At 43.1% G+C, this 72,089-nt stretch overlaps 1 protein-coding gene across 1 annotated transcript; it reads left to right on the top strand.

The window, feature by feature from the left end:
* Positions 1–49,407: 49,407 nt before the first annotated feature.
* ARC3 (GTP binding protein) lies at positions 49,408–67,324 on the top strand. The gene is made up of 14 exons (XM_087320885.1): positions 49,408–49,800; positions 50,709–50,782; positions 51,104–51,141; positions 51,295–51,429; positions 52,642–52,690; positions 62,233–62,345; positions 62,449–62,520; positions 62,703–62,813; positions 62,902–63,083; positions 63,884–64,952; positions 65,223–65,324; positions 65,700–65,837; positions 66,524–66,687; positions 66,863–67,324. The coding sequence occupies exons 1-14, from the start codon at positions 49,481–49,483 to the stop codon at positions 66,930–66,932; spliced, it is 2,637 nt and encodes an 878-aa protein (XP_087177011.1). The 5' UTR covers positions 49,408–49,480; the 3' UTR covers positions 66,933–67,324.
* The last annotated feature ends 4,765 nt before the right edge of the window (positions 67,325–72,089 follow it).

Genomic DNA, 72,089 nt, shown 5'->3' with positions numbered 1-72,089 from the left:
TAGGGAGTCGGTTGTAGCCGTCGTCCTGTCCTCCACATTTACGCTTGGCTTACGCATACCACAATAAATGTGACCCCACTTGTAATTATGTACCATTAATGTACCATAGTGACATCCATGACCATTAGGAATGGGATGAAAAAAGAAGAAGAAGAAGGGCATTTAGAACTATATAAGGATCTTGCATGTAGACACGTCTCCCAAGAATGCAAATATACGCGTACACACCATGGCTCAACGAATCTTGAACCCTACCCTCTGTGTTGGGAAACAGGTCCCTTCGGATGAGAAGAGAAGAGCCAAGTTGATGAGTAACTTGGCCGAGGACGAAACCGAAATAGAGGATATTGTCAACTTGGGAGACTATATTTGTAAATAGTCGAAATGTGCCCCATGTGGGCTATGTATGTAAATCACTAGAAAGTTGTTGTAGTATATAAAAAACCAGGGCAAACTTTAAGTAGTTGTAGTTGATCATTATTGTTGTATAATTAGACTGGTGTTAGTTGCCTCTATAAGAGAGAGAGAGAGAGAGAGAGAGAGAGAGAGAGAGAGAGAGAGAGAGAGAGAGAGAGAGAGAGATTATATTATCGTCTTCGGAAAATATTACCTATGAGACCAAAAATATTACATTTCACGTGATACATGTGAAGGTGAGTAGTGACTCTCAATGTTCAAGAACTTTACCAATGAATGTTGCAATCGAGAGTGCACATTGTGGTTGTGAGGGAAATTCGTGCAAGGATTGGGCTCGATCGAAGAGATGTGGGAAGCATGGTCAAATATGATCAAAGGTAGAGCATTGTATCAATGTGTGATACTCAGACTCTCGAACTTGTTTAGGGAAAAGTGTGCATAGTCGGCCACTCTCATCACTTGTGCCCCAATGCCCCGTCTCACATCTCAATGCGTGCAAGCTAAGTCGCATGGAAGCAATGGTTCGAATGTCAGATATCGGGATGGACTCTGACATGTATCGATGTGTACGGCTTCCCCGTTCCGTAAAGAATATGGTTTTGCAGTTAGGTGCAACATTTGCAGTATAATGTGTGAAGCGTGAGCCACCACATTTGTCTCATGTCATGATACATTGGCATTGCAAAAAGGCCTCATTTACAGAGGAATCTAGTGACGCATCATGAAGCAAGTGTCTTGCATCCCATCTACCAAACTATTTTTCTAAATCTTGCATCCAATCGGAACACAAAATTTTGCTTTTATGTGTCTTTTGGATATTTTTGCTTGCTTCCCATGCAATTCTAGGAAGTCGATGTGAGGGGCTTTTTTGAACCTTAAGCATGTATTCAATAACCCTTTCCATGGCCATGATCTCAATGGGAAGCGATACTGTCTCAAGGAGGAGGAGGGTGTAGGGCGTTTGTTTCTTAACTTGTAGAAACTTTGTAAGAAAATGTTTTTGGACATTTTCAAACTCTATCCATGTAGATTTAGGGATGCTACTGCCCCATACTTCCACCCCATAGAGAAGAACTGAGGACACCAAAGTGTCAAAAAGATATTTCTTGAGGACCCAACACTTAATATCTCCAAGATTGCATGTGTTCTCAAATGCATAATATGCTCGCTTACCCGCCTCTAAGCAACATGTAGCACATTCATTCCATTTATGATTTGAAGGAACTTCAAGGCCAAGATATTTGAAGCTTTCCACACATTCAAGTGGCTCATTATTGTACATAATGCATAGTTTATCTCTTTTTTGACTCCTCACAAGCATAATCATTGTTTTAGAGCTATTGACACTTAATCTAGTATGCATGCAAATTTTTTCCAATGCCTTCATAAGCTTTTGTGCATCTCCTGAAGTATTTGCAAAAAGCACTACATCATCCGCATATAACAAAAGCATAATCACAACATTCCCAATGGCAACTTCTTCAACACATTCTTCCTTTACAAACTTGGTAACCATTTCTTCTGATTCATCAATGTGTAGACCAAATAATGTTGGTGAAAGTCTATCTCTCATATGCACACAACATATAACCTTCTCATATATTCGGGAAATTGCAAGCATATATTCACTTGGCACCTCAAGTTCTTCCATCCGCCTCCAAAGATGCTCATGGGGTACCATATCAAAAGCTTTCTTGAAGTCTACAAAGAAACAATATAAACCTTTACCTCTAAGGATACTTTCTCCATTAATACTCGAAGAGTGGCAAGATGATCAATGGTGCTATGGTGTTTTCGAAAACCAGCTTGTCCATATGCTCTCTTACCATTTTTTTCTGCCCATACCAGAGAGAGAGAGAGAGAGAGAGAGAGAGAGAGAGAGAGAGAGAGAGAGAGAGAGAGAGAGAGAGAGAGAGAGAGAGTATAACTCTGTAGCCGTTTGTCAGACGAAGGAGAACTCGAGGTCGTTGCCTCTGAGTTTCTTATTTGTACTTCTCCTTCTTCTTAGTGATCTGTTTCTTGGGGTTTCCACATTAAATATCTGGGTCTCGGTTCTTTCAGTTTTTTCCTTGTTTTCTGTCTGTGTACCTATTTCGCTCATTTCTTTGCACACACATATGATCATGAAACGGTTGTGGCCGGTTGATTCTCAACAAAGTGGTATCAGAACTATGGAAGACTCATTCGGCGGCATGTTCAAGTTAACCAGCTCCAACTACTCAGTGTGGAAGTTGAAGATGAGAGACATGATCGTGTGCAAAGACCTCTGGCTATTGATGCAAAGACTGTCCAGACAAGATCGATGCATCGACTTGGGAAGTCATGCATATGAAGGTGGCAACATATATAAGGTGTTTTAGACATGAGTCTATACAACAACTTTGATGAAGAGACGAGTGTCGATGTCCTCTGGAAGAAGATTGGCATGATGTTTGAAAACAAGAACGTCGTGAATAGAGTCTCAATTTTCAAAAAAAATCATGAGACTCTGGTATCAAGACGGCTCCAGCATGGCGGAGCACATTAATTCTTTCAAAGGATTGATGAATCAAACAACCTCTGTAGAAGTACCTCTTGCCAACGAGGTATTAGCATTGTTGCTGTTGGGATCCCTTCCAGACAACTGGGAGACGCTGGTTGTCACATTAGGCAATGTGGGACCACAAGGGAAACACTTTTGTTTGGTTAAGTCAAGCTTATTGAATGAAGAAGCTCGCCGGAAGGACCGATAGTCCAATACTGACCAGAAGGCCCTTGTCATGGAAAGTGAAACAAATCAAGGAAGAGGCCGAAATAGAAGTCCCCAAAGTCGAGATAAGTCGGGGACAAGGTCGAAGTTGAGGGGAACGCCCATGTGCTTCTATTGTGGGAACCTTGGGCACTTCCAAAAGAATTGTCGACATTTCCGAAAGGAAAAAGGGGGAGCCGATGGTGTGCAACTGAAGAAGATTTCGGACAACAAGAACTCCTCGGCAATCACAACAAGTGAGGACTAGTTGTTGCTCATCAGTGAGCAAAACGAAGTAAACCTTGTTGGCGATGAATCGACTGTAAGGAATTGTAAACAATCAAGAGATGGATTCTTGTGAAGCGGAATATGTGTGAACTCTGTGTGTGTGTGTGTATGAGATACAGAGAGAGAGAGAGTATACGCAAGGTTAAGTATATTAACAAAGGGGAAAGACACAATTGAATACAAGGTGGGAGGAGGGTGCTTTATATAGTCACCCTCTCTCTTCATTAACTACAAGACTCATGGAGCATGGGGAATGCGAAAGCTCATAAGTTATGTGTCATAGAATATGATTCTATAACTCATACTAAATGCTAGAATACAAAGTGGTGACTTAATGGTGACTCTTGACTGTTGGAGTGTCTATTCACTCTCAAGGTGAGTTCACACACTAGACCAAGTTGAGCTTGATTCTCAATACACCCCCTCAAGCTCAAGTCGGGTCGGTTTCAGACGCTATCCAAAAATACGCTTCGACTTGCGTTCCGGAGTCCGTGTCGATTCGCATTTATGCAGAGTTACAGGATCTGTACTCCAGCTTGCGTTGTGCGTAGTTACGAAGTCTGTGCTTCGGCTTGCGTCTTTCTTTGCGGTTTGTGCGGTAGATCGGCTCTTCGCGGCTTTGTTGCGTGGTTGCGAAATCGCGTTATTGCGTAGTCTCTTCAGTACTCCCCCTCAAGCTTGACAAGTCAGGGATTGTCAATCCGAGATCGGCCATGAATTGCCATAGCTTCTCGGCTCCTAAGGCTTTAGTGAAGATGTCGGCCGTTTGAAGATTGGTGCTAATGTGTTGTAGGTCGACATCGCCAGCTAGAACGCGCTCTCGAATGAAGTGATAGTGCACTTCGATGTGCTTTGTCCGCGCGTGGAACACCGGGTTCCGAGCTAGATAGATAGTGCTCATGTTGTCGCAGTAAAGGGAAGTCGAATCCTTGATGGGTACGCCCATATCCTTGAGTATCCTTTTGAGCCATACGGCTTCACATGTGGCCACTGCCGCACCCCTGTATTCCGCCTCTGTGCTCGAAAGAGCGACAGTTGGTTGCTTTTTGCTGCTCCAGGATATTGCTCCGCTGTCGAGGGAAAAAACAAATCCGGAGGTTGATATTCTATCGGCTTTGTAGCCGGCCCAATCGGCGTCTATGTACCCCTCGAGTCGTATTGGCATCGCAGTCTTGTAGAGGATACCACAATCCATTGTGCCGCTCACGTATCGTAGAACTCGCTTAGCGCAATCCAAGTGAGTATCACACGGTGTTTGCATGAATTGGCTAAGGAGACCGACTGGATAAATGAGATCGGGTCGAGTGATCGTGAGGTAGATGAGACTCCCGATGAGTTGCCGATACTAAGTCGGCTCACACACTTTGGTGCCGTAGTTCGCACCCAGTTTGAGATTGTGATCGAGCGGGGTTGCCGCGGATTTGCATTCAGCCATACCAAACTTGTATAACAAGTTGAGGATGTAGTGCTGTTGAGAGATCATGATTCCGGCCGGAGTCCGAATTACCTCGATGCCGAGGAAGTAGTGGAGCTCCTTCATGTTCGTCATCTCGAACTTGTCGGAAAGGAGGGATTTGACCTTATTGATGTCAACGAGATGCTCACCGCCAATTACTAGGTCATCCACATATAAAATGATGACGATCGGACTTGCGGAATCGCTTCGTATGTAGAGGGAGTTGTCTGATTTTGACATACGGAAGTCGATTTGATGAAGATATTGCGTTATCTTTGAATGCCAAGCACGCGGTGCGTGCTTGAGGCCGTAGAGTGGCTTCTTGAGTCGACATACAACTTTCGGATGGGTGCTCGAGTTGAAGCCGGGTGGTTGTATCATGTACACCTCCTCTTCTAATTCACCTTGTAGAAAGGTGTTCTTGATGTCCATTTGATGGAGGTGCCACCCTTTCGCCACGACAAGCGCAATTACGGTCCGCACCGTCGTCATCTTTGCCACCAAGGCAAACGTCTCTTCGTAGTCAACGCCATGCATCTGAGTGTATCCTTTCACTACGATTCGAGCTTTGTAGCGGTTTACGGAGCCATCGACGTTATAATTCACCTTGTAGATCCATCTACATCCGATCGCCTTTTTGTGTGGTGAGGTGGAAACGAGATCCCACGTCTCGTTCTTCCGTAGTGCCTGCATCTCCTCGTTCATTGTTTCGATCCATTGCGGGTCCTTCGCGGCTTCCGAAAAGGTTTCCGGCTCCTGTACTGTCACTACCTTCATCATAAATGCGTAATGTTACGCCATATAATCGTTGTAGCCGAATCGGCTTACGGGGTTCTTTTCACGGGTGGATCGGCGGAGGTTTTCATTTGCAGAGATGAGGGCTTTCTTAGCTCCGATTGGTACCTTGAAACCGCCGAACTCACTGTCGAGTGAGTGAGTCGACTCATCGTCGTTGAAGCGATCGTCTTCGTATTCCGACATTTTCGCCTTGCCTTTGTCCATCATTGGGCTAGGCCGTGATGTGCTTTGATCGCTCAAAGGCTCTTGTGGTCCGCTCAATCGGGTCGTGATCGGACTTTCTTCGAATATGCGCGTAAGGTGATCTTCATCCTCGATCTCGTGTTCGGCGAATTTCGGGTCGAGCGGAGTCGGAGTCGGAGTTGTCTCTGGTGCGTACCAGGATGCGGACTCGTCAAAAACGACGTCTCGACTTACTCGAGATTTTCGAGTTGAAGGGTTGTAGCACTTGTACCCCTTTTGCTCCAACGAGTATCCTACGAGGATACATTTCTCCGACTTCGGGTCAAGCTTTTGACGCTTCTCGTCGGGGATGTGCTACGCTATCGCTCCGAATATGCGTATGTGCGATAAGTCCGGCTTCTTTCCGAAGTATTTTTCGTGCGGAGTGACCTCGTGCATGCCGGATGTTTTGCACCGGTTCATTAGGTAGATGGCCGTATTTGCAGCTTCGGCCCAATATGACTTGGGCATATGCTTCTCGTTCATCATGGCCCGTGCTACTTTGAGGATGTGCCGATTTTTTGCGCTCGGCTACCCCGTTTTGTTGTGGAGTGTGTCAGCAAGTGAATTCTCGCCGAATTCCTTCCTTTTAGAGATACGCCGTGAAGTTGTCCGAGAAGTACTCCTTGCCGCCATCCGATCGAAGACAACGTACATGTCGGCCCGTGGCTTTCTTGACTTCATTCTTGAAAGTTTGGAAGTGTTTGAACACTTCGCTCTTTTGCCGCATCGGGTAGATCCAAGTGTGCCTGGAGAAGTCGTCGATGAAGAGCACGTAATATCCGCATCTACCGAATGTAGCCGTTTGTGCCGGTCCCCATACGTCGGAATGGACTACGTCGAGTAGACCTTTGCTCACGTTCCGCTCTTTCGGGAATGGGTGTCAGTGTTGCTTGCCGAATTGGCACGCTTCGCATACACCTTCAATCTCCTTCTCTTTGAATGTTGGGAGTTCGATGACAACTCCTTTCGATTTCATTGCTTTGAGCTTTTGGAGATTTATATGGCCAATCCGCTTGTGCCATAACTCTATGTCCGAGTCGGCTTTCATGCCCTTTGTGAACATGGCAGATTTCATCTCGTGTGTGTTGAGAATGAACATTCGGCCCTCTCTTCGTCCACATGTGATGAGTCGGCCCTCTTTTTCAATGAAGCAACCGCCTTGATTAAATTGAACTTGCATCCCTTGCTCTACAATTTGGCCGACGGAGACCAAATTCTTCGTAATGGTCGGTACATGCAAGACATTTTTAATGTAATTTTGCTTACCTTCTTTTCTGAACGGAACATTGCCGATGTGCCGAATCGGGTGCGTAGTGTTGTCTCCAGTTTCGACATAGCCGAGTCGGTCCGGCCGTCGAAGTTCTCGGAACCATTCTTGATGCGATGTCAAATGGTTCGAGGCACCAGAATCGACGAACCATACGTCTTCCGGACCGGAGGCACTAGTTGAGGTAGAGGCCGACATAGAGTTTGCTCTATGTTTCATCATGAGCATTCCGCCACGGTTGGAGTTGCGTGCATACATTCTGTCACGATCTTCATAGTCGGAGTTATTCCCGTACATTCCACTATACTCTTCGTAGTCAGAATTGTGTGTGTAATTCGTGAGTTGTTGGCTTGTGGAAGCCGATTCTCGCATCTTCTTTCGGCACTCTTCTTCGTGGTGGCCGAGCTTTCCGCAATATCCGCATTCGGTTGCGTTTTGACGGCTCGGGCCGGAGTGGAAGCTCCCCCTTCTTGCGAAGTTCCTTGTTGGCCTCCATTTTGTGGCCGAAATTGGGAGTTGTTGTCATAGGTCGGACCTCATCCGCCTTGTCCTTGGCCGAATCGGCCTCTCGCTCATCTGCGTCCTCTTCCTGCATTAGAGTGCGAGTAGAGCATGTGGCCTTCTGACTCATTGCTCCTTGTACGCACGTGGTTTTCTTCGACCAATAGCATTGATTGGAGCTCAAAGAAGGAGGGAGATTTCTCCCGTGCTAGAACGGCGGTTTGCATCGCGCCGAATCGTGGTGCGAGGCCGCTGAGGCATATTTGCACCATCTCATCATCATCTATACTTACGCTTATTGAGCTGAGCGAGTTGCATAGCTCCTTAATCTTCAAGGTATATGTCGTGATGGACATGTCCCTTTGTTGATTGTTGGTCAACTCTTGGCGGAGTTGAAGCTTCCTCGCGGTCGTGTTGGCGGCGAAAATCTTTCGTAGATTTTCCCACACTTCCTTCGACGTCTTGGCTTCTCGAATGTAACCGAGCATGTGGTCGTGAACACATGTCACCAAACAATACATCACACGGCTTGCGGCTTGCTCCCATGTCACGTATCCAAGAGCCGCTTCGGCGGGTTGGTGTTCATGTGCTCCTTTGATGTAGCTCTAATAGCCTTGTCCGACAAGGTATTGGTGCATCTTGTACTCCCAAGATGCGAAGTTGTTTCGATCCAACTTCTCGGTAGGGAGAGCGCTCCCCATTTGAGTATTCATTATGTCGATTCTTCTTCTTCTTCTTCTCTCTTCGAATGCGAGCTATCTAGCGAAGCTACGATAGCGATGAGCCGGTTCTTGGTCGTCGGCATGGAGCACAACACACGATCACGATGAGGCGAATGGGCTAGATCGAGCTACCAAATCACTCTGATACCATGTAAACAATCAAGAGATGGATTCTTGTGAAGCGGAATAGGTGTGAACTCTGTGTGTGTGTGTGTGTGTGTGTGTGTGTATGAGATAGAGAGAGAGAGAGAGAGAGAGAGAGAGATAGAGAGAGAGAGAGAGAAAGAAAGAAAGAAAGAAAGAAAGAAAGAAAGAAAGAAAGAAAGAAAGAAAGATGTATTAACGTCTTCTAAGGCCAAATTTGGCCCATGAGACAATTGGTTTACAACAATAGAGTATTTATCCAGTCATCATAACTAAAAATACAATTAAGTAAAAAAAATAGAACTTAAACTAAAAGAGTTCTAGTAGTGTACAATATGTAGTATACTCGAAAGTGACTATACACTAAGCCTAATTTTATTTCCACCCAAGCCTCTCGAAAAGAAGTGGGGGGTCAAAGGGTCTTGATGTGGGTTCCAATGTAGAGAGTGCCCTAGCCATGGCTTCTAGGCGGTGTAGCTCACGTTCCCTTATTTTCAATATTGCTTCCACATCACGTTGAGTTGTTTTGAAACCCAACACCCGAGGACGTCTGGTTCTTCTCTGGTTTTCTGCCTCATCAATGGAAAGGCCGAGTGGTGCAAGTGTGTCGGCATTCGTTGTCTCCTCAGGTTCCTGAAAAACTGCATTTGTTACATGTTCGTGATCATTAGCAACATTATTGTCAACATTTTGTAATTTATTCTCTCTGTGTTGTTTTAGCTCTAGAATGTATTTGCCTAATTTCTTTATATCTAGAGTATCTAATAGTTTGGGGAGGGTGGGAGACGGACCAAGTATGTCTTGGTATTTTTCTCTTATCTCGGCATAGGTTGGACACTTGCATGTAAAGTGGTACTCATCCTCTATCTCTATGTGACATAACCTACATATCCTTTCCTCCCTAGGGACTCCACTAGTACGGCCATTTTCAATCTCAAGTTGGTGAGACGATATTCTAAGTTGTCCAATGGCAACCCTTAGTGCATGTGGTAAGAATACATCTAGATATTTTGGCTGTGTGATAAAACCTAACTCAGAGAAGTGCATGAAGTGTTTCTTATAGTACGACATTTTAGATGGGAGTGGCTCTAGTGGGGTGATCCATTTACACCGAGTGTAAATTTGCCATATTTCTTGGCGTATTACTTTATTGCGGTTCTCATGAGAGATTAAGGTGTTATCACTCGTGTGGTTGTACCTAAGGGGAGGTAGGTTATTAATGTCTAGACCATTCGCAAGAAGCCAAGTCACCATCATGCCATACCATGAGCTAGTATAGCCGGACTCATACAATGATCGAGAGGCCTTAAAGGCTTGATGAGATATTCTATCATGTGGTTGGCTATGTATCCTATCAATAAAGACTACAAGTTGAAAAAGTGCCTCTACTAGCATTGGGGGTAATGTGAACTCGGCCCTAATAATGTCATGTGGTACAGTCGATTTGCTTCGGAGTTGGCGTGATAGCATCATCACCAATGGTCTCTCTAATTGCGTCCACATGAAGGATGGTAATCCTGGAGCCCAAACCGCTGATGCATACATGAGGGAGGGGGTCACTAATGAGTCAAAGAGCCACCGTTTAGTCCGTGGCTCTTGAAAGTGTGCTTGGTGGCATTGTCTCTCTAGGAGTGAGAGGGATGCATGTCCTCTCGTGAGTCTATCCTTCGCTGCCTGTGTCATCGAAAATTTACCTGAGCGGGCACTAAAAGTGACTCCGAGATATACGTACGATCCAACCACCTCGACTGGGCTATGGGAGATAGTTAGGTGACACTTAGCTCTAACTTGGGCCGATGTGTGGAAGATAAGGACTTTCGTTTTCCCTAGATTCACTACCAATCCTCGTTGTACACAAAAGTCATCTAAGGCATTGAGGTGCCTCTGTAGGTCGTGTTCGGATTCAGAGAGCAAAACTATGTCGTCCGCATAGAGCAAGATACGAACCTGCGTATCCCCAAGGACCACTCCGGTGCCTCCCTCACGAGCAATAAAATCTGTGATCTCATCAATGTAGATCCCAAAAAGCGTCGGTGATAGGGGGCAACCTTGTTTTACACCAATAGTGCTAGTGAAATGATTGGATAGGCCACCTGGGCATCGGACACACCCAGACACTTGTTCATATAGTGCGTAGATGGCCCATACCATATCATCTGGTATCCTCAAGCTTTTAAGTCTATCAGACAACCAATCTCTAGGGACTGTGTCAAAGGCTTTGCGGAAGTCCACAAAACAACAATATAATCTCTTCTTGCGAGCCCTAGTTTGGTTAATTAGGCATCTAAGTGTGAAGATGTGATCAATAGTGGAGAAGGCTCGTCTAAAGCCAGCTTGTTCAGGTGCACAAAGGTTTAGGGTCTCCATGTAGTCGCTAAGCTCTGCTTCCATTACTGCACCATATAACTTAGCAAGGGTATGGCCTATCATAATGGTCCTATATGTATTTGGGTCCATGGGGTCCCCCCCTTTATGTATGGGGGTCACTGTATTCATAGTCCACTGTGGTGGAAAACCCTCCGCAAGGGCACGATTGAAGATTATAGTTAGCAAGGGAGCTAGGCACTCTCTCGCATATATAATGTGTTCTACTCGCAATCCTGTGTGGTCCATGGACTTCCTATGTTGTAATTTCTTTATGACCTTCATGACCCTAGAGGTCGTGAAAAGTGTCCCCGTGGTAGGCCGGGGTGTGGAAGGCATTGGAAAAGGTGGTTGGTTTGGGATTTGGTAAAGTCTCTCTGTATATGTGTGCCAAGTTTCGGGCTCTTCAATGGGTGTTTGTGGTCTTGGCTCCCGTAGTCTCTTCCATGCCATGGCGCAATCGCTACTCATGAGCATATGGTAGAGTTCCCAGTATTGGGATGCCTCCCATGCTCGTCTCTTACGACGTGTCATCTTACGCATTTCTTTGCGAGCTTGTGTGGAGGTAATACTACCGTTGAGTTGCGATACTGTAAGTTGTCTATGTAGGTCCCTACAATCCTCGTCATACCATTTATTTTGTGGCATTGATCCTGATCTACCTTGATTTGAGTGTTTTGTATATGGGAAACTGCTAGCTGCTGCAGAGTGAAGGATGTGTGTGAGTTTTGTACTAAGGCTTTCTAACGGTAGAGAGGGATCAATGGAGGGGAGATGGGCCTGAACATGTTGAGAGTATATGTCAGAGAGCTCATGTGTGAAATGTATTGTGGTGTGATGGCATGGTTGACTAGACTTGGTGACCTTAGAGATATCACATTTTAGCTCGAAGTATAAGAAGCTATGGTCTGCGCCAATAGGGCATGGGGCCACTCGGAAGGAGTTAATCAAGTGGGTAGCTGCCGGGCGCCCTATTAGATAGTCAACTGTGCTTTCCCCTCCTCCATGTGGGAAACATGTGAGCTCTTCCGAGCCCGGCCACTTAGCTAAACCATTATATATGACCATCTGGTGCCGACTACCAAGTTCGAGTAGGTGATGGCCAAAGCTCGTGGCGTCCGCACCTTGATCCTTTGATCTACGTGTGGTGCCTATGTCTAAAGGATCAACATTTACCATTTCTAGGTTTCTATTCATCTGAAATACTGTGCATTGTCGGGATTGGGTTCTCGCATTGAAGTCTCCTACAAGAAATACTTCTCCTTGGGAAGAATATCGGATTATGTCATCCGATAGGGGTTTGTATGGAGAAGGCCCATGTGGCATTCCTTCATCGACTAATCTCGTCAAGCCACTAATATTATAACGGGATCCTTTTGGGGGAAAGTAACAAATGGCGAAAAATACTGCATGGTCTTTGCTTGTGGAGACTTTCACCCACATAAAACGAGCTTCTGGGTCTATCTTCATTATTTCTATCCTATTATGTAGCTCTCTACGAAATAGTATCGCGACACCTCCAGATCCCCTAGTAGTGTGTCGACGTGAGGTTTGTCTAAAAGCGGTGTCGTGAAGAAAACCGTCCACAAGCGGAATCGGTGTACCGGAGCGTAGAAACCGACTCTTCATGCACGTGCGCCTTAAGTTGTACATAGGAGATCCTAGGTAGATTCGGTAGGTAGGGAGTAAAGGGGAAACGGCTCCTTCCTGGCCTATAAAAGGAGGGAGACGAGGAGAGTAAGGGGATCGCGGAGAGTCGAGGACGAAGTGCTGTCGGTTTGCGTGCGAAGGCTTCTCTCTCTCTCTCTCTTTCAGGTTGCAAACGCCATAGCTTCCTTCTGTGCAGGTTTCGGGAGGCCCGCGCTGCTCTGAGGATTGCCCGAGTGCTTCCGGCAGCACCTCCAACCTACTCATCCCCCTCTGTGCGTTTACGAACAGGTATCGGCATCTGTTCGCCGTCCTGTTCGGTTGTAACCGACTTCGTGTTTTGTTGTCTTCGTATTCTTGTTGTTTGTCTTGTCAATACATACATACTTTCGTGTCTTTTTGTGTCGCTGTCCCACTCGCGTCTTTGCGTCGAAGGGCCGTGTCCCTGTGAATCTACGCTCGCACGTAGTGGGTCTCTCTCTCTCTCTCTCTCTTACTCTTCGGTACAGGACCCCCGAGGTCCCGCCTCACTCCACGTATCCGCGAGGAATACCTCGACATATTTGGTGAACCCGACGTGAAAGAGGCGGCAGAAGAGCAGAAGATGAAGGGGTCGGATCTTGCAGAGGCCATGGCTTCGGCCGTGGATCGGATATTGAGCACACGCGAGGGCACCGGTGCCCTCGATAGAGCCATTGAGGCGGTCGTCGGTACGATCGGCCGTTTCAGCGGAAAGGATGCTACAAGGTATTTGGCGTCCTACGGGACGGAAATGCTGATGCGGGACATTCCGGAAGAGAGGCGTCTTGCCGGGTTCCCTCGAGTGGCGATGCCGAGCATCCAAGCGGAGGTGCTCGAGGTACGGGCGGAGAGCCGTACCTGGGAGGAGTTCGAAGGCCGACTCCTAGAGAAATATGGGCTGGACGACGCGCTCCGGCTTTCGAAACGGGACTTCATGGAATGGGTGGAGTCCCCCGGCAAAGGAAGAAACGCGTTGGCACTCCTCCGAGAGTTCGAAGAACGCTTTGCGAGCCTTTCGGCGCTTGACCGAACTATCTTGGATACGAGCCGGGTCCTACTATTCGTCAAGTCGGTGGACGAGCGGGACCGGGCTCAAGTCGGCTCCTTGCTGGAAACTGAAGACGGGTTGACGACCGACTGGGCTGCGGTTAAGAGAGTCTGTGGCCGTTTCGACAAACGGCGAGAATGGGCTGACAACGGGGCGGCCGGTGCGGGCTCTGTTACAGCAAGGAGGCTTGAACCGGCGCCGCAAGTGCGAAGGGAAGAAACCCGGGAATGGCTCGAAACCGGTCCGGCTTCGACCAGCATGGTCAATGGCTCGTCCGGAGGAGCAGCGCTAGAGGAGTTGACGCGGGCGATAAAGGATCTCCAGATCGCCCAGACTCGAAGGGAAGGCGGCGAACCGGCTCGTGACCGACGGCCGGCAGCGGGGAACAGGTGCATGTGGTGCGACGAGGTCGGCCACATTCGGAAGGACTGCGGCGATTTCGCAAAGGCGTTGAGAAACCGGGTGGTGTACCTATGGGAAGGCCGGGTGCACGCTGGCGACACCAGGAGGGCCCTGAGCCGAAACGACGGGCGAGGAGGTATGAAGAGACTGATGGAAGAGGCAGTGGCCCGACACGTGGAGGCCATCCATTACTCGACGTCAGCTGGTATTCAGGTCGGGGGCAGCGAGGCCCGAAAGGAGAGTAAAGACGGTTTCTGGTCGGCAATGCTGGAAGGCATCGCCGGCGCGCGGCTGAGGAAAGATGAAACGGACCGCACTGAGAGACAGGTCCGGGAAATAACCGGGTGGAGCGATCTGGTCGAGGAGAAGACGGGCTTCGTAGAAGCCGCTTGTCGAAACTACGAGGCTCTGGTAGAAGAGAAACGAGTGGGGAAAGCCGGAGCGGCCGGGCCCTCACAACGGTACGAGACCCGATTCGGGCAACGACGGAACGATGCCGGTGGGCCCGGCCCGCAAGATAACCCCAGGAAGGGCGGGTACCGACTAGGGATAGAAATAGAAAGGGCTACGGACCTACGAAAGGTCCTAGAAGAACGGATCCTCGACAGCAAAGTGGAGCTGTCATTACGGGAGGTGCTAGGGATCGCTAAGAAGGAGTTCCACGACTCCATTGTAGACTTGGTGAAACGGAAGAGACTGTCGACGGAGACGGAACCGGAAAAACCGGTGGAGGTGCGGACGACGCACATCGACGACTCAGCGCTGGAAGATGAGTGGGCGGAGAGCCACTATTCGAGGCCACACTGGGCCCGAGCGACCACGGAGACCCCGGTAAAAATCGGAGGTGTTCAGGAACCGGTGGTGGCATTGGTGGACCACTGTTCGGAAATAAACCTAATGTCCATGGACTTCTATAAGAAGGGAAAGTGGCCGATCAACACCGGGCACGGGTGGAAGATACGGGCGGCGACGCGCGCCACCGAGGAGTTGCACGGGGCCTGCCCGAATGTGCGAGTAAAGATCGGCGACATCGAGATTGACCAGCACTTCTTCGTACAGGAGACGTCCTCGCATCCGGTCATATTAGGGGAACCATACATCACGGCGGCGAGAATGGAGACCAAGGTGCTGGACAACGGTTCGGCCTACGCGAGGGTCAAAAGCCAGGACGGGCGCCATTCGGTGCAATTTTTGACGGTGCGGCCAAACCACGAGAGAAACCGCGAGTCCCTCGGTGGCGAGAACCGGGAGGATTTTTAGAGAGGGCTGCCAAGGCGTGGGGCCGAGACAGTCCGGACACTCGGGAAAGACCCCACGATTGTACGATAGGCAGGAGATTTTGCTTCTCCGACAACGGAGGGTGTATGATGGTCGGCATCGTTGGCCGAGAAAAGACAAGGGCGGAAGAGCGACTCCGAGCGTGCGGAGTTCTCGGCCCGGACGAGGAAATCAGCGGAGCCGTGGAGGCGGTCTCCTTCGACGACACCTTAGGGATGCTGAGGAAGGTTGCCGGAGAAGACCTTAACGAAGACCGGACGATACCGGTATGTTCCGAAGAGATGTACGAAGTCATCGCGAACTTCAGTCGGGGGCTCGGGTCGCACCGGACGGCCCGAGTTAGCACAAAGTACAAGACTGTGGGCCGGAAGGTAAGGCCAGTCGCGGCACCCTTACCGGAGGGCAGCGAGTCCCGGATCAGAGGGGTTGCGTCGGACCCCAGTTTACGAGATCTGGCCTGCATAGGACACACCTTCACCGACGGGACGCTCCGGGAGCTCAAAATCGGTGGGGGCGGGTTCCTACTGCCGGCGGAGGAAGACCGGTTTCGGAGGATGCTCGGAAGGCACGGGAAAGCCTTCGCATTCTCACCGGAAGAGATCGGGTGCGTAGACCCGACGATCGTGGAGCCGATGGTGATATTCACGGTACCACATGTGCCGTGGAATCTCAAGCCGATTCCGGTACCGAGAGCTCACATCCCGAAGTTGATGGAGCTATTGAGGCAGAAAGTACATATGGGCATTCTTGAACCGTCGAGTGCCCCATACTCGAACCGATGGTTTACTGTACCGAAGAAAAACGGAACGTTGCGCTTCATTCAAGACCTGCAGCCGGTCAACAGAGTGACCATTCGAAACGCAGGAATCGGACCGACCATAGACGAGTTCACGGAGGCCTTTGCCGGAAGGTCGATTTACTCGGTCGGTGATCTGTACTCAGGGTACGACCAGTTCCAGCTAGCCGTGGAGAGCAGAGACATTACGACGATGCGAACTCCCCTCGGCCTAGTGCGAATGTGTACCCTGCCACAAGGAGGGACTAACTCGGTGGCTCACATGGTAAATGCAATGAACAAGGTACTGAGGGATTGCATACCCGACATCACCATGCCATTTCTGGACGACATCCCGATTAAGGGGTGCCCGGTGGAGGAGAAGGACGAGACAGTCGGGCCGGACGGATGCCGGCGATTCGTGGAGAAACACATCGACGACTGCGAGAAGGTGCTACAAAGGCTAGAGGATGCTAGGCTCACCTTCTCCGGGGAGAAATCGGCCTTCGGGCAATCGGAAATCCTGGTAGTCGGACACCTATGTGGGCCATATGGCCGGAAGCCGTCTCCGGCAAAGGTAGAAGCCATCTCCGCGATGAAGACCGACTGTAGCTCGGTTACGGAAGTTCGGAGGTTCCTGGGGGCATGCGCATTCTACCACATATGGATCCCGCATTACGCCCACGTTGCGGAGCTGCTATACGGGTTGCTGAAGAAGGGGCAAAGATTCGAGTGGCGAGACGAGCACACGGGGTCGGTCCGGAAGCTGAAGGAAGCTCTTGTGGCAGCTCCGACGCTCCGGAAGGCTGTCTACGAGAAGGGTACCCCGGTATACATAACGGTGGATACGAGCCCGACCGGGATCGGATGGGTCGTCAACCAAGAAGACGAGGACGGCACCCGGTTCCCAATCCGATTCGGCGCTAAGGTCCTCAGTGAGCAACAGCGAGGGTACGCCCAGGTTAAACGTGAACTCTGGGGTATCGTTTCGGCAGTAAAGGCGGACAAAGACTACCTGATCGGGACAGAAGTGGTTATCGAGACGGATTGCCTGCCGATTCTTGGCATGGTTTCCGGATGCGCGACTCCGGACCTGGCGATGCTCAGGTGGATAGCATACATCAAGTCCCTGGACCCAGAGATACGACACATTTCCGGAAAGGACAACGCCATGGCCGACATGCTTTCGAGGGCGAGGTTTGATGACGAGGGCGGCATGGTTTCGGAGGACGAAGAAGTCGGCGTGGACTTCTTCGAGGCGGCGTACGTGACGACCGATGGGACGAGCACTCCGGCACTTAACGACTTCGACGAGAGCAAGTACGACGGCGAGTGGCTCCAGATCGGTGGATTCTTGAGGACAATGACGCCGGATGCGTCATGGACGAAGGACGAGGCCAACCGGATCCGGAAGAAAGCTTACCGATTCTTTCTCCGGGACGGATACTTATGGAAGCACCCGAAGAAGAGGGACGGCGCTCCGCTCCGGGTGGTGGCGATGAAGGAAGAACAGGAGGAGCTGCTGACGGCCTACCACGACAGCCCTTGGGCCGGACACCGTGGAACCTGGGCCACGTTCGAGAAGATAAAGGGGAAGTACTGGTGGCCGGGACTGTACCGGGACGTGCACCGATTCGTGACAACTTGCGAGAGCTGTCAGATGCACTCCATAGTCCGACACCGGGACGAACTTCACCCTACGTACCCTCCGACCATCCACTTCAAATGGATGGTAGACCTGGTAACGATGCCGATAGGAGTAGGACAGATGCGGTATCTGGTCCTGGCTCGGGAAGATCTAATGAACCAGGTGGAAGGCCGGGCCCTTCAGAACAAAACGACTGCGGCCGTATGTCGGTTCCTGCTCGAGGACGTAATATGCCGGTACGGGTGCGTCGGGAAGATCGTGGCTGATCGCGGGGAGTTGGACGCCGAAGAGGCCGAGGAGCTATTCGACCGGCTAGGAGTCAAGCTCTCGCTTACCACTGCGTACAATCCGGAGGCGAATGGAAAGGTGGAGCGCGGACACGGACCGATCGTCAAGGCGTTAGTTCGGGCATGCGGAGGTCGAGTCGGGAACTAGCCGCGGCTACTGCCTTACGCGTTGTGGGCTGACCGGACTACGCACAGTTCGGTAACCGGATTCATGCCGGCAGAGCTCATGTTTGGGCAGAAGCCGATCATGCCGATCGAACGTACGGTCTCCTCATGGGCAACCGTGGACTGGAGAGACGAGATGAGCCGGGAGGAACTACTAACGGCGCGCATACGACAGCTCGAGCGGAGACCGGAGGACGTGGAGCAGGCTGCGGGAAAGCTTCGGGAAGCAAAGATGAGGAACAAAGCCCGGTTCGACCGAACACACCGGCTCCGACCGAAGAAGATCGAGGAAGGCGACTGGGTGCTAGTCTACGACAGCGGCCTCGACAACCAGCACCGAGCGACACGGAAGTTTGCAAGAAGGTGGTTCGGGCCTTACGTGGTACAAAGCGCCAACGACAACGGGACGTACCATCTGGCGGAACTCGACGGTACGAGAATGACGATACCGGTAGCTGGGAAGCGGATCAAGACGTTCAAGAAGCGTCACGACGACGAGCCGGATCAGGTTGACTTGGACCGCGACGACGAGTGATCCGAAACCGAGGAAGAACCAACGGGCGGGGAATGAAGGCTGGACCGGTTTTCCCCGTCCCAACACAATTTGGCGCATGCCGGTGGATGCGCGGTTAGGTGGGGGCGGATGTCGTGAAGAAAACCGTCCACAAGCGGAATCGGTGTACCGGAGCGTAGAAACCGACTCTTCATGCACGTGCGCCTTAAGTTGTACATAGGAGATCCTAGGTAGATTCGGTAGGTAGGGAGTAAAGGGGAAATGGCTCCTTCCTGGCCTATAAAAGGAGGGAGACGAGGAGAGTAAGGGGATCGCGGAGAGTGGAGGACGAAGTGCTGTCGATTTGCGTGCGAAGGCTTCTCTCTCTCTCTCTTTCAGGTTGCAAACGCCATAGCTTCCTTCTGTGCAGGTTTCGGGAGGCCCGCGTTGCTCTGAGGATTGCCCAAGTGCTTCCGGCAGCACCTCCAACCTACTCATCCCCCTCTGTGCGTTTACGAACAGGTATCGGCATCTATTCGCCGGCCTGTTCGGTTGTAACCAACTTCGTGTTTTGTTGTCTTCGTGTTCTTGTTGTTTGTCTTGTCAATACATACATACTTTCGTGTCTTTCTGTGTCGCTGTCCCACTCGCGTCTTTGCGTCGAAGGGCCGTGTCCCTGTGAATCTACGCTCGCACGTAGTGGGTCTCTCTCTCTCTCTCTCTCTCTTACTCTTCGGTACAGGACCCCCGAGGTCCCGCCTCACTCCACGTATCCACGAGGAATACCTCGACAGCGGACTCCCAACGGAATCCTTCGACCCGTGGGAGTCCTCTATTTGGGCTCTGATGTGTTTCTACCAAGAAAAGTATATCAGATACCTTTAGTATCTCCTCTAGGCGGCCGGGGTGTGCCCAGAGTGCGCCATTACAATTCCATAGGGTCATCCTAAGTGCATTTTCTGTCACATGGGCCACACGCCGTCAGTTAGTAGTGCGATCATTTATGATCACTCGCCCGTCTCGGTAAAAGGCGCGATGGCCTTCTTTACGAGCTTGCATAACTCGTGGCATACAACTCTTGCGATGCTCAATTTGCATCTTAGTGAGGTCTTCATCGAGATAGATGGGGTCCCCATCCATTCCTCGAAGGATTGGTCTCTTCTTAAAGAAAGTGATTCTAGAGTCTAAGTCTTTAAATTGAAGGACTAAGGCTCTCTTCCTAGTTGTGTCACGCCCGACCCTCCATGCTTTGGTGATAGGTAGGGCCTCTGTGTACCCTAACATTTTCCCAAGTGTTTGTGCGTCCTCATTTGGGGATGCACCTTCCTTGAGCCCAGTGACACGTACATTTAAGCGTCGGGCCTGACGCATTTTCTCTTCTTCAAGGGTGGTGTTAACAATATTTTCATCTTTTATTTCTTTTTTAATGTTTCTTTTAACCACATCTACCCAACCCGTTTTAGCTAACTCTATGTTATTATTAACTTCCTCTTTAACTTTTTTAATTTCGTCCTTTATATCCTCTATAGAGGATATTTCACCGTCTTCTCGAGATACCTCGATGTCCTTAAGTTGTTTTTTAAGGTCGATGTTTTCTACTTTAAGTTGTTCTATTTCGGCCTTGAGGGCGTCTTTTTCCTCTCTATCTTTTTTCTTGTAGGTTTCGGTGTCTTTCACCCATTTTTTCATATCCATCTCTATTTTTGTTAAACGATTAAACATATCTAAAAAGTCCTCCTTACTTATAGCCTCGTCTTGTATATCCTTAAGTTCCTTAGTCCATCTAGACGTCATTGTGGTGTCAATAAGAAAAAAAGAAGGTAAAATAAATGGGTTCGAGACTTAGCCGAGTTTGTGTGTGTGTCGCAATCACATCAGCATTTTGTAGCACGGGACGAGCACACCAAAAGAACCCACCCACGAACTCGTCGAGAAAAAGGTACTTCACCACATCAAGAACGGAGAAGAAAACACCCCGTGACGGCGACGGCGACGGTGGCAGTCGTCAAAAGACGGCAGACGGCGGCAACAGACGGCAGAAGACGGTGGACGACTGCACGGTGGCAGACGGCGACGGCGACGACACTAGCCGGCGACAGAGAGAGACGAGGAAGCGAGCGAGCGAGAGAGAGAGAGAGCAGACGGCGACGGTTGCAGCGGCTGCAGACAACGGCTGCAGACGACGGCGACGGTGACGGCGACGGCGACGACAGCGACAGAGAGAGCCGTTAGAGCGAGACCGTTAGAGAGAGTATACGCAAGGTTAAGTATATTAACAAAGGGGAAAGACTCGACATTATACAAGATGGGAGGAGGGTGCTTTATATAGTCACCCTCTCTCTTCATTAACTACAAGACTCATGGAGCATGGGGAATGTGAAAGCTCATAAGTTATGTGTCATAGAATTATACTAAATGCTAGAATAAAAAGTGGTGACTTAATGGTGACTCTTGACCGTTGGAGTGTCTATTCACTCTCAAGGTGAGTTCACACACTAGACCAAGTTGAGCTTGATTCTCAACAGGAATCAACCGGCCACAACCGGTTTCACGTTCATGATTGTGTGTAGAAGCCAAGAACTAGTACCAACGAGATGGGCCGACTGGAGGAGCTCCATGACTAGGAGTCGAAAATATGGGCCCAAATGAAGACACATTATGAAGAAGTAGCGGTGGCCAAAAGAGGAAAATTGAGAACATGAAAAAGGCTCTAAAGGACTTATAGACCCGCACGAACTGGAGCACGGATTGTATACGCGCCCTCCTCCAAACAAAGCACGAACTGTTTACGGGCCAATTACAAACTGCATTAGACAAAGGATGGGCTGGATGGGCGGCGCAGGTATTAGAACTCCACGCATACAGAGCGATATGGGAAAATCGGCTTAAAGAAGTGAAAGGTTTTTATAAACTAAGCGAAGAGAGCATCGCTACGGTGTGGAAAGACCTTACGCAGGATTATTAGACTTTGGCCAACTGTCACACCAAGGAAATGGTACATCTATTAGAAGACTTCGGTGAGAGTCAAGAAGAAGCATTCCGCCAGCGGTGCAACATCAGAAGCAAACATCAAAGGGCGGAAGAGATGAAGAAGGTGGAGGCCATCACCTTGCAAGATAGCGACTCTGCGGAGTAGGACGAGAGCCCGACTGAACAAATAGGCACTCTGGAGGTGACCACGACAACTGCACCCAATAAAACACTTCCCGCCACGGTAGTCACTGCGGAAGAAGCGGTCTAAGAAGAACCACGGCCAGACACATGCCCACTACAACCGTCGGAGCTGCAAAGCGACCTTGACCATACCTCCACATGCGCGGACTACGAGATACGGTCGGAGCCGCCCACAGAGACGCTACGAGAGGAAACGCCGGTCGAGCCACAAAGTGACGAGCCCAGCCACGTTACGGCGCCACCGGTTACAACGAGCAACGACGAGCGCCCGGAGCCAAACATCCTCGATATTTTGGATGACGAGTAAAGAGAGGATGGGTCCAACATGCCAAGGCACTGTCCCACAGGCATGCCAAGTGTTGTCCACCGGAAGCGGACTAGTGGGAAAAGAGTAAAGAAAAGAAGAAGAAGAAGTGTATTATTATAGTAGGAGCGTTAAAAGAACGCATGTAACGGATCACGCAGGAAGCGTAACTTACTATGCCCTGTGTATATAAAGGACATAGGAACATTGTACAAGTTAGCGTAGTTTTGAGCATACGTTCTCTAATATAGTTACTGTCTTCTCTAATCTCTGTCTTTGTGTCAATACATAACGTAATTGTCTGAAGGTTAGTAGCTTGTTTGTGTTCGTATATGCACGGTAAGAAGGAGCTCGGCTATAGCCATCTCCCGTCACGATCTGCCTACAGTAAGTGACACTCTATCCTTTATAGCTACGCATAGTATACGAATCCATTCTCTGTACCATGATCACCTTGAACCTACCCCGAAGGACTGAGGGTAGGCCGTGTTCCTAACCGGTAACACATGTGACAGTTACATTAGATGTATTATAGAAACCCCTTACGGGCATGTAATGAAACATACATTTTTCTCTCTCATTTTGGTGACATTTTTTATTTTCACTCTCCTCTCTCTCTCTCTCTCTCTCTCTCTCTCTCTCTCTCTATTGTAACCCCCTTGGGAGGGGGCTGAAGCCATTTTAGGCTTCAGCCCCCACCCCAACAACACTTTTGGCATGCCAGAACGGATGACCCCCTTGTGAGGAAGTCTATCCTCATTCTCCCTCTCCCTCACTAACCTCTCTCTCCGTCTTTGTGTGATAGTCTGTCTTTTATGTGTCAATGTTGTTATACATGTATCCCCGATGCATGTAAGTGTGAAAAGGCCAAAACTGGTCTTTCACTTAGTTGTGTGGGGTGTGAGAGAGGGTGTGTTGGTGTGTGTGAGAGAGTGAGTGTCTCTGCGCTCTCTGTGTGTGGTTTTCCCCCTTTTCTCTGTTGCCTTTCTGTGTTGCAGAGATTCAGCTCTCTCTCCCCTTGTAATCCCCACCTAGCAGGAGTTGAACCCCCTTTGTCATCCACCTCTCTATTCCTCTTGTTCATCCCTTCATCCTTCACTATCTGTGTATTTCGATTAAGAGCATATTATCTCTTGTTTTTCTGCTCTATTGAGTGTTATCAGTGGTATCAGAGCTTGAGAGAGATAGTGAGAGAAGCTCATAGAGGCGTAGGAGACTCATAGAGGCGTAGGAGATTCATAGCGTCGCCGGAGATTCGTAGCGGCGTAGGAGATTCGTGTGGCAAGCATTGGAGTATCCGGCTCGGCTGAAGCGTCTATCTATTGTTGGGCATCTTCGACATTGAAGAAAGGGACATGCTATTCACAGGTATTTCCCTTTGTTCAACCCTCTTATCGTCCGTCATATTCGAAATTCGTTTGGGTGGAAATAAGTTGTGGTGGGAGATACCCTTGCCACATTTGCCACAATTTCAAGAGAGATTTGGGGGTTAATGTGAATGCATAGAAAAGCCGATGCCTACAGTTTGTGGTTCCGGAGATGTATGTGACTAAATGCTGTTGCTACATTTGGAAGAGAAATTTGGGGTCAACGTAAATGTATAACATAGCAGTTGCTTACCATTTGTGATTGGAAGATGTATGTTAGCCAATATTGTTGACAGTTTGAAAATTATATGTCTTGAAGTGGTGCTTATTTTATGCAAGAGTGGTATCAGCCCTCTTTGACAATTCACATCTGAGATCTTGGAAGTTGTATGCTTTCATTGGTGCGTGTTGCACGGAAAAATTTGGGTATCAAATTGTTTCACAGTTTGCTATAAACTAGTTGGTTACTAGTTTTTTTTTTTTTGGGTTGCCCAATCGTTGCTTGACATTGTCGCTCACTCCCATGGAGTCTGATATGTTGGATGTATCTAGTAGCAGTTATGTTGCTTGTGAGAACTATTCTTTTCTAGGAAAAGATCATATTGAGATCCGGAAATTCGATGGATCTAATTTTGCTTTGTGGAAGAATCAGATGCGTGATGTATTGGTTCAAAGAAAGCAAACCAGGCCTCTAGGCGGGAAAGCCAAGAAACCGAATGACATGGATGATGATGATTGGGAGGAGCTTGATGCCTTGACCATGTCCACCATAAGATTGCACTTGGCGGATAGTGTGTACTTTACTGTTTTAGACAGCCAAAACTCCGAAGAACTTTGGAAAAAGCTATGCAACACCTATGAGAAGGAGACTGCAGCAAACAAGGTGTATTTGATGAGAAAGATATATGACCTTCGTATGAAGGATACGGATAGTATTGCGTCTCATTTAAATCAGTTTGATGCATTATGGTCGCAATTGCAAGCTCAGAAAATGACCATGGATGATGAGCTAAAAGCTGTATTTTTGTTATGCACATTGCGTAGCTCATGGGATACATTTTGTACCGCTATTAGCGCTAGTGCACCAAACGGAAAATTGGTGTATAATGATATAAGTAGAGCATTATTGGGGGAAGAAATACGTAGGAAATCTATGGTTTCCTCACAAGTTGGAGATGCATATAACGTTCGAGACTCTGGTTATGGTAAAAACCAACAACGTGGAAGAAGCCAAGGCAGAAATAGTCATGGAAATCATGACAAGAGTAGAAGTAAGTCTAGGAAGAGACTTGTGGAATGCCATTATTGCCACAAGAAGGGTCACATTAAGAAAGACTGTTATGCCTTGAAGAACAAAGAGAAGGAAAAGGGTAAAACTCACGGTGATGGGCATGTTAAACAGTTGGCTGGTTCAACATCTTCGTTGAAGATAGAGGAAATAAATGTTGCATGCGAAGATGGTGGTGACATCTTGGTCATGGATGATGATGCTACCTATGCTGAGGCTAATATCGCTCATGTGCTTTCTCATACATGGTTGTTAGACTCTGGTGCTTCATTCCATGTGACTCCACATAGAGAGTGGTTCACACGATACGAAGCTAAATCACTTGGTACAGTACGGCTTGGAGATTCACATCAGTGTGATGTGATTGGCATCGGAGATGTCATGGTACAATTTTCTGATGGCTCTCAATTTACCATACAAAATGTACGCCATGTGCTTGAGCTAACTCGTAGCTTATTGTCTGTTGGACAGCTTGATAGCATTGGTTTCAAAGTGATTTTTTCTGCTCAGTCCTTTCGTATTACGAAAGGAAATATGGTTATTGCCAAAGGGAACAAAGTTGGCTCCCTTTATCCTTTAGTTGTCCATCAAAAGGAGCATCTTTTGACAGTCATAGAACAGCCTATGACTTGTATTTGGCATGGGCGTTTAGGTCACATGTCTCGCACTGGAATGGAAACGTTATCACGTTTTGGCTATTTACCTATGCTATCATTTGCAAATTTTTCAGTTTGTGAGCATTGTCAATATGGTAAACAAACTAGAAGTGTGCATCAGAATATTAATTCTGATTCTTCTACTCAACCCTTGGATCTAGTTCATACAGATGTATGTGGCCCTATGCCCACAAGATCATTAGGTGGAGCTTTGTACTTTGTTACATTTATTGATGATGCCACAAGAAAGGTTTGGGTGTATCCCATAAAACAAAAGGGCGATGTATACTCTATTTTCAGAAAATGGCTTGCCTCGGTTGAGACTGAAAAGGGTATAAAGCTTAAGGCTTTACGATCTGATAATGGAGGTGAGTATACCTCTCATGAGTTCAGAGATTTTTGTGAGTCTAGAGGCATACGTAGAGAGTTTACTGCCCCTTACACTCCCGTACAAAATGGTGTGGCAGAAAGGATGAATAGAACCATCCAGGACAAGGTTGTTTCTATGTTGCATCATGCAAATTTGCCGCAAGGTTTTTGGGCTGAAGCAGTTCGGACAGCAGTCCATGTGATAAATCTATCACCTAGTACTGCCAAGGGCTTGAAAGTAGCGCAAGAGTTGTGGACAGGAAAAAACCCAAACTATGATCATCTTAGGGTATTTGGATGTGAAGCGTATGTTCATGTTCCAAAACAATTAAGGCAAAAACTAGATTTTAAGAGCAGGAAATGTATTTTCCTTGGCTATGGCGTAGATGGTCAATTTGGATATCGTTTGTGGGATCCTGAAACGCGCACTATAGTGAGAAGTAGTGACGTCGTTTTCAACGAAAAGATTATGCATAAACAGCCAATTAAAGAAGTGGAAGTGAGGAAAGTGACATTTCAAGATGTTACACCCTCTATTAGTGTGCAAAAGGATAACCCCGCACCTATGATGAACAATCCTATAAATGTTCAGCCATATGAGGATGTTCAAAATGAGGATGCATTTGTACAATCTGAAAATAGTCCGACTCCGGTTCAGCAACCAGTGAGACGATCTACTCGTGTCTCTAGGCCACCTACTAAGCTCATGGACTATGTGATGTTAACAGATGGTGGTGAACCCTCTTGTTATAAGGAAGCTATCTTGGCCAATGATCATGCTAAGTGGGAGTGTGCCATGAAAAATGAATTGGACAGCATTTATAAAAATGGTACTTGGGATTTAGTACCTTTGCCGAAGGACAGGAAACCATTGCCATGCAAATGGGTATACAAGTATAAGTATACATCTGATAATGCTTCCCCAAAGTATAAAGCACGCTTGGTTGCCAAAGGTTTCAAGCAAGAACATGGAATTGATTTTGGTGAAACCTTTTCTCCTGTAGTTAAGATGACTACATTGCGTATGTTGCTTTCATTGGCTGCAAATCAGAATTTGGAATTAGTCCAAATGGATGTGAAGACTGCCTTTTTACATGGGGATCTTGATGAGGATATTTATATGGAACAACCGGAAGGACATGAAGTCTTTGGAAAAGAACATTTGGTATGTAAACTCAAGAAGAGTTTGTATGGGCTTAAGCAGTCCCCTAGACTGTGGTACCAAAAGTTTGATGCCTTTATGAAGACTCAAGGATATACTAGAAGCAATGAGGATGCATGTCTTTACACAAAAACATGTTCAGATGGGAGTTTTATCACATTGATACTATATGTTGATGACATGCTTATAGTTGGTAAAAACAAGGGTGAGTTATCCTTGTTGAAGAAAAATTTGGGCCAGAATTTTGACATGAAGGATTTGGGAGATGCAAAACATATTCTTGGTATGCGTATTACTCGTGATAGGAGTAAGCGATGCATCTACTTGTCTCAGGCTGAGTACATATCGAAAGTGCTCAAGAGGTTTAATATGGAGAGTGCGAAGCCATTGAGCACTCCATTGCCTACATATGTAAAACTGAGTACATGTGATTGCCCCACATCTGATGAGGACAAGGAGTCTTATGTATGCCATGGTGGCTACTAGACCAGACATTGCATTTGCAGTGGGAGCCGTAAGTCGATTCATGTCAAACCCTGGTAAGAAACACTGGGATGCAGTCAAGTTGATACTAAGATATTTGAGTGGCACTAAGGATAAGTGCCTTTGTTTGGGCAAAGGGGATGCCTATATCATTGGATATACAGATTCAGATTATGCCGGATGCGCTGATAGTAGGAAATCTACTTCAGGGTACATATTTCAGATTATGGGAGGTGTTATTGCTTGGAGATCTCGTCTTCAAGATTGTGTCGCATTGTCAACAACAGAGGCTGAGTATGTTGCAGCCAGTGAGGCATGTAAGGAAGCGGTTTGGTTGTCTCGTTTAGTTAGCGACATGGGTATACCGCAACATGTACCCAAACTGTTTTGTGATAGTCAAAGTGCCATTGCTTTGGCGAAGAATCCGGTATATCATGCGAAGACTAAACATATTGGAGTGCGATACCATTTTATTCGGGAATGCATAGCTAATAGTTGTATTAGCCTTGAGAAGGTTGTTTCTCGCGAAAATGCTGCAGATGCATTGACTAAGGCCTTACCACAAGATGCATTGGAGCATTGTTGTTACTTGATGGGCATTACTTAGTACCTTACGTTACACACTTGTCATGTACATTGTGTAACATGCCCATCAGGTGGGAGGTATAGGTCTAGGTCGTGTAGAAGTCAACCTTCCATTATTTGTACTCCTAGTTTAGGCCTTTTAGTAGGAGATTGTTATACAGGTATCCCCGATGCATGTAAGTGTGAAAAGGCCAAAACTGGTCTTTCACTTAGTTGTGTGGGGTGTGAGAGAGGGTGTGTTGGTGTGTGTGAGAGAGCGAGTGTCTCTGCGCTCTCTGTGTGTGGTTTTCCCCCTTTTCTCTGTTGCCTTTCTGTGTTGCAGAGATTCAGCTCTCTCTCCCCTTGTAATCCCCACCTAGCAAGAGTTGAACCCCCTTTGTCATCCACCTCTCTATTCCTCTTGTTCATCCCTTCATCCTTCACTATCTGTGTATTTCGATTAAGAGCATATTATCTCTTGTTTTTCTGCTCTACTGAGTGTTATCAAATGTCTATATTTGCTCTCCAAAGAAGAAGAAACTCACAAGAAAAAGTGGATGTAGCTTCTCAGTTTTGTTTTTCATCAAATGATGGGAAAGACATAATGAAGATGCCATGGCATGCCACACCCACGGTTCAATCTAATGGTCGTTCTCTAATGCTACTGGGACTGAGATTGTTGTAGGATCCATCAAATCCAAGACTTCCTGCCTTCTTCTTCACCCCCACCTTTGATGAGGAAGAACACCATGGTTGTAATCTTTCGCTTCCTCTCGGTGCCACTAATTCGCAGAACTGCATGTGTAGGGGGGCAACAGGGAAGGAGTTGGAGCAACAAGAGGAGGAGTCGCCATAGCCAAATGAGACGAAGAGCTTGTTGCTACTCACATTGACATGGACCGAAGCACATACATATGCTGATTTTTTTTCCCTGCTCCCAGCAGGCCCACCAGCTGCTCCTCGTTATGGTGTCTTCTACAGGAGTCTTCTCCCAAATGGGAAAGATGTTGGCACACTGAAGAAGCTAGTATTGTCTTTCTTCTCTCTATATATTCTTTTGTTTGAAAACAATTAGGTACTAGGCATTGCTCTGCATGACATATATTGGTATTCATCTCTTTATCCAATAGAGCAAATTGTATTGCAAATGCACTAATTCCTTCACCATCTACCATCTACTCCCCTTTCTCTCTGACTGGCTCTCTCTCTCTCTCTCTCTCCCATCTTGTGATGCCTAATGTGAAGATCCAACCAGCTATCTTTCAGCCCATGCCTAGTCATACTAGATGTGAGCTCCTTGTTGTTGCCCAAGGATCAACATATAAACTAACATCTAGATAGTTGAAGCTGTTTATATCCCACTAAAGAGCAATTGACAAGAGGTGGCTACTCTATTCGTTTAGAGCCCCCTTTGCATAGCCTTGCGGCTTTTGAATTCGAAGGAGTAGCAATGAATTTGAAGGTCATACGAAGCCCGCGATGTGGTCTTATAAAGATGTGTGGGCTAAGGTGATTACTAGAAGCGATGGACAGTATTTCTGGGACCACTTGGTCGTAACCCCCCTGGGCCGCCTCACCATCGCTACCGCTGCCACCACATAAGTATAAGCACCGATCCAAATTTCAAGGATGATGACGAGTTTGAAGAATTCGAAAGATGATTATGTCAATGATGAAGGAAGGAATTGGAGAAGAAATCAGATGACTAGAGTCTCGCCTCCAATGGAAGAAGGACAAATACAACGTAGGGTTTGAATGTCTTCATCATCATTAACAACAATAGGAACAAGTGGTGAGAAGAAGAGAAGATGGAAAATAAAACAGAGAGAAGAGAGAAGAAGAAGAATGCGAGAAGAAGATAGGGACAGAGAAGAAAACAAAAGGAAAGGAAAAGGAAAAGCTTGAGGGTAGAGAGAGAAAATTGACATAACTCGAGGGCACAGGATCGAATCTTAGAAACAAAAGGGCAAGACACGAGATTTCTAAAACCGGAAGGTACTTAATATAATGTTAGAAAAAACCTGAGGGGTAGGGCACAGAATTTCGGAAAACACAAGAATAGAAAAACTCATCACTACTAACACTAAGGAAGAAAAACATATATATATATATATATATATACCCACATACACCCACAACCATTGATAAACCTAGATGACGGTATCACATTGGATAAGACGATTGATGTGCGATCCAATCGTGTGATATTTTGATCGAACAAGAAGTTTCGAGTCAAGCCAGCTCCGATCGAAGTTATCGATCGTAGAGCAGTAATCCGGTCGAGGGATTTCCGACCATGAGAAGAGAAGATTGATGGAATTCCAATCAACAAGAGTTTTTCGAGATGGGCTTGTGGGTTCAATGTGCAATGCATTGTCCCACAAACGTGCCAAGTGTTATCCGTATAGGTGTAAGGGAAGGTTAACGTGTAACGTGTATGGTGTGTAAAGTCTAAGGTGTGTAATGTGTATGAGTGTGTGAGGATGAGTATGCGTATGGACACATGCACAATTATGTGCATGTGTACAAGAATGCGCAACGGTCTTATTTATAACAGTCATGTGACCGTTACATTGGATGTATTATATAAACCCCTTATGGGCATGTAATGAATATACATTTTTCCCTCTCATTTTCTGTCTCATTCTTATTTCTCTCTTTCTCTCTCGTTTCCTCACACGTAACCCCCTTGGGAGAGGGGTTGGAGCCCTTCTTGGCTTCACCCCCCACCCATTAACACAGATACGTGTCCAGAAACCATTCTGACGAAGTTACCCGAAAATCGATCCATACAACCTTCTTCTCTCACCGGCTCCTTGGACCGAGACCCCGGTGGTCCCACCCATTTCAACACATACCTGCAGATTACCGCGACAGCGTTCAGGCTGGAGATGTCGCCTTCAACATATCAACACAAATCTTTAGACAACTCACATCTTCACCAAATCCCTAGGAGCCGACAAGCTTTGGCAATTCATGTCAGACCTTGGATTGACAATCCCTGACTTGCCAAGCTTAAGGGGGAGTAGAAGAGAGAATCAGATATCATCTGAACCGAGTACCAGCCGAAGTGGACATGAACCGAAAGGAGCCGACCCAAGTTGAGCTTGAGGGGGCGTGTTGAGAATCAAGCTCAACCTAGACTAGCGTGTGAACACACCTTTGAGAATCTATGAGCACTCAAAGGTCAAAAGTCACCACTACTCTCTACACATTAACTATGTGTCATAGAATCATATTCTATGACACCTAACTAATGAGTTTCCACATTCCCCATGACCGATGAGCTTCGATAGTCAATGAAGAGAGAGGTTAACTACTTTGTAATGTGTCGGTTAATCTCCTTTGTAATATACATCTTCTTGAGTATTCTATTTTCCATTCTATCTATCTTGTGTGTCTCTCCTCTCCTCTTCTCAAACGCACACACGCACACACGCACACACAACACATCTCTAACTTATTCCGTTGCACAGAATCACCATCGATTCTGTACATTTAGTAAACACATTTCCTTTTAATCATGCATGCATTCATATTGTTCTATCAATTTATGTAATCCAAACAATTCAAACGTTTGTGGAAGAGTTCGTACATGGCCTCAAATGTCTAGACTTTGTAAGTATCTTATTAATTTAGTTTTTGTATAGTCATTCTCGATTATTGGTTCTTATAAATCCCCTTTGATAGGGGTTAGAGCACTAGTATGGTCATGATGACGTCGACCACCTATGCCTTACGTTTGCTAATTTGGCACGCCGATTTTTTGGGCCTTCACAACTTGTAACCTCATTATGTTCTTCACCATCCCATATTGGGCTTGTACATTCTGTCATTTTACCTCTTAGTATTAAAGTCGACTATTTTGCCATTTTGGGCTTGTAAATGCCTTTCATGTATTGTAAATTTCCGACATGTAATTTCGCCCATTGTAATGCTTAAGCTTGTAAACTCTATTACAAAATTAATGAAGGGCCAATACAAGTGTGTTGTTGTATAAGATCAATGAAACATGTTCTAGAAGACAAATTGTAAATATTCATTTTTATTGCATTACATTATGTGATTTTTTAGGTTTGTAGTGCTAGAATTTGTACATGTGCAACTCTGAGATTTTGATCTCTAAACATGTATGGCCCTAAAATTGTTGACGTTTTGTTTAAATTCAATGTTGGACGAAAGTTTTGGTGCGTTTATATGTGTAAAACTTTGAAATTTTGTTTTATGCAAATGTCTTTGATATTTTTGGGCAATCCTAAATTATTATTTTTTAAAGGTCTCTTCAAAAATTTCAACAGGGTTAGGTGCATGTAGGTGAATGTGTCGAGTTATGTTCTGGTGCCTGGGTTAAGTGCATGTATCCATGTTAGGTGCGACAGAGGCTTGTCAAAGCCGGGTTAGATGTGATAGACCCACTTAGCAATGGGCACGGTTCAGTTTCAAGGCAAAGAAATCGAACTATTTATATAAAGCAAAAACCAAACCAAACCATTTATGAACTCTCAAGTATTTAAACCAAACCATTTAAGATAAAGTAAACCAAACCATTTAGGGAAAAGGTGAAACCAAACCAAACCATTTAATGAAAAATTTAAACCTAATCATTTAAGTCAAACTAATTTAACATCTAAATAAATAAAAATACATTAATTTAATTAAATAATCATTTAAGTTAAATCAATAAAAAACAATTAAATTAATAAACTATTAAGGTAAAGAAAAAGTTAACCAAAAACCTACAAACCTTTTGTTGAGCGGACATGCTCAACATGATCCAGATCGACTAAATAAGCCAAGAGTTGGATCGGTGTCTGTATTGGTGTCCGGAACGGAGAGCCAGATCAGTGTCCGGATTTGAGTATAACCAGTAGGCCATTAGAGGCCTACAATCCTAGCCTAGTAGATAGGCATATGTTTGGGAGTCTGTGTCATAGCTTAGTACGAGCATTAAAGTACTTGTCAGTACTTTCAACAATCCTTTATGGACTTGTATAAATAGTGCTCAGAGAGCACATTTGTATGTACAAAGTTTTTTTATAGAGCGTTTTTGAAATGTTTTTTGACCACTACACATCTTGGAAATGCACCAAGAAACTTAGGAAAAAATGGTTTGATAAAGAATATCGTGAAGCTCGAAAGTGCCTTATGGTTTTGGATGTAGTTTAAGGATAAAGAGAATTACCAAAAGCATTTGCATGAGTATAAAAGGCCTATTCAAAAAAAGAGAAGAATATGGGAAGTTACTCAACAATTTATCCAAACACAAGAGAAAGCACATGCATGTGCTAAATTTTGGGAAATCTAAAGGGGAAACGTGTTGAGAGTTATGGTGACTTAACTCTTCACCACTTGTCTATGAATTGTAAGAATTTATATGAGTTATCTCTTGCCGGAAAGCTTATGTGTTATGGTTCTCTTTTACATGTCTCCCTTCTTTACAATTGAAGATATATGCATAGGACTTAAGAAATTGGCCTCTCGAAAGGCAAGCAATCTTCAATGTATAAAGGTTGAAATGCTCAAATGGATGGAAAAGGAAGCACATGTATGGATAAGCGATATGTTTAATGATGCATTGCAACATGGTATGTCGTACGATTGGACTACAAATTGGATCAAACCTTTACATAAAGGTGGAGATGTAAATAATGTAAACAACTATTGAACCATCATGGTTGGCTCATTAATGGCAAAACTATTTGGATGTATAATGAAATCAAAGATAAGTGTATGGGCTGAAATAAATGGTAAGAGAGCTTATGGACAAGCTGGCTTTCGAAAACACCATAGCACCATTGATCACCTTGTCACGCTTCGAGTATTAATGGAGGAAAGACACCTTAGAGATAAAGGTTTATATTGTTGCTTTGTAGACTTCAAGAAAGCTTTTGATATGGTACCTCGTGAACATCTTTGGAGGCGAATGGAAGAACTTGAGGTGCCAAGTGAATATATGCTTGCAATTTCTCGAGTTTATGGGAAGGTTATATGTTGTGTGTGTATGAGAGATAATCTTTCAGATTTTTTTCAAAAGCACTATTGGTGTTAAGCAAGGATGCCCACTCTCACCAACACTATTTGGTCTATGCATTAATGAATTGGAAGAAATGGTTACCAAGCTTGCAAAGGAAGAATGTGTTGAAGAAGTTGCCATTGGGAATGTTGTGATTATGCTTTTGCTATATGCAAATGATGTAGTGTTTTTTGCAAATACTTTAGGAGATGCACAAAAGCTTATGACGGCATTGGAAAAAATTTGCATGCATACTAAATTAAGTGTCAATAGCTTTAAAACAAAGATTATGTTTGTGAAGATCCAAAAAAGAGATAAAGCATGCATTATGTACAACAATGAGCCACTTGAATGTGTAGAAAGCTTCGAATATCTTGGCCTTGAAGTTCCTTCAAATAATAGATGGAATGAATGTACTACACACCGCTTAGAGACAGGTAAGCGAGAATACTATGCATTTGAGAACACATGCAATCTTGGAGATATGAAGTGTTGGGTCCTCAAGAAATATATTTTCGACACTTTGGTGACACCGGTTCTTCTCTATGGGGTGGAGTATGGGGCGGTAGCATCCCTAAATCTATGTGGAAAGAGTTTGAAAATGTCCAAAAGCATTTTCTTACCAAGTTTCTACAAGTTAAGAAACAAATGCCCTACACCCTCCTCCTTGAGACAAGAACGCTTCCCATTGAGATCATGGTTATGGAAAGGGTTGTTGAATACATGCTTAAGGTTCAAAAAAGTCCCTCACATCGACTTCCTAGAATTGCATGGGAAGCAATCAAAAAGATCCAAAGACACATAAAAGCAAAATTTTGTGTTCCGGTTGGATGTAATATATAGAAAAATGGTTTGGTAGATGGGATGCGAGACACTTGCTTCATGATGCATCACTAGATTCCTCTGTAAATGAGGCCTTTTTGCAGTGCCAATGTATCATGACATGGGACAAATGTGAAGGCTCACGCTTCACACATTATACTACACATGTTGCACCTAACTACAAAACCATATTATTCGCGGAACGGGAAAACCATACACATCAATACATGTTAGAGTCTATACCGTTATCTGCCATTAGAACCATTGCTTCCATGCGACTTAGCTCACATGCATTACGATGTGAGGCAGGGCATTGGGGCACAAGTAATGAGAGTGGTCGGCTATGCACACTTTGCCCTAAACAAGTTCACGAGTCTGAGTATCACACTTTGATACAATGCTCTGCCTTTGATCATATCCGACCATGCTTTCCACATCTCTTCGACCGAGCCAAATCCTTGCATGAATTCCTCTCACAACCACAATGTGCACTCTCGATTGCAACATTCATTAGTAAAGTTCTTGAACAACGAGATTCATTACTCACTTTCACACGTATCACGTGAAATGTAATATTTTTGGTCTCATAGGTCATATTTGACCTCCAAAGACGATAATATAATCTATCTATCTATCTATCTCTCACTCACCTGCTCTATGTATTCCCTTCTCTCTGGTTTCTGTTGCTATCCGGCTGAGCCAATTGTGATATGTTTAGCTTCCGCATATATTATCTTTACATGGTAACAGAGCGCGAGGGTTGAACATCCTTTCCTACCAACAAGAGCCTTCAACACAAACCAAGACCTAACACCCGATAAGAACAGACAAGAAGAGAAATGGACAGAGGTATGGGAAGCTCGCTTCCGATGAAGAACAGAAACAACTATTCATCATGGTCATACAAGATGCACGAGTACTTGCTCCGATTCAGATATTGGAGTTATGTCGAAGGAGCGAATGATTCAGCACCGGATTTGACACACAAGGATTTTCCGGCTTGGGAACAGGCGGCAAACAGAGTTCTCTACTACTTCGCATCTAGTGTTGGTGATAAGCTACTAAGCTACATCTGGGATGCCAAAATGCCAAAGGAGGATTGAGGAAATCTGAAGAAGATATTCGCCGCAAGCACCATAGCCAGAAAGCTACATCGTAGACAGGAGTTGAGCAACATCTGGCAAAGAGACATGTCGGTGGCTAATTACAGCTCCTGGATCAAAGACATCTGCGACTCTCACACCTCCATCAACGTGACCGTTGAGGAGGACGAAATGATGCAGGTTTGTCTCAGTGGGTTAGCCTCTAAGTTCGGACCATTCCGGATGGCGGTTTGCACAAGAGAGAGTACATCGTAATTCTTCGAGTTGCAATCGATTCTTCTCATTGAAGAGAACTGGTGTGTCGACGAGCATGCACATTGACAACAAAATGTTGCACACAAAGGAGGATAGAACTTGTGGTCGTGGTGGACGAGGCAAGTTGGCATGCAATGGAGGTGGCCGACAAATGCAACACCGAAGGCATAATCATCATGCCGACAACAATTCTGGTTCCTCTAGGAGCAGGGGGAGTCAAAGCGGCGCTGAAAAACGGCAAGGAACCGGCAAGGAAAGGCCAACACGGAATGTTGATATTGTGGCAAGAAGGGCCACCGAGAGAGCGAGTGTTGGAAAAAGCATGTCTATTCGGACAAATCCGGACCCGACAAAGCTAAACACGGAAATCATAGCGGTCGCACTACGATGAAGGATCGGAAGGATCCAAAACCGGAAAAATCGGAAAAGGGTCAGCCGTTGTGATGAAGCACAAGGCAAACTCGATGAAGCAGACACCTCACAATCGGATTGAGGTATGGTATGTTGACTCTGGAGCGTCAAATCATATGAGGATCCATGAAGAATGGTTCTCATATCTAGAGAAACCGGAGCAACCAAGAGTTGTCAAAACCGGAGACGACACTCCGCACCTGATCGAACATGTCGGGGAAGTTCCCCTCAGCCATGTCGAAAAGAAGGGGAAACTTATGACCATGGTGCATGTCCCGACAAAAACAAAGAACCTAGTGTCAGTCGACCAAATCGTCGATCAGGGAATGCAAGTTCGATTCACCCATCTTGGGTGCTTCATCGAGGAAGAGGGCCAAATCATCACACAAGGGTGCCAGGACAGAACGATGTTCATCCTTGACACCAATGACTTTGGCACTACTTTGTTCATGAAAGGACAGAAAGTCGAGTCGGATATCGACTTATGGCACAAGCGCATCGGTCATGTCAACTACCAAAGGCTTCAGGACTGCAATCAAAACAAGTGGTATTCAGATTGCCGAAATTTAGTGGCCAGAAGGCCCAAATTTGTGAAGCCTGCCAGCTTGGGAAGCAACATTGACTTCCATTCCCTAACGAGCGAAATTGGAGCTGGAACAAGCTCGACTTGATACGTTCAGATGTATGGGGACTGGCACAGAATGTGAGCTTAAGTTGAGCCGATATTTCGTCTCCTTCATCGATGTCTACAGCCAGCACACATGGATCTACCTCATTGAGAAGAAAAAGGAAGTCTTCGACTATTTCCAAAACTTACAAAGCTTAGTCGAACAGGAAACGAAGAGGAAGATAAAGTGCATGCGGTTGGATGGCAAAAAGAATATTTTTCCAGCCAGTTCAATAGTTATTTGCAACAGAAAGGAATTCGACAAGAATTCAATTGCAGATATACGCAGGAACAAAATGGTGTAGCTAAGAGGAAGAATTGGTCAGTTGTGGAAGCAGCAAGGACGATGTTGGAGGAAAAGAGCATGCCCAAATTCTATTGAGCCGAAGTGGTTCGAATTGCGATCTACATCCAAAATCAGATTGGGGAGAAGGTGTCGGCACACGAGTTGTATTTCGGGTGGAACCCGAACTTACGATACCTGAGGATATTCAGTAGCATTGCCAATGTGCATGTGCCCAATGAGAAGAGGAGGAAGTTGCACCCAAAGTCGGAGAAATGCATATTGGTCAGCTACTCTCATGAGCAGAAGGGGTATAAGTGTTATAACTCCCAGACCAAACAAGTTCGAGTAACCCAACCCGCAATGTCGAATTCGACGAGTCGACATCATGGTACTCCCTAACGCCTCCAACTCTGACCCCCGACAACTCCGACCACCCGATCACTTAGGATGAGGCCAATGAGCCCAAAAAGATCCAGGAAGAAGAAGAAGAAGACATCAGAGGTCTAGAGGAGAGTCTGATTTCATTCCAACTGAGTGGGCCAAATGAAAGACTGAGTCGGATCGACTAGTCGGATGAAGAGCCGACGAGCGATGCGGACTCGGTTGTGCATTCCCCGCGCAAGGAACCGAGGAGACGATTCACGCGTAAAGAAATCGGGAAGAAGAAGATGTCAGAGTACGGCATGGAGAAGGAAGAGTTGGATCGTAGCGAATCCAACTACGGAAAGCATGAAGATAGACCTTCAAAAATGAAGTCTAAGTCAGCCTTGAGGGCCCTCAAATCGGCAAACGAGAAGTTACGATGATCGACCTGCCAGAAGAATCCTGTGAAGTAGTATGGATATAATGAGTATATGGTGCATCCTTATGCATACATGAAAAAGGTGGCAGAAGTGCGTGAGCTGGAGAGCTACGTAGAAGCAGAAAAAGATGCAAATTGGCGTGCCACAATGGAGGAAGAAATGCGAGCACTAATGGAGAATGAGACTTGGAACCTGGTTGACGTCCCTTGGGGCGTGAAGCCCATCGGATGCAGGTGGGTGCATAAGATCAAGTACAACGTTGATGGCTTCGTCAAATGGTATAAGGCTCGGTTAGTGGCGAAGGGTTATGCGCAACAACACAACATCAACTATGATGAGACGTTCACACCGGTCGCGAAGATGGCGATTGTTCGTGTCTTGCTTGCGGTCGCCGCGGCAAAGGGATCCCATTTGCACTAGATGGATGTGAAGAATAGGTTCCTGCAAGGAGAACTTGAGGAACAGGTATACATGGTGCAGCCACCTGGATTTCAATCCAGATTGAATATGACTAAAGAAGTCCATTTATGGATTAAAGTAGGCCCCGCTTGCCTGGAACGCGAAGATCATGCAGCGCCTGCATCAGATGGGGTTTGCCACATCCATGTCAGACTCTTCACTCTTCATCCAGCAAGGTCGGAATGGGCCGATAAGTCTTTTACTTTATGTTGATGATTTAGTCATCACCGGCACCAACCTAGAGGAAATCGATTGCGTGAAGTCTCAAGTTGCGGCATCATTTGAGATGAAGGACCTGAGGGACCTTCACTACTTCCTCAAAATCAAAGTGATCCACACCCCTGGCAGCATACTATTGTCACCGAGACACTATGTGTTGAATATGTTGTTCAAGTTCGGCATGACGGATTGCCGACCGGTCTCAACACCCCGTGACCGGAATCAGAAGCTACGTCCTGTCTCCAGACCGGCCTGCAACGAGAAATGGTTCTGAAAAATTGTCGAAAGCCTTATCTACCTAACCATCACCTGACCTGACATCAGCTACCTGGTCGGGGTGATCAGTCAGTGTATGCAGTGCCCAACTGTTGAGCACCTTCAGTGCGTGTATCGACTAATGAGATACGTGAGCGGCACTAAGGATCAAGGACGGTTGTACCAACATGGTATAACCGAACAACTAGTCGGTTATACAGATGTCGATTGGGCTGGTGATGCATCGAATCGGCGGTCAACGTTCGGCTTTATGTTTTCTCTTGGTAGCGCGGCCGTTGCGTGGAGTAGCAAGAAGCAGCTAATAGTGGCTCTATCAAGCACTGAGAGTGAGTACCGAGGAGCTACCACCGCGACCTGTGAAGCCATATGGCTTCGACGGCTCCTACAAGACCTTCGGATCGAAGTACCAACTCTGATCCAATCTACTGCGACAATATGAGTAGCATGCAACTCGCCAAGAACCCTGTCTTCCATGCTTACACAAAGCACATAGAAGTGCATTACCACTTTGTGCATGAGTGGGTCTTGAGCGGTGAAGTTGAACTCCGGTATGTTCGAACTGATCGGTAGGTTGCCGACATCTTCATCAAGGCACTCAGATCCGACAAGTTGCAACATTTTTTGTAGATACTTGGGTTACAACATCTCAACATGTCGTACTTGAGGGGGAGAACTAGAATAGGAACCAGGAGAACATGTAAAGGCACCGGAGAAGCAACTGGAAAGGAGGAAAATATTGAAACAAGTGGAGACAAGAAGAAAAAGGAAGCCCAGTCGACTGATCAAGTAGGCAATGGGCACATCTGATAAACTCGAAACAAGCGGCAACAGTGGCAGAGTCACGAAGGAGAGAGCTGACCGGAAGATGAAGGCCAAGACCCGGATGTGGTCTGATGTGGTGAAGGGCTTGAAGATTGAAGGCGAATTGGAGATAGTCAATTAAGACAAGAGCAGGAATGAATCGAAGGCAGCCAATTTAGTCGAATGGTTTGATTCAGACAAGCCGAATCAAGAGAAGGCCAAACGGACGAGAAGGAAACAAAAGTTGACGACGACACGGAGGAGCCAATGGGTCGAGAAGTGCCGAAGTCACAGCAATGAAGGAGCTTAGATGGCCTTGATGAGCAAACAAGCTGACTGAGAAGGTCAAGGTGTGCGGAATTGAACGGGTCATGGAAAGTGGGACTGGACGGGTTGAGGAGCGCAATCGAGGCGTGAAGACATCAAGAGAAACCGGAAGCAAGGAACGACAATGACTGACATGACAAACCAACCTCAGGTTGAGCTTGAGGGGAGTGTTGAGAGGATAAGCTCAACATGATCCAGATCGACTGAATAAGCCAAGAGTCGGACCAGTGTCCAGATATGAGTGTAACCGGTAGGCCATTAGAGGCCTACGATCCTAGCCTAATAGATAGGCATATATGTTTGGGAGTCTGTGTCATAGCTCAGTACGAGCATTGAAGTACTTGTCAATACTTCAGTCAGTCCTTTATAGACTTGTATAAATAGTGCTCAGAGAGCACATTTATATGTACAAAGTTTTATAGAGCATTTTTGAAATAGACATTCATCATCTTGCTCTCTCTATCTCACCTACTCTGTGTATTCCATTCTCTCTAGTTTCTGTTGCTGTTCGGCTAAGCCGGTTGTGATCTGTTTAGCTTCCGCTACATATTTATCTTTACACCTTTAAACCAAACTTATAAACCTATCAACCCAAGTTTTAAAACCGAACCGAACTGTTTATTGAAAATCCAAACCATTAAATTTTTTTGGAACCAATAAACGGTTAAATCGTGGTTTAATGGTTCGGTTCGGTTTGAGCCGAAACCGTGCCCATTGCTAGATCCATTGGTTAGAACCGAGTTAGATGTGACAGAGGCTCGTTAGAGCTGATGTTAGGTTTTAGGTGCATACTTTTATGTGGATAGAGATTGAACGATGCAAATCGCACGCGCCATTTGAAATGTGTCCTACACCGTCTGTGACCGTGATTTCCTCACCAAGCCTAATTATGATTTGGTTGCAAATAGAAACGAGCTACATACATATATACATGCATGCACACTGACGTGTCTAACTACATACAAAAATTGAAGAGGGCAAGTGAGGGAATTGCGGAGAGGGATGGTGTAGGTCTCTCAAATGAGGGCACGTGCGATCTGCACCGTTCGATGTGGTAAAAAAAACGCACGAAGAAATTGTCAATTATTGGGGAGCCCGACTAAGAGCCCTGCTCATTAATCAAGAGCCCGATTAGGAGGCCTGCTCATTAATGAGCACTGACTATAAAAACCTTGAATCTATCATTTTGAACCTATTTTTCAAACAGAGTTTTAAGGTATTTGGAGGAAGAATCAAAGAGGAGCGCCACTTGCCGCCAGGAGCACTTACCAACCACCCACCATCCTCATTCGATTTACAAAACGAAGGTGATAATAGGTATGTATTTTGATGGTTATTTCTATTTTTTACATCGTTATCTCTTTTTATTTCATTACATTTGATCACATCTTATTATATGGAAATCCAAGGTTTTTAATCCTTAGTCATCTTATTTTATGGTTTGCGATGAATATGAACGACCTTAAATAGCATATCTGTCTTAGGCATCTATAATGGTATGGCCTTCATTCATTTCTCTTTCTTTTCTCTCTTGTTGCTGGAAGCAAGCGTGCTTTCCACAACCATTTTTTTCTCTGTAGTTTCTCATATGCCATATTCTAAATGTTTGAATTCTTCCACTCTACATCGGTATCTAATCAAGAGAACTATGTTCAATCATGGTTCTAGACATACAACAGGCTTTGTAATCAAAGTATGATTTGACATTCGATATATTTCAAACATTTTAATATGTGATATATTTGAATCACCATAAATAACATGTTTGTGTGGTGTCTCTAATTTTATGGGCTTCTTTTGTATCCCTTTTTTTCTTCTTGCTTCTCATATGCCATATTCGAAATGTTATTGGAGACACCTTGCATGTTCCACATTTCTCCATTGAATATTTCAAATGTTATTAAATATTGACTTGTGTCCTCCCAATTATTTAGCCATATCAATAAAAAATTGTTGCATGCATTTGACGATTTCTCGATGTGCTTGGATTGTGAAATTTGAAGACTTGAATGCAATGGACATATTGGTGATTATGGAAGATTGAATGTGGTTTGTACAAATGGCTAGTCGGTTCAAGACCTTCATAGACTTTGATGCGGATTGGGTTGAAACAATACCCTATGAAGGGAGGTATGGCCTGAATCATTTCTCAACTATATATTGTGTATAAATAGTGATGTTTGTGTGCTAACTTGAAGCATGTTTTAGGGTTTTTGTAAGAAAGGGTGCTAGGTGCCCCAAATCCAATGACATGGATGTTGAAAACAACATTACTAAAAAGCCTATGAATGACTTGAACATGGATACGAACCCCATACACGACGTGGGGCCATCTGTTGAAGATGTCAAACTAAATGGTGAGTTGATGTACATTCTTGTAATCATTATTGAAGTAAGTATACATTGGGTTTTTCTAATGCAAATGTCACACCAAATGATGTAGTGGACCCTATGTCCCTCTTCAAGTGTGGAAGAGACTCAACACGTATCAAACGTCGCACAAGTATCGTTGGAGATTCATGTAGAAAAGCGGTACGATGGTTTCGCAAGATTGTTGAGATGGAGGCTCACTTATAGAGGCACATGGCATTCGTGTAATACTGCCTCGCGAGCTGAAGATAGAGGAAGAAGAGCAATTGACCTCCTTGAAGAGCACACCCACCTCATTCTTCAGCATCTACGAAAGGAAGCAATCGATAAGGTGTTTTTTGGATCCGGAGCTAAAATACAACAGATCATGCCAAACATACATGAGCAAGTTGAAGACAAGAGTGATTAACATCTTCAATGCCACTCCAGGTTGGCTATACAACATATCTCTAACGCCGTGCATGACCATTGCATCATCAGTGACGAGCAATTCCATGTATTGCATATCCCGACCCAACCTAATGGGACATATTGTGGGTATTACGTGATGCAAACCATTCAAATGTTGGTTGAGGAGTTCATTCAAGGATTTGAGTCTGATGATTTTGTAAGTATGGCTTAGGATTGAATATGAGCATTTGTTTTTGTAAGGGCTTAGGGTTGATGGGATCTTGTGGTGTAGGGTAAGGAGCAATGGTTTGGATTCAAAGACAAAATCATGGCTAAATGGGCACGAAAGACTGTGGGCTTTCCCATATTTTAATCATTCAAAGTTGTACTTTGTAATATCAAATAAATGATCTCAATGTACTATCAAATGCAAGTTGCCATCCTTTTTTGTATATATTTTTTGTAAACCTGTTGTATATGTCGTTGCATAATCGCCAACTTTTTTGTATTTTGGAATCAAGGGTGGCAACCCTTTTTTGCATATTTTTGTCCATTTGTATATGGTTAATTTTGTAATATCAAATCAATATTTGAATCTCACTTTGGTTGCATATGAATCAATGTGAATCTTTTGTATGCTCAATGTGAATCTTATTCAATGTTCGAAACTTATTCAATCTTTTGTATATGAAATTTGAATAGGTTGAAGGTATATTTTCTATGTGGTGGCAATCTTTTGTATGCACAATGTGAAATTTTGAATCGGTTGAATATATTGTATGCTCATTGTGAATCTTATTCAATGTTCAAAACTTATTCAATGTAACTTTTGTATGCACAGTGTGAAATTTTGAATCGGTTGTATCTATTGTATGCTCAGTGGAATCTTATTCAATGTATCTTTTGTGTATGAAATTTGAATAGGTTGAAGGTATCTTTTGTATGCATAGTGTGAATCTTAATCAATTTGATATGAAATTTGTATATTCAACTTATCTTTTGAATGTGAAATTTGAGTATGTTTAAATTTGTATTAAGGAGCCCAACTCATTAATAAAGTGCCCGACTCATTAAACCATCAGGATCTCGACCCATTAATTAGGAGCCTGGCTCATTAAACAAGAAGGAGCCCGACTCATTAATCAGGAGCCTCGCTCATTAAACATGAAGGAGCCCGACTCTCAACTCACTAAGCAGGAGCCTGACTCATTAATATGCATCTACCCAACTATTTGTAATGATTGCACTACAACGATCATACTAACGACCATATTCCTCTAAATACAATCACCATAAATAATCACATATTTGCAATTTGAATACAATTTTCATTGGATTCAATCACACTGAAATCAATAATCAATTTCCACTTCCCTCACTATACTCATTGTAGCGATCGACCAGCAATGTGGGTAATGCCCCATTTACTTATGATCTACTCTTATGCCATATCATCTTACTAGGGTGATCATGTTGAACTTCACATGCATGAAAGAGCTATATATTTTAATGGCGTTGCACTCTCTTGCCTTTGATGCAAATTTTCTCTAATAAAAGGCCATTGCATCCTGCTTTGACCCAAAAGTCTGTCTCCATTGGATGTGTCTTCACTATAGATCTAATATGTCAGTCGTCTCATTGTTACTCTTCTGTGGAGCCTGACTCATTAATATGTAGGTGCCCAACTACGTGTAATGATTGTGCTGCAACGATCATACTAACGACCATTTTCATTGCATAATCATTCATACTGGATTGATTCACTGAAGTCACTAACATTCACTTCATTCATTGGCATAATCACTCCTCAATCACTGGCATTCTCGTTGAGATCATGCACTAAGAGCTTGCATTCTCAATCATTCACTAAGAGTTGAAATCATTCATTTCGTTCTTTGCCATAATCGCTCACACTAAATTCATTCACCTCAATCACTGGCATTCTCGTTGAGATCATGCACTAAGAGCTTGCATTCTCAATCATTCACTAAGAGTTGAAATCATTCATTTCGTTCTTTGCCATAATCGCTCACACTAAATTCATTCACCTCAATCACTGGCATTCTCGTTGAGATCATGCACTAAGAGCTTGCATTCTCAATCATTCACTAAGAGCTGAAATCATTCATTTCGTTCTTTGCCATAATCGCTCACACTAAATTCATTCACCTCAATCACTGGCATTCTCGTTGAGATCATGCACTAAGAGCTTGCATTCTCAATCATTCACTAAGAGCTGAAATCATTCATTTCGTTCTTTGCCATAATCGCTCACACTAAATTCATTCACCTCAATCACTGGCATTCTCGTTGAGATCATGCACTAAGAGCTTGCATTCTCAATCATTCACTAAGAGCTGAAATCATTCATTTCGTTCTTTGCCATAATCGCTCACACTAAATTCATTCACCTCAATCACTGGCATTCTCACTGAGATCATTCATTAAGAGCTCGCATTCTTGATCATTCACTGAGATCTGAATTCATTCACTTCATTCATTGGCATAATCATTCACACTAAATTCATTCACCTCAATCATTGGCATTCTCGATCACATTGTATTCAATAACTTCAATCATCGTAGTAATCGACCACAACCATCTATGGAGAGCACATTGCATCATGGTGTCTTTGCCATGTTAGAAGATGAATTGGAGGATACGTCATGGTCATCCACTGCATCATTTGTATTTGAGGACGAATTGGAGATGCCAAATGAGTCATTTGATTCTAATCGTGAGGATGAGGCGGTGGATCCCTTCATGTATTGTTCCCCCAGGTATTTTGCATTCTCAAGAGGTACGTATGATTTGATGGTTATAGATTTATCGAGACAAGTTAAGGTAACATTAGAAGCATGACGTGATGTCGCAAGGGGTGCACCTCTAAATCTCCATGCATGGAGGCGCATGAAGAGTCGTCTCATACTCGGGAATGAGAGTGCAATCTACCTTAAGGCATCACCTAATCTTCAAGCAATATATGTCGAGAAATGGAGGGAGGTAGTGTTAGCGTCACATGGTGACGTGTCCCATCAGACATTTTCAAAGACTCTTAAAGAGTTAAAGTGGGGTTATGCGACTGATGTACATGATTATGGCATCGCATCGGAGTATGTAAAAGCACTCATTACATGTTGTGGTTGCCAAATGGTGTCGAAGGTCGACCCAAACGACATGTTGGGAGTGAGCATGGCCAAATATAAGAAAGCCCTACCCATAGAAGTGATCAAGGTAGAAACCCACCAATCATATGATGCGCTCACGGATTTGCAAACCAAGTTTCACACACGCTTAAGGAGTCAACGTGGGTATGTGTGTGACTAGACATAGTTGTCATCGTGTTGGGACATTTTGACTTGCATCTAATTCCACTCAATGATGTAGGTGCACACCTCGATGTGGGTGTACATTCCATGTGGATGGTAGAAGAAATGACGAGGTTGACAATGAGACACTGACCATTTCAATATATGAACCTCATAGTGGTCATGTACCAAGTAGTAGGTCGGATGTGTACTATTTTCCAGCACACCCCCAATGTAGTTGCAAAGATGACCTATTTTATGTTGGGTGTGCAAGGCATGTGGCACGAATGAGCATGCGTAAGGAAGCATATCATAAGTCCAAGGCTAGTCCATTAAAGCTTGCTAGCTATAGGTCCTTTATGATACCAAAGGAGTTCCATAACATGGCAAATAGGTTAAAAATTGGGAGTGCCATGTCAGAGGTTGATTGGTCTTTGATGATGCAAGATGCCTATGCACTTCAAGATCTTGGGGAAGTGGCTCATGTTCAACCTTACCTACCTGGTGAACCAAGATCTCCCGCTAGACAACCATTTATCTTGATACTTCAAGATCAATGGATGTTGGAAATGTGTGAGCGGTTGACCCTAAACAACTCTTGGGCAATCGACTTGACATTTCAAACAAACCAATTCAGGCTACCATTATATGCAGTTGTTGCCCTCAACGCCATGGGAATTGGGACGCCCTTATGGTACATGCTTTGTAGTTCTTATAAGGGATCAAACCATGAGCAAGTCGCATTAGAAACTTGCTTGTGAGTCATATTCGCAAGGATGCCCACGGTGAGGCCAAATGCGATAATGATTGATAAATGTTGGACATCATATAATGTCATAACTAATGTGGTTGCAACAGACCATCAATCTTGGATTTTTGTAAATGGCCAATGATCACAAACACATTGTCGACTTTTGTTGTGTTAGTTTCACGCCAATCATGGGTGGACAACTTGTTGCCAAAAGTAAGTGCAACTAAGAGAAGCCATCTTTATCAACAAATTTGCCAACTGATGCAATGCATTATTGAATCCACATCCGCATTCAACACGATGTGTGAGGAGTTAAAGGTAGAATATGTAGACAAGCCCGGTGTTTGGCAATATATAGGAGGATGGTGTGGTTTACATGTGTGTGGAGGAAACTTTGGCCCAAGTTTGGTAGAATGTTCAACTACGGTCATGTTGACACTACCAATATTGTGGAAAGACATTCGAAGTTTATCAAGTATACTGCCTTGAGAGGAAGGATAAAAAGATCAATTATCGACCTTGTGCATGTCTTAATCGGGGACAATGAAACTGACACTTGCATTGAAGGGAACGGTCATAGAGTGGTACAAGCAACAACAATAATATATGTGAGAGTGGTCGATTTGCACCCTGTGCAAATTATAGGAATCAAAGGTCCTGACTTAAAGAGGCCGAGAGTATATTGGAAAGGTATGTTGACAATACTTCCACAATGCATATTGTGGGTGAGGCCCGATATTGGTTTAGAATCTTGAGCTTTCAAGTAAATGTAAGCATTTACTCGATATCTGAATGATTATTGAGAGGCACATGCCACATTTATGTGGCTCGTTGCCTTTTATAGATCACACGACCCAAATGCAAATGGACCACAATACAAAAATAGAAGTGGAGACAGAGGTAGAACAAGTCGGGGAGACAAACCCCACAACATTAGAGATGGAATCATTGAAGTCCAAAATACAAACGGTCGAGGAAGCACTTCAATGGCTCAAGCAAGGGTTAGGAACCTTCAACCGTGCAACTATTTGGGAATGTATACAAACATTGGAAGATATGACTGAGACGGTGTATCGTGTTGGTGCACCAAAATCACCCAATGAAGAAGATGGCAGATCAATAAGTCGCAACAATAGACATCTCGCAAGAACTTGTTGGCAGCTCCCCAAACACTTCAAAATCCCACACCGAAAAACTAGAAAGAGGTGTAAGTCGGGCTAGGAGGCGATTGCCAATATGTGACCATGAGAAGGTTCAGTGTTTGCATTGACCTTGACTTCAAGGGACTCTATTGTTACATGTTGTAAAAATTGTGGTTGCATTTTGCCATCATCCCAACATGAGCCATAATCTTAATATGTAACGTGTATTCATATTTCATTTTAGGGTTTTTGGCTTGGATTATTCCCATTATCAACATTTGACGTTTTAATCTTTTGTGTAAGACTTGTTATTTGAAACTTTATGTTGATTTGTTATTTAGAGCTTGGAGATAGAAGTTTGTGCGATTTTTAAGTTTTAAGTTTTAGGTTTTCAACAATTTGGAAGTTTAGGTTTCTTTTGAGGAAGTTTATGCATCATTTTCATGGCAAAATATTTGTTGTACACTTAACATTTTTCTGGAGTTTTTGATGTTTGTTTCCAAGTCGGGCTCCTGGTGACAAAGGTTGTCAGACGTCGGGGCTCCTTTTGACAGAGTTGGGCTCCTGGTGACAGAGGCTGATAGATAGCGGGGCTCCTTGTGACAAAGTCGAGCTCCTGGTGACAGAGGCTGTCAAATAGCAGGGCTCCTTGTGACAGAGTCGGGTTCCTGGTGACAGAGGCTATCAGACAGCGGAGCTCCTTGTGACGGAGTCGAGCTCCTGGTGACAGAGGCTGTCGGAGAGTCGGGCTCCTGGTGACAGACGCTGCCAATTTTTTTTTTAATCCACATTGGATGGTGGAGATCGCACGCGCCATCAGCTGTGCAACCTGCACCGTCCGTGACCGCGATTCCCTCACTTGCCCGCTTTAATTTTTGGTAGCAGTTAGTTAGACACGAGCGCATACACACATGTCATATTGTATACATACATGTCATGTCATGTCATGTCATGTCATACATACATACATCATGTCTGGTTTCAACAAAAGCTATGGCATAGGAAAATCCTTCATTTTATTTCACCATCTGGAATATGCAGTGTAGAAGCAGGATAAGCTTTGGATTGAGCCCAGATCAGCCATGGCTCCTCCCTTCTTTCATTCATGCCCAGCTGTCTCAGACGCGCTGTTTCTCCTCCATCAGAGAAGAAGAGAAAGAGGAGACGAAGAAGATGGTATTGACGGTGAAGGAAAAGAAGATGAAGACGAATGTGAGCCTTTCCACATTAAATAGCTCCGTGAACACAGAAAGCCATGGAAGAAGAAGTGTAAAAGTGATTGGGCTCGGCGCCCGTGCTTCGAATGCACTTCAGTTCTGCAGAGAATCTTCCCTACTTCCTTCTGCGGAGCTATGGTATGCTATGTTTTTCGCTTTTTACACTTTCTTTATCTATATGCGTAGAATTTATGCTTTGCAAAGATAATGTATTTATTATTTCAAATACCCGAAATACATCAGAATTTTTCTTTATTTCACTGGACACCCCCAAAAATTTCGTTATTTCCCTGAATGCAATTCATCAACCTCTTCATGAGCAAATATATGATCAAATTTCAATCATCATCCCCTTTATCGCTCTTTCAGGGGTTGATCAGGGTCATTTGGAGAAATGATGGAAAACTTAGTGGCATTTGGAAAATAAAGATCTCAGTGATTTTTTGGATTTTGCCCCATTTTATTATTACATATTATCAAAGTAGTTGCAAAGATGATGGATATAAATTATAGTCTGTTTATGCATATAACAAATGATTCCAAAGAGGATAGATATAAATTCTTATTTTATTTTTATGCACAAATAGCTGCTTGCGAAGATGATGGATACTCATCATATGTTGGATGCCTTATATGCCTTGTATGTTGGATACCTTCAAAGTGTTTCTTTGTTTAATGGACGTTTTCTCAATGATTATGTTGCACCCAATTTTTTCTTTTTTTATGGTTTCTTTTGTCAAAGTATGTACCTAGTTTTTTGGATGCTTAATGAATCTTTGTAAAAATGGTGGAATGTTTAATGATTCTCTCTCTGGCTATCAATGTACCTAGTGTTTTGGATAGGTAATGTATGGTGGTTAAGATGATGGAACCATCAATATATTTTCTTCTATTAAGTTGTTTTTTCCATATTGAAGTCACAAATATATTTTGATCCCAATGAAGTATCTTATTCTACTGTTAAGTGCAGCAACTTGAGTATACAAGAAGCATTGAGCATTAAACTTATGTTCCATTTTATATGACTGAACATTGGAATCTGATAGGATTTCCACAGGTGATGTTGTTGATAATCAGTCATTTTGCCTACTGAACAAAGACAATAGAAATATGCTTGATGGTAAGTTTTCTTCCAATTTTTTGTAGGTCACAGATTTTTTGTGTTGATTTTCTCTTTTGTGGGTAATTCTGATTTTCTATACAATATGGTTCTGTTGACCAACTTGAAAACTACCTCTTAGTTTACATCAACTCATGATTCTAGAACTTGAAACTGTAGTTAGTCTCGAAATTACATGTGATTATGCTACTTTAAGCTGTATTACATAAATGACTATGTATATACACAAATGTATATTAAACCAGAAATAAGTTTTGTATTGTGCAAGCACTCATGTGTTACTATTGGAAGCTGCTTATCGGATTTCTTCAAATTTTCCAGATCAACTATTCAACAAGGCATCTAGTGTCATCATTTGTGTAAGTTTGTCTAAATCGATCTCTGTAATAAGAACTATGTTCATTGCCAAAAAATGGATTGAGTATAAAATCATTAACATATTATGATTATGGTTGCGGTTTTTTCCATATGACAATGTGAGAAGATAGTAGGATCTGTTGGCTGTTTACCAGGTCATAGGAGTGGGTGCCAATTCATGTGCAGAGGAAGCTTTAGGTGTTCTTCAAGCCAATAGAGTCCAGGGCAGTCTCTCAGTGATGATAATAATTCAACCCTTCAAATTTGAAGGCCTACGTCGGAAAAACGAGGTTCTTTGCTAATAAGTAGCTCATAAATGTACATATTTACATATCTGCATATAACTATGTAGATTTTTATACATTTTTCTATGATTATCATTGTCTTCAAAATTAAGTAAATGCCTATTCCCATCACCCTAAGACACGTTAAAAGAGTAATAGAAACAAAATGCTTTGGTTTATATCCTTAAGTTTTTGTGTGAGATGAATATTACTGCAGGAAGTTTTACCTACTATTCTACATGAATAATCTTAACTATTGTCTACCACTTCATTAGTAAATCACCTCGATCTTCTCCATGCGCCAGCTCCAGGCACATCCAAAGGAGAAGCCATATTGCAAAAACCATTTGAGATTCAGGCTAAATAGGGACCAGGACTACTTGAATGCAATAAAACAAATAAAAGAGAAGATCAAGGATGTGAACCTTTGATCTATCACCCATGTGTGTCTATCACGATTTATGACTGCAAGTAGTAATTCCGTCTTTGAAACCACAATTATGAAATTGGAAAAAAAACTAGTTGTAATTAAAAAAATTGCCAAATTGAAATAAGATACAATGACCATGACAAGTACAATACACCTGTCTATACAGATTCTGCAATAAAAAATGGATGGAAAACATGGAACTGGAACTAAACAATTACAAACAATGAATTGATGGGGCCACACTTACGATGCCTTCCACCTTTTCTTGCTAGATATTCATTTGTGCTTATTGGGGTTATTTTTTACATGGGACTTTGTCTAATTTTGAATGGCTAATATTCAGATGGAACGGGACTCTTATTTTTTACTCAATTCATCGTAATTTATCGTACCGTTGAAAAGCCATCAATATATGGGTACATTATTTCAGTCTTTTGAACGCTGTTGAAGGTATTTTACTAGCTATATATGATACCTTTTCTTTCACTTTTCATTTGAGGCTACTTTGAAATGGATTGAGCTGTAAACTATTGGTAATATTCTCTATTAATTATGTTATATTAAGCTGACTATCTTATGTTACATTAAATGTTTTTGCTCACAACATGATGGATCTCATATGCCCACATGGGTTAATTTTTAACCTGTCATCTCAGACAAATTTCCAAATAGTCGAATTCTGTTTACCAGCATTGGTAGCTTTTAAGTTTATTGGCAAGTCATTAAATTCAGTATATAATTTATCTTTCCTTCATATTTTTTCTCAAGCTTCACTATTCTTCTTGCAGTTACAAGTTCTTGCTGGGATGTTGTTCAAACACACTGACCTGTGCTTAGGTAAGGATAACATGATACGCGGATATTTTTGCTATCATTCAAGTTTCTTTCGAAGTTTGTTGCTCAAAATCTGCTTCTGGAAAAATGCAATCATATAACTAACATGCAAGGAGCTGATCAACAATGTTTTTTCAGCCTTGACACACATGTGTTTTCTGCATCAATAATTGGCTATTTGCCCATGTCTTTATATACTGCTGTCTAAAAGGTAGATAAATGATAAGCAGAAGAAATTCAGAAAGAAGCATAGTTCCTAGAAGACATATTTTGCCAGTGGAAATTGCAAATGGGAAACTAAACCCATACAAGCTTCGTCAATGAAATGTAATGTAATGTCTAAAATTCAACTCTTTTTATTTCTGGAAAATTTCAGAAGTTACTGACAAAAAATCATGGTGCACAATAGAAACCTCATAGTTGAATATAAAAGTCTATATAGAAAGATATGTATGGAAGAGGTTTATGAACTAAAAAAGGGATTATGGTGGATATTGGATGCAGAAGAAACTGTGTAATGCAGTTACAATGACTGTATATGAAACTGAAACCCTAGAGGGGGTGATTTGTGAGAGTCTTAAAAATTTAATGAAACCCTAGAAATGAATAAAAGAGGGAAATTGGGTGAGAAAGAAGAAAGAAAGAAAGATATATTAACATCTTTTAAGAAGCTAAAATGGTTGTAAAGAATAAGAATGGATTCTGTGTAGCGGAATAGGTATGAACTGTGTGTGTATGAGAGAGAGAGAGAGAGAGTGAGAGAGAGACAAGGAGTAAGACATAGAGAATACGCAAGGTAAAGTATATTAACAAAGGAGAAAGACTCAACATTATACAAGGTAGGAGGAGGGTGCTTTATATAGTCACCCTCTCTCTTCATTAACTACAAGACTCAAGGAGCATGGGGAATGTGAAAGCTCATAAGTTATGTGTCATAGAATATGATTCTATAACTCATACTAAATGCTAGAATACAAAGTGGTGATATAATTGTGACTCTTGACCGTTGGAGTGTCTATTCACTCTCAAGGTGAGTTCACACACTAGACCAAGTTGAGCTTGATTCTCAACACGCCCCCTCAAGCTCAAGTTGGGTCGGTTTCAGACGGTATCCGAAATCCGTTTCGACTCGCGTTCCAGAGTTCGCGTCGACTTGCGTCAACTCGCATTTATGCGGAGTTGCGGAATCCGTGCTCCAGCTTGCGTTGTGCGTAGTTGCGAAATCTGTGCTTCGGCTTGCGTCTTTCTTCGCGGCTTTGCGTGATAGATCGGCTCTTCGCGGCTTCGTTGCGCGGTTACGGAATCCACGTGTTATTGCGTAGTGTCTTCAGTACTCCCCCTCAAGCTTGGCAGATCAAGGATCGTCAATCCGAGATCGGTCATGAATTGCCATAGCTTGTCGGCTCCTAAGGCTTTAGTGAAGATGTCGGCCGTTTGAAGATTTGTGCTAATGTATTGTAGGTCGACATCGCCAGCTAGAACGCGCTCTCGAATGAAGTGATAGTGCACTTCAATGTGCTTTGTCCGCGCCTGGAACACCGGGTTCCGAGCTAGATAGATAGTGCTCATGTTGTCGCAGTAAAGGGAAGTCGGATCCTTGATGGGTACGCCCAGATCCTTGAGTATCCTTTTGAGCCATACGGCTTCACATGCGGCCACTGCTGCACCCCTGTATTCCGTCTCTGTGCTCGAAAGAGCGACAGTTGGTTGCTTTTTGCTGCTCCAGGATATTGCTCCGCTGTCGAGGGAAAAAACAAATCCGGAGGTTGATATTCTATTGGCTTTGTAGCCGGCCCAATCGGCGTCTATGTACCCCTCGAGTCGTATTGGCATCGCGGTCTTGTAGAGGATACCGCAATCCATTGTGCCGCTCGCGTATCGTAGAACTCGCTTAGCACAATCCAAGTGAGTATAACGCGGCGTTTGTATGAATTGACTAAGGAGACCGACCGGATAATTGAGATTGGGTCGAGTGATCGTGAGGTAGATGAGACTCCCGATGAGTTGCCGATACTAAGTCGGCTCACACGCTTTGGTGCCGGAGTTCGCATCTAGTTTGAGATTGCGATCGAGCGGGGTTACCACGGATTTGCACTCAGCCATCCCGAACTTGTATAACAAGTTGAGGATGTAGTGCCGTTGAGAGATCATGATTCCGGTCGGAGTCTGAATTACCTCGATGTCAAGGAAGTAGTGGAGCTCCTTCATGTCCGTCATCTCGAACTTGTCGGAAAGGAGGGATTTGACCTTATTGATTTCGACTAGATGCTCACCTCCAATGACTAGGTCATCCACATATAAGATGATGACGATCGGACTTGCGGAATCGCTTCGTATGTAGAGGGAGTTGTCTGATTTTGACATACGGAAGCTGATTTGATGAAGATATTACGTTATCTTCGAATGCTAAGCACGCGGTGCTTGCTTGAGGCCGTAGAGTGGCTTCTTGAGTCGGCATACAGCTTTCGGATGGGTGCTCGATTTGAAGCCGGGTGGTTGTATCATGTATACCTCTTCTAATTCGCCTTGTAGAAAGGCGTTCTTGACGTCCATTTGATGGAGGTGCCACCCTTTCGTCGCGGCAAGTGCAATTACGGTCCGTACCGTTGTCATCTTTGCCACCGGGGCAAAGGTCTCCTCGTAGTCAACTCCGTGCGTTTGGGCGTAGCCTTTTGCTACGAGTCGCGCTTTATAGCGGTTGACGAAACCGTCGGTGTTGTACTTCACTTTGTAAATCCATCTGCATCCGATCGCCTTTTTGTGTGGTGAGGTGGGAACGAGATCCCATGTCTCGTTCTTGCGTAGTGCCTGCATCTCCTTGTTCATGGCTTCAATCAATCGTGGATCCTTGGCTACTTCGGAAAATGTTTCTGGCTCGCGTATTGTCGCCACCTTCATCATAAAGGCATAGTGATATGCCATGTAGTCGTTGTAGCCGAATCGGCTGACCGGATTCTTTTCACGGGTGGAGCGACAGAGCTTTTCATTTGCAGAGATGAGGGCTTTCTTAGCTCCGATTGGTACATCGAAGCTGCCGAACTCACTGTCGAGTGAGTGAGTCGACTCATCATCGTCGAAGCGATCGTCTTCGTATTCCGTCATTTTCACCTTGCCTTTGTCCATCTTCGGGCTAGGCCGTGATGTGCTTTGATGGCTTGGGGGCTCTTGTGGCCCACTTAGCCTTGTGGTAATCGGGCTATCTTCGAACATGTCTTCGAGGCGATCTCTACCTTCTCGCTCTTGTTCGGCCGGCTCCATGTCGATCGAGGTTGAAGTCGGAATCTTCTTTGGTGCGTACCAGGATGCGGATTCGTCAAACATGACGTCTCGACTTACTCGAACTTTTCGGGTAGATGGGTTGTAGCATTTGTACCCCTTTTGTTCGAGTGAGTATCCTACGAGGATACATTTCTCCGACTTTGGATATAGCTTTTGCCACTTTTCGTCGGGTATGTGCACGTATATTATCGCGCCGAATATCAGAGTGTGCGATAAGTCCGGCTTCTTTCCGAAGTATTTTTCATGCGGAGTGACCTCGTGCACTCCGGATGTTGTGCACTGGTTCATTAGGTAGACGGCCGTATGTGTAGCTTCGGCCCAATATGACTTGGGCATATGCTTCTCGTTCATCATGGCCCGCGCTACTTCGAGGATGTGCCGATTTTTGCGCTCGGCTACTTCGTTTTGTTGCGGAGTGTGTCGGCAAGTGAAATCTCGCCGAATTCCTTCCTTTCGGAGATACGCTGTGAAATTGTTCGAGAAGTACTCCTTGCCGCCATCCAATTGAAGGCATTGTACATGACGACCAGTGGCTTTTTCGACTTCGTTTTTAAACCTTTGGAAGTGTCCGAACACTTCACTCTTTTGCCGCATCGGATAGAGCCACATGTGCTTGGAGAAGTCATCGATGAAGAGCACATAATACCGGCATCCGCCGAATGTAGCCGTCTGCGCCGGTCCCCATACGTCGGAATGGACTACGTCGAGTAAACCTTTGCTCACGTTCCGCTCTTTTGGGAATGGATGTCGGTGTTGCTTGCTGAATTGGCACGCTTCGCATACACCTTCAATCTCCTTCTCTTTGAATGTCGGGGAGTCTGATGACGACTCCTTTCGATTTCATTGCTTTGAGTTTGTTGAGATTGATGTGGCCGATTCGCTTGTGCCATAGCTCTATGTCGAAGTCGGCTTTTGTGCTTTTTGAGAACATGGCGGATTTCATCTCGTGTGAATCGAGAATGAACATCCGGCCCTCTCTTCTTCCGTGCGTGATGATTCGGCCCTCTTTTTCGATGAAGCACTCTTCTTGGTCGAATCGTACTTGCATCCCTTGCTCAACCATTTGGCTGACCGAGACCAAGTTCTTCGTGATGGTGGGAACATGCAAGACATTTTTAATGTATGTTTGCTTACCTCTCTTGCCGAACGGAACATTGCTGATGTGCCGAATCGGGTGCGTAGTGTCATCTCCGATTTCGACATAACAGGGTCGCTCCGGCTCTCGAAGTTCGAGAAACCATTCTTTATGAGATGTCATATGGTTTGAGGCTCCAGAGTCAACAAACCATACGTCCTCCGGATTGAGGACACTAGTTGAGGTAGAGGCCGACATAGAGTTTGCTCTATGTTTTATCATGAACATTCTGCCACGGTCGGAGTTGTGTGCATACATTCCGCCACGATCTTTGTAGTCGGAGTTGTGCCCGTACATTCCGCTATACTCTTCATAGTCGGAATTGTACGCGTAATTCGTGAGTTGTCGGCTTGTGGAAGCCGATTCGCGCATCTTCTTTCGACACTCTTCTTCGTGGTGGCCGAGCTTTCTGCAATATCCGCATTCGGTTGCGTTTTGACGGCTCGGGCCGGAGTGGAAGCTCCCCCTTCTTGCGAAGGTTCCTCGTTGGCTTCCGTTTTGTAGCCGAACTTGGGAGTTGTTGTTGTAGGTCAGACCTTGTCCGCCTTGTCCTTGGCCGAATCGGCCTCTCGCTCGTCCGCGTCCTCTTCCTCCGTTCGAGTGCGTGTAGAGCATGTGGCCTTCCGACTCATTGCTCCTTGTACGCACGTGGTTTTTTTCGACCAATAGCATTGATTGGAGCTCGAAGAAGGAGGGAGATTTCTCCCTTGCTAGAACGGCGGTTCGCATCGCGCCGAACCGTGGTGCGAGGCCGCCGAGGCATATTTGCACCATCTCATCATCATCATCGATATTTACGCTTATCGAGCCGAGCGAGTCGCAAAGCTCCTTGATCTTCAAGGTGTATGTCGTGATGGACATGTCCCTTTATTGAATGTTGTTCAACTCTTGGCGGAGTTGAAGCCTTCTTGCGGTTGTGTTCGTCGCGAAAATCTTTTGTAGATTTTCCCATGCCTCCTTCAGCGTCCTGGCTTCGCGAATGTAGCCGAGAATGTGATCGTGAACACATGTCGTTAAGCAATACATCACGCGGCTTGTGGCTTGCTCCTATGTCACGTATCCGGGATCCGTTTCCACGGATCAGTCTTCGTGCGCTCCTTTGATGTAGCTCCAATAGCCTTGTCCGACAAGGTATTGGTGCATCTTGTACTCCCAAGATGTGAAGTTGTTTCGATCCAACTTCTCGGTAGGGAGAGCGCTCCCCATTTGAGTATTCATTATGTCAATTCTTCTTCTTCTTCTTCTCTCTTCGAATGCGAGCTAGGTAGCGAAGCTACGATAGCGATGGGCCGGTTCTTTGTCGTCGGTGTAGGACAACGCACGCGGATAGGCTAGATCGAGCTACCAAGTCACTCTGATACCATGTAAAGAATAAGAGATGGATTCTGTGCAGCGGAATAGATATGAATTGTGTGTGTGTATGAGAGAGAGAGTGAGAGAGAGAGAGAGAGGAGTAGGACATAGAGAATACGCAAGGTAAAGTATATTAACAAAGGAGAAAGACTCAACATTATACAAGGTAGGAGGAGGGTGCTTTATATAGTCACCCTCTCTCTTCATTAACTACAAGACTCATGGAGCATGGGGAATGTGAAAGCTCATAAGTTATGTGTCATAGAATATGATTCTATGACTCATACTAAATGCTAGAATACAAAGTGGTGACATAATGGTGACTCTTGACCGTTGGAGTGTCTATTCACTCTCAAGGTGAGTTCACACACTAGACCAAGTTGAGCTTGATTCTCAACAATGGCCTATAAGACCAAACAAGAGATTATATCTTAAATGTTGTCTTGTCTTTGAGAACAACAAATCAAAATAAAATAAATATTACTATGTAAATAGAAAAGTAAATAAGATAAAAAGAGACTAAAGAATATGGTTTTCGGCACATGTGAGATTCTCAAGTTAAATATATTATAACTTTTGTCTACGAAAGATCTCTAGCATAGGTCGATCCAAAATGGGAAGTTCTCCGAAGCGAGGGAAGCACTTGCAATGGCGGGAGATATTGGCCTTTATCTGTCGATGACAAGGGTGTTGAGGTCGTGGTTTGTGGGGCCGGGGCTTACGTGCACAGCAAATTGCTATTCCCCAATCTATTGTAACCCCTTTGTTATGTCCTGGTCGAGAGCCCATTTGTGTATCCCTTGATTGACTTGTAGCATTAGGAGTGATGGGGCTAAAGAAAGTTGTGATTGTTCTTTGTGGATAAGCTTTTGTGGCTCTATTATTGCCCTTCAACAACTTTTCCCTATGTCTCTTGAGTTCTTACAAGAAAAATGCTAGGCGCCGTTGGTCCTCATATTCCATTACCTTGCGTAGCGGACCAAAGCCTTGTTTAAAGAGACAATGGTATCTCCCTTTGATTTCATAAAACCCACTACAGTGACAAACATAGTCTTCTTCAGCTTGCACTCCTTGATAACACAATTGGCAAATTCTTTCTTCTAGACTTATTCGTGTATATTTCCCTACCTCAATCTCTAACTAATGTGATGAAGTTCGCAACTGCCCTATCACACTGCGCAACGCATAGGATAGATGTATGTCCATATAAGGTGGCCTGATGATGAATCCATCCGTCGATGTGTGTAAGAAGTGTTTCTTGTAGTCGGCCGTCTTTGTACCAAGTGATATTTTGGGACTGATCCATGTTATCTTGTTTGCCAAGTTAATAAAATATCAGTTCAGATCACTCTATTCTTTTCCACTTTGGTCATATTTAGATGGGGAGAGTCCAAGCTATATTGGAACGGGGGTAGTGCATTTATACTCATGCCATGCGACTCAAACCATTGTTGCATTTCAGCATACCAACAATGAATGTCTCCATTTTCAGCCAGTTGTCTTGATGAAATAAGTGCTAACCTTGGGTACCTTCGTTTGGGGAGCTCCCAAAGACGCTGGATACATGTCACTGATTGGAGCAATGCCTCATGATTATAGGTGTCGCTCCCATCTCTGCCTGGATTATATCACTCCAATTGTGGGCATCCTTGCTTCACTCCGATTGTGTTAACCACCACCTCTAACAAACCCTTGGAACTGCACTTTTCTTGACACGGATTCATAGAGTGCATAGGTTCCCCATGGCATATCTGTAGGAACACCAAGAACTTCTAAACGTTGCATAAGCCAAGCACGTGGCATAGTGTGAAAGGCTTATCGGAAATCCACAAAGCAGCAATAAATCCTCTTATTATGGGCTCTGCCCTCCTTGATAAGGGCTCGGAGGATCAATATGTGATCCAAAGTTGTGAACCCCTTCCAAAAGCCTGCATGTCCAGCTGAACTGCAGCCATTCTGCTTTGCCCATATACTGCATTCTGATTCTAGAATCAAACCATATAATTAGCAAAGTAATGGCATTTCTTACATTTTGTGGAGTAAACAAGGTGGATTTATGTGTGGGCGTGAGCCATGTGGGTGGGTAAGAGGAGTTTGCCTTGGGATATCACATAGGACCTTTGCATATTCATGCCACACCTGAGGTGAGGTCACTTGTGTGGTAGGTTGCTTCTCATTAAACATTTTCCATGCTCTTTTACTTTCTTGTACTAGAAACAAGCGATACAAATGATCTTCAAATTTAGCTACGTACAATCTCTTCTTCCTCACGAGGCATTAGAAGATTGCTCTTGCTTGTTTGAGTGTATAAATGCCCCGAGTTACTTCACGCTGCAAGCATCTCCTTGTATCACGACATTCCTCATCATACCAACTATTTTGTATTATTCTACCAAGTTTGGGGGGATTGGCCGTTGTGCAAGGAAATGCATTTGTAGCTCTGCTTTATGTAATGATTTTGATAATCCTTGGGTAACTTCATCTAGGGGTGCGAAAGGATCCAAATCTAGCATGCCGTTGTATACTGCACAACTATACACATCAATTGTCTCGCAAATTAATTGATACTTAGCCAGCCCACTCTCCTTAGCATATACATTCCTTGTGCATCCATCCTCCACCTCAAAGCATAGATATGCATGATCTGTTGCCAAGTAAATAGTTCTACCAGATATTGTGAACTCTCTTATTTCAGGTATAAGAGATGGAGATCGCATTAGGTAATTGATTGTGCTTTCACCTCCTTTTGGGTTTCCAACATGTCAAAGCATCCGATCCAGGTCACTGTGACAATACAGGCCACTTTGACAATCCATTATATATCACAAATCCATGCATACTTCCCAATTCTAGAAAGTGTTTGTTGCGTTAGACCAACCTCTTCTGCCATAACTTCTCCATAAATAGCCTTGTTGGTGTCAAACATAGTTGTTTGTTCATCCTTAATTTGTGCAATGAAGTTTCCTAACAGTATTATGTCCCCCATAGTAGCAAATCTTCTGATATCATCATATAATGGTAGATATGGTGATTCAACGAGAGGTGCAAACCTTGAGTAGGCAGGTGAAAAGTAGCAAATTGCAATATATATTTCCTTAAGACCCCGTCTTTTAATTCATATCCACATGTAACATGCATCTACGTGCTTATGCACAACATGGAGCTCCTTTTTGAGAGAGGACAGTAGTTTGATTAGCAGAAACTGTAAAAACTCGGCATACACCAATCTATGAATAGAGGCTTCTTGCATAACTGATGGGATTCCTCCATTTTTTTTCTCATCTTCAGATTCTGGTATTCACTAGATAGACTACCACCCACTTTGTGTTATAGAAACCCATTTGTAAGCCTATTCTTTTTGCATTTTTGTGCTCTTTCATGAGCAGCCATATAGAGCTTATGGTATATTGTATATCATATGTCGTATATTGTATGTTGTATATTGTATTTTGTAAATCAATAATTGTATACCATATAGAGCTTAACAGACAAGTTATGTTTTATAACAATAATTTCTCTCCTCTGAAGATTATACTTGTGATTCACCATATCCTGTAAGATACTCTATCCTTCATTTGTAATCAGTAATATTTGAGAATGAGAGAGAAACTCCAAGATCCACGACTTGGAAATCATAACATGTGAAACTTTGAAGTGTAAGAGCATACATGCATGTATTACTGGTTTGTGTGCTCTGTATGAATGCATGTATTTCTGGTACTGTATACACATGTTATATACACGTGAAGTACTAAATTATCTTGTTCTCTGTCTGTAGTTTTTGAACATGATGCTTTAGTATCGAGGGAGAAAGTCAAATTGACAGATGCTTTGAAAATTGCTGACAATACAGTTCTGTATGCCATCAAAGCTATCTCAGATCTTTGCTTGGTAGTAGTTTGTCAAAATTCTTATGTTACCATATCAATCAGCTGGCTTTTTTTCTTGTTCTATTATGAATGGTCAAGTGATCTACTTTTGTTGTCGATGTCAGGGTGATCAAATTAAGGTATTTGATGCTCCACTGGAAGGACTACGAGATATTACCTCTGCCGAGATATTATCTGTATGTATTCCTTTTATAGGAATTAAATCACCGTATTCATGTACATGTTTCTCATTGCAGCAGTAACAGTCATATTTTTAAATTTTCTCTATATCTGTTGGAAATGTAGTTAATTTTTGAAGAGGTATTGAGTCATTACCATTTTGTCCCATTTGACATAGTTTCTTTCAAAATATTTCCAGATGCTTTTTCACGCAGGGAAGACAGGAGTGGGATTTGGATCAAGTTATAGTATCAAATCTGCAGTGCAACGAGCTGCATTTGAATCACCTTTCTTACAGGGTTTGGTTCCGGTAAGTTGGTTGATGCCAGTAAGACTCTTGATTTGATAGTGTTTCTTGTTCAAGCTTGAAATAATGATGTTGCATTTTTATTGAACAGGGAGTGAAGGGTCTTGTTGTGTGCACAATATCATGTGCAGAAGAAAAGGATAAAAAAGATCTTCAATCTGCATTACATGCATTGCGCTGTATAATAGGTCCTAGAGCAAAACTAGTGTGTACAAGCACGATAGAGCCAACATTGAAGCAAGGGGTAGTCCTTGTGACGATCCTCTTCACGAGGTATGATGCTCTTTCTTAGAATATTGATATATCTTTTCTGAGCAGGGAATTATGTATTCATCTGAGCAGTTTTATCATTTTGACCATAGTTAATACTTAAAATTAGACATAATTTTACGATTTGCAAGCTTACCTGTTTTTAGGTTTTACATGGAAGACACTTTAAAGAGATACTTCAATGTGCATCTTTTATGCAGGTTGGTTGAAAGAAAATTAGGTGGGCAGCACTATATTCTGACACCATATAGAAGATGAGGTTGACTAATAGAAGTTTTCTTTCAATCCTGCAGGTTTCTATTAAATTAGACCTTCCGTCTGGCATGCTTCTTTTCTCTTACTTGTTGAGATTCCCTATTTTAAACATCTATTATTTTTCTTAGATTTTGGATTATCGTATATAGATGTTATTCTTGTCCCCCATTTCATGACCATAGAGTATTCAGTATCGAGGCAGTATGTTACTGAAATGATTCTAAGCAAAACCAATACTTCAATTGCAAAGATTTGGGAGTTTCTTGTGATAGCACATGATCTATTGTCTAAATGAAATAAATGGGAAGCTGATACAACTAGCGTAATTATTGTCTTTATTCTTTTTTACATGAACTCAATATGTGAATGGATTTCTGTGAAGAGTATGCAAGTTGAATTGGTCAAGAGATACAATTACTTTACTCTTGAACTTCTAGTTTTTGAGGATTATGCTGAATTGTAATAGCATTGAGGATTACATTTCACTTATCGAGTTGCAAATTTGTGTAGGTTGTTAGTAACAATTGAGAATGATTTTTCAATTCCAGGATAGAGAATGGAGGCATTCAGGATATTTTGACATTACCATTGGATGGGCATTCACCATTTACTTCGAGTATAGGTGGAAACATGGTAGGGTATCCAAGAAGTATGAATGGGCGTGAGCTAAGGAAGTCCACTGAAGTTCTGAAAGAGAGTGCAGATGGACGATCTTCTGCAATATTGAAGGAACCAGCCAAGTCTAATTCTTTCAGTGATGATGCACCTACACTGCCTACTGATAGTAGCAAATCAGAACTTAGTAATGGTTATAATTATGGTAATATTGTCTATAACAATGCCAAAAAAGCTGAAGATGATTCTAATAGCTCACTTGGGGAATCTGTCGTGGATGATTCCAATTCTGAAGAGTATATCGAAAGACTTTCAACACCAGATATGATATCAATAGGGCCTGATCCCCATAGAGTCTTAGGCTTGTCAATGGATTCTCCCATTGAGATTGACAAAAAGTTCTTGTGCGAATTACCACAAGAGGGTAATAGAAGCAATGCAGGATCGCCACAAGAATTGTCTTCTGGGCTCGTAATAAGTGAAGATGATGAAGTTGAAATGATTGATAAAACAGTTCCATCACCGAACAGAATAGTTCCCAATTTGGACAATGATGAAAATGGGATGTGGAATTTTATTACCTTGCCTACCATTCTAGACCAAAGGAAGAAAATGGTGATGGGTGGAAGGCAGCCTTTTTCTGTTTGGGAACCTGGGCCAAACTCTGCTGATGCAGAAGCATGGGCTCAGACACGACAAAAACTTGGGAATCTAGGTGATTCTGATAGAAACACATCATTTCAGGCCCCAGTTGGCATCAGATCTACAAATGAATATAAGGGTGAATCATTGATGGGAAAAGACCAAGGTAGGCAATGGGGTTTGGCAAACCAAGCAATATTTGATTTTGCTGCACCGCTCATTAGCAGGGTCATAACTAGTGGCTTGGAAGCAGTAATAGACATATATAATGCAGCATCTGCAAATGCTTTCAAGAAAGATGAGAGCGAAGAATCGAAACAAGTTTCATCCTTATTGTCACAACGAGCTGCATCCATGCTGGTTTGTTGACAAAAGTTTTGGCCTAAATAACTAGAGAAAGCATTTTCCAAAGGAAAAAACTTGGAAATCCCCAAGGGTTTTTCTTTATTTCCCCAAATGCTGTTGTTTTCCCTGAGAAACTAAATGGTCAATTCATTCCCTTTTTTTCTCTTTGGGGGGTTGATCAAAGGTGTTTACAAAATTCATGAAAAATCTGGGGAATTTAGTGAAATAATTAAAGGTAATTCTAGATTATTGTTCTTCATAACCATTCACATGCTGTGTGACTAGGAATCAGAAAGAAGCTTAGTAGAGCTCCCGCCAATGGTTGAAATGAAGTATAAAAATGGGCTATACAAGGGACGATGTAAAGAAGGCCTGCCTGAGGGAAAGGTATGCAGCATGCGTTCTCTTACTTTCATTTGCGCAATTCACGTCACATCTTCATCTATCATATATGTTTATTAGTGATGCCTATAAAGCATAGTAATATAGTGTCCACTTGTTTTGTTGAAATATTTTTATTTCACTATGATTAACCCATATGCATTCAGGAGCAAAGTGTTAGTATATAATTTAAAATATAACGTTCGCAACATCAGACCCATTGCTTTCATGACTATAATCTGTGGGAATGCCTAATGTGTGCTAGAAGATACATGAAGCTAATGCTTTTATACTATGCAATTAGAGCTTCTTTAGAATTAGGGTACCTGGTTATTCTAATGGGCTATATGCACAAATATGTCATGTGTTGTCTGGTTGTAGGGTCGTCTAGGCTATGCTGATGGAAGCTTCTATGATGGCATGTGGAAGCAAGGAAAGAGAGTGGGGATTGGGTCATTCTACTATGCTAACGGTGATGTCTTTCAAGGAAATTGGCGGGATGATCAAATGCATGGAAAGGTTCTTTCATCCAACTTTGTTTTCAGTGTCAATTTTCTTGGAATTGATTTATTATGGCATCATATTTTTTGTGCATGTTTCTTGGGTAACTGCATGTTTGCAGACATCCAATGTATGGGACAACATGAAAAAACATTTCTAACTTCAAACCATTATCTTGGGCAGGGGTAATGCATGGAAAATTAAATTTCTAAAGGTTTTAGAAGCAAACAAGTATGATGATGATTTTTATAGTCTCTAGACATTTTATAGTGAAATTCATAACTTTTCGTGCCATCTATACCATAGATTTAGGAGGTTGTGCATCAGAAATGAATTTTTATTCAAGGTAATTGAATTTGTAGCTTTTTACATCATCGCAGTGTAGTTTTAGGGGTTTCTGCACATTGGAGACGAATTTTTCTAGCAGTAAAGTAATATGATTCTTTACACATTTTCATATTGAATGTCATAGCATTTTGTACGTCATGCATAGCATAGTTTTGGGGGATCGTGTATTGAGCATTAAACTTTCCGAGGGTCTCGTACCAGAAAGGATAATGCGGTCTTTCAACGTGTCTATATAGAAGTTCGTAGGTCTTTTCACGTCATCAATAGCATAGGTTTAGGGAGTATGGAAATTTTGGGGATTTAAACCAAATTTCACCATATGTGAACCACACATAAATCTGTCACATATGCTATAGGGTTGGTTCTACTTTCATACGGGGGAACGTTTATATGCGGACTTCTGGAAGGGCAAGGCAAATGGAGAAGGAAGATATTATTCTGCAAAAGGAGATGTCTTTTTTGGGCATTTCCGTGATGGTTGGAGGCATGGAAAATCAATATCCATTGAGGGCGGACTTAGGTACAATTTGAATCGCCCAAATATTTTTGTTTTCACCGAAGTACTACGTTACTAATTGTGCATTTAAATATCCTCGTATCATTCTGGATATTTACCAGAACCCCTTTCATAGTAAAGGTATTCTAGTATTTTTGGTAAGTGCCACAACGAATTCTAAACTAGTTTTTCTATATAGGTGGTGTGAAATTTGGGATAATGGAGTTCTAGCTTCCCGATCGCTCATGGAAGATTCAGGGCAAAATTAAAGACCAGCTTTCCCAGTGCTTTTAAAAATGGTTAAGACTAGCCTGTTGGAAATATTTATAAAGGAAACCAAAAACTCCAATAGAAATACACATGTTTTCTACTATATCCCTTGGATTCACAAAAATTGTTCATGACATTCCTACAATATTTGTGTTATTTCGGTAACTTTCCTATTGTTTCATTTATGAAAGGGCGATTAGTAAAGAAAAGTTTCCTAGTAAGCTTGTACTGATGGACGGTATCGACAATGGAGGATATGGCAAGTGCTAAGATGCAGTGGTTTGTTATGGTTAGATTAGTTCTTTTTTGCAGTTGTAAATTATATCTATCCCTGTACATTTGTAACTTGCAATTGATCAAAAACATCATTCTAGACATGAAAATTCAACAATGGATTGTCAGTTTAACCTGGTTAAGTTTAGTAAATGAAATATTCTTGAAACTTCACTTCTTTTCCATATGGTTATATTTTCCCTATGCGGTCGTATGAATAACTGTAAAGATTCATCAGTAAAGAGGTCTGGTTAGATGTGCTTCCACTAAACAAAGATTTAAATTCAGGCTTGTGCTCGTTATGTTCGCCACAATAGGGATGTAAAGGTGTTTTGCTTGCCTCCTTTTTGTAGGAAAACACCATCTCTGATCTAGGAAAGGTACTAGAGACAATTGCAAATTGCTCAATAGAGCCCCAGCATATCATTTGGCCTACTTGTGGATGTAAGAGCTGAGTCAAATTATATGCCTTAATAACACAATTTCATGGATAGGCAAAATTGTGGCACACAAGTTCTTGTTTGAGGTTTCTGGTTTGGATGAAATTTTCGAGCTTTGCATAAAGCATCATCTAAGGTAGTTCATTTTAGCTTATTTTTTGGACATCAACATGCTTGCTTTCATTTATTGTTTGTGTTAACCTGTTTTATTTCTTACAACTTGGATGTGACAATTAATGATTATTTAAAATGTTGCATTAGTATATTCAAACTGATCACATTAAATGCAAGCATGTTTGTGTTACTTAAAATATGATCCAAATCATCATGATATATTTGTTGAGCCTGAAGATTTTTTTTAAAGGAAATTGAGAATGATCAAGCATTGATAGTAGATAATGCATCAATGCATTCAGATTCATGATCTCATAAGCGAACATATGAATTTGTTTTGTAGAACAACATATGCCCGATGGGCTTGGAGAAGGATTCATAGGCTTAATTGACAATGATCAAATGGGCAATCAGTCATGGGAAAGTTTACAATTTGAGTTTAAATGCAAACATATGCAAGGTGAGAGAGCATTTGAATTTATGTTTGGAAAATTGTGTGTAAAATGCAATGTGCAACTTGATGTTAATTTAATTTATGATATACTATTTAAATTATATGTGGAAATGCACATGTTTTAGAAATATATAATGGCAATAATATGAACAATAGCTATGGTTAAGAGAATATCTTATTCAACAATTTATGAATGAGAACTAAGTTTGAGCTAATGCATTATTTTTCAATATGTCCAAAGAGGGTTGGTTAACATCAATTATAGCAATGGAACTAATTTAAAAGCTACATTTTGAGTAAATATACAATTCAATGATAGAACATACACACTTGGGCTTTTGAAGTTGAAACATGTGAGGGATTATAGAAACATGTGTAGTTATTAGGAAAATGAAATTTGGTAAGGATAACAACAACTTGATAGTGATATCATTCATAATTTTATGTCTTTTAGATTGTATAGGGAATGGCACATGTGTCAAACATTGAAATAGTATTCGACAGCATGAATATTGAACAAATTGGTTGATGAAACTTGAGATCAATTACAGTAATCAACCGAATCTGCTATCTATAGGATCAATAAACTAAGACTAAGGATACACCATTTTATTAGACTAATCCAGGTCTAGATGATTTATAAACTATATATCTACCATATGGGCTGGAATCTATACATGTTGACGTTTATAGTGGTGCTTCTTTAGATGTCAAAACTACAATGATATATATGGTGGAAACTTTAGTAACCTTTTAAGTTGTTGCAAGTAGATCCAATTATGAGTTGAGAAAAAATCCAGATTTACTTCCCCAAAAGGCCTAAGCTTTTTTGTTACTCCCCAAATGCCCTTGATTAATATTGTCTGGAATTATTTCAAGTGTTGTTTGAAAAATCATCTAGCACACGTGTTTCTCGCTTTCGAGGGTCAATATGGAGAGAGGGAGTTGTGTGCATCCGTGTGTGTGTGTGTGTGTGTGTGTGTGTGTGTGTGTGTGTGTGTGTGAGAGAGAGAGAGAGAGCTTGGGCATGAGTGCCATGTGCATGTGCATGTAGGCACAACACAATCATCGAACATGTTAACATGGTCTCCTTTTCTTTTGTGCTTATTTATTAATCGCTTAGGACCTTGTGTTTAATGTTAATAAGTTTTCTTTTTTGAAAACTAATCCTTAGAATACGTAATAAACCCATCGGTTTCTGAATCGCCAACAAGTTCCACTTAAGAGGAAATTCGATGCTCCAATGAAAAAAATGTTTCTTTAACCAGCTTTATCCATGATTATGAGTGTCTTCTTTACACTTTTGTTTGGATTTCCCTCATTATCAACATTTAAATATGTAGTTACCTACATATCAGGTTATGGATGTGAGCACTTCTCAAGTTGTTTTCATTTGTTTGTAATAATCTCCATATCAACTTGGGGATGTGAAATGTTCCTTTCTCACAAAATTGAGCTACTATGGACAAAAACATTACTAAGGTCAACCATGAGGCACACATCATACTAGACCACCACTACTTTTCATGGTGACTATGTCATTGCAATTGTTTTCATGGGGCACCATTGATTAGTTATTGTAGGTAGACCCTTGGGGCATCTAAGCATTCCATTTGCAAAGTATAACTTTCCATTTCATGTTTTGAGGGGCAAAACATGTGTCAAATTGGGAATTTGGTTGTAGCATCATCACATTGACATTTCCTCATTGAGGGTAGATCACTAGCAATGGGAGAATGTGGTGTTGGGTTCAACACAATCAACTCTAATATAGCTAGATATATTCTTTCATCGTAATATTTTCGTAGCCTATATGAGCTATTGCGTATTGTGTGTAGTAATGCATCAAGTTGGTAAGCCATTCAACCACCACAGCTTGAACTTAAATAAGTATGAAATGTCTAAAACATTGTGGATATTTCAATTCGACATTGAGTTATGTTTTCTAGGTTTACTATATCCAAATGAAAAGACAATTGTTAAGAGAACTATGGTACCACCATGCTCATGAGCGCATTTTTAAATCACGAGCAACATTACAATGCAAATCATACAACACTACAATTAAAAGATGTTTCCATCATTGTTCACTCAATATGCCCACTTCACACAAGTTCCTCCAAATAGTAGACTTGCCTACTATTCATTTTTATAAATTCCATATTGGAACATAGAAAAACTAGACACTTATGTAATGCAATCTACGTATACCATCGATGATGTTACTCTTTCGGATGATAGTAAATCATGATCACCTCATAAACTCACTCTCTAGTTGACTAATGTCGAAACCATCTATTTTCCAAACTTCCCACCTACAAGTGAAGCTTGTCATTTGATGGAAAATTACATATGAATGTAATAAATATGTAAAGGAATGGTTAAAGGGCGGCACATGTACATATCCTATTAGAACTAGCAATGGGCTCAGTTCGGTTCGGTTTCTTTCCCTTGAAACCAAACCATTTATATAAAACAAAAACCAAACCAAACCATTTAAGAAAAAGTAAACCAAAACCGTTTAGGGAAAAGTTGAAATCAAACCGAGCCATTTAATAAAAAGTTTAAACCTAACCACATTTAGGCCAAACTAATTAAAAAATTAAATAAATAGAAATACAATAAATTAAATAAGCATTAATTAAGCCATTAGATTAAATAAACATTTAAGTTAAGTGAATTAAATCAATAAAAACCATTAAATTACATAAACATTTAAGGGATAAAAAAAAGGGAAAAGTACCAAGATACCCTTGGAAGTTCCAAATTTACCAAACTACCCCTATGTCCAAAAAAATACACTTTATAAAGTAAGTACAAAGGACCCAAAGAATCTCTTAAGTAAAGAAATTTGTGTTTTAAGGGTATTTTGGTAAATAGGGCTTGTAGATTTGAGTGTATAATTACTTTATAAAGTGTAATTTTTTGGACATATGGGTAGTTTGGTAAATTTGGAACTTCCAGGGGCATTCTAGTAAATAGATGAACTTCCAGGGGTAACCTGGTACTTTTCCCTGTAATTTTTTGGACATAGGGGTAGTTTGGTAAATTTGGAACTTCCAGGGGCATTCTGGTAAATAAACGAACTTCTAGGGGTATCCTGGTACTTTTCCCTTTATTTATTAATAAACGGTTCAGTTAGGTTTTGAAACTAGGGTTTATCGGTTTATAGGTTTAAGTGGTTTGGTTTAAAGGTTTATAGGTTTTTGGGCTAATATTTTTTAGGGAAAAGTACTAGGATATCCTTGGAAGTTCGTCTATTTACCAGAATGCCCCTAGAAGTTCTAAATTTACCAAACTACCACTCTGTGCAAAACATTACACTTTATAAAGTAATTATACACTCAAATCTACAAGCCCTATTTACCAAAGATGGAAGAAATGGACCTGAACTAGCCCTATTTACCAAAGATTTGAGTGTATAATTACTTTATAAAGTGTAATTTTTTAGACATAGGGGTAGTTTGGTAAATTTGGAACTTCTAGGGGCATTTTGGTAAATAGACGAACTTCCAAGGGTATCCTGGTACTTTTCCCATAAATAAAACTAAACCAAACCATTTAATTATTTTGGAACTTATAAACCTTTAAACCATGGCTTAACAGTTCGGTTCGGCTTGAGCCCAAACCAGGCCCATTGCTAATTAGAACATTAACGAGAAAACTTATAATATTAATGTCCATTAGCCTTACACAAGCAAAACAAAATATTCAAAACCTTAGCCAAAACTAGATGATTGCCATCTTTCCTTGAGATTGACCGAAAATAATCGTAACTTCGTTTAGTTTGCAAGTTCTAGTGAATGAATATCCTTCTTAATTACAAGCACCAAGATTTGAAAAGCCTTTCATTTCTAGTTTAACACATATTTTCT

Source organism: Azolla caroliniana, unplaced genomic scaffold (assembly GCF_043228905.1).
Source record: "Azolla caroliniana isolate FFs.n. ecotype wild unplaced genomic scaffold, voAzoCaro1.0.p SCAF_6, whole genome shotgun sequence".
NCBI classification, from domain to species: domain Eukaryota; kingdom Viridiplantae; phylum Streptophyta; class Polypodiopsida; order Salviniales; family Salviniaceae; genus Azolla; species Azolla caroliniana.
Note: the sequence above shows the minus strand (reverse complement) of the source record. Positions and strands in the feature narration are given on the sequence as shown.

Excerpts from the sequence above, each read along its gene's own strand:
- ARC3 (XM_087320885.1), top strand. The coding sequence starts at position 49,481 with ATGCAGTGTAGAAGCAGGATAAGCTTTGGATTGAGCCCAGATCAGCCA. Across the intron at positions 52,691-62,232 it reads ACACACTGACCTGTGCTTAG|TTTTTGAACATGATGCTTTA; the intron begins GTAAGGATAACA and ends CTCTGTCTGTAG. Across the intron at positions 66,688-66,862 it reads TCCATTGAGGGCGGACTTAG|GTGGTGTGAAATTTGGGATA; the intron begins GTACAATTTGAA and ends TTTTCTATATAG.